The sequence below is a fragment of the Schistocerca serialis genome, chromosome 4, assembly GCF_023864345.2.
Source record: "Schistocerca serialis cubense isolate TAMUIC-IGC-003099 chromosome 4, iqSchSeri2.2, whole genome shotgun sequence".
Lineage (NCBI taxonomy): Eukaryota > Metazoa > Arthropoda > Insecta > Orthoptera > Acrididae > Schistocerca > Schistocerca serialis.
The window spans coordinates 884,683,092-884,755,180 of record NC_064641.1 but is presented as its reverse complement, the minus strand read 5'-3'; the positions used below and the strand labels follow the sequence as shown (position 1 = coordinate 884,755,180).

The 72,089-nt window shown below is 39.8% G+C and overlaps 1 protein-coding gene across 2 annotated transcripts; it reads right to left on the bottom strand.

The window, feature by feature from the left end:
• Positions 1-12,852: 12,852 nt before the first annotated feature.
• LOC126473546 (splicing factor 3B subunit 3) lies at positions 12,853-70,447 on the bottom strand. 2 transcript variants are annotated; one of them, XM_050100673.1, is made up of 20 exons: positions 70,311-70,447; positions 63,126-63,383; positions 62,868-63,038; positions 56,600-56,772; positions 49,472-49,726; positions 45,722-45,963; positions 32,694-32,872; positions 32,301-32,456; positions 24,632-24,783; positions 23,210-23,365; positions 20,992-21,147; positions 20,507-20,773; positions 20,119-20,313; positions 19,676-20,016; positions 19,282-19,401; positions 15,635-15,800; positions 15,263-15,475; positions 13,495-13,644; positions 13,184-13,381; positions 12,853-13,096 (listed from the first exon to the last, which is right to left on the bottom strand). In XM_050100673.1, the coding sequence occupies exons 2-20, from the start codon at positions 63,349-63,351 to the stop codon at positions 12,956-12,958; spliced, it is 3,657 nt and encodes a 1,218-aa protein (XP_049956630.1). In that variant the 5' UTR covers positions 63,352-63,383; positions 70,311-70,447; the 3' UTR covers positions 12,853-12,955. The 2 variants fall into 2 exon arrangements, with proteins under 2 accessions (XP_049956630.1, XP_049956629.1); XM_050100672.1 differs by having other exon boundaries at positions 63,126-63,377; positions 70,311-70,420.
• Between the last annotated feature and the right edge of the window lie 1,642 nt (positions 70,448-72,089).

Below are 72,089 nucleotides of genomic sequence, written 5' to 3'. Positions count from 1 at the left end.
ATAAAAGCTCTCTTTCTGCCTCCTAATGTGACCTCACTCATCCAGCCAATGGATCAGGGCGTTATCGAATGGTTAAAAAGGCGTTATCGCAGAAAGTATATCAGCTCAATCCTGGAAAAATCTGAGGGAGGTCATAACTTATTTGAGGCAATGAGATCCCTGAACATCAAGGATGCTATTTACACAGTCGCTGCAGCATGGGATGAACTGAAACCTGACACACTGCGGAAATCGTGGCGTAAGCTTTGGCCACAAGTTATGACTGAAAATGAGCATACCGAAGATGAGCAAAACAACGACGCACTGGAAATCGTTAAAGATCTACAAACTCTGGAGCCGAACGCCCCTGCCAATGAAGTTGAAAGAGTGGATCAAAGAATGTGACAAAGACTGTGACACTTTTGAAGGGCTCAGTGACGACCAGATTGTTGCCGCTGTTAGCCAGGAAACTGTGAATGGGGACTCTGAGGGCGAAGACGAACCCCCCTATCCGGATTTCACACAACGACGCAAAAAAAAACGCTTTTGACATCGCCCTTCAATACATCGAGCAAAATCCAATGGACGTTTTGTGGATAAAAAATGGAGGGACACTGCAGCTAAATCTAGAGTAACATCTGCTAAACAAAAATTTATCACTGACTTTTTTCCAAGTAATTTGTTTTCGTTTATACTGTAAAAACAATGCATACAGTATAATCATTTCTTAGTTTATTTCTTTATAAAAAATTTCTTTTTTATATACAGTGCTATACACATTTTTAGTTTACGGTATATATATGGTTTATACGTTATTAAGTACAGCACAGTACTGTAATTTGTTTGTCGTTTTTCCTGTTAAAACCAATACATATTATAGTGTGTGTAGATTTTTTTAGTTAATATATTGTTTAACACTGTGTGAAAAACATCTTTTTATATTACTGTAGATGTCTTTTGGTTATTAAATCGTTTAATTTTTTGTACTAAATGTATTTTTATATTTTTTGCAATAAATATTAGATTTTTCGGATAATCTGACCTTTTTTTCGTCTCTCTTCTCAGTGTTGTCAGTATGTGGCAGCAGGTTAGAGGCCTCCTGCAGCCTCTGATGGCGTGGAGGGTAAAAATCGTAGAGGGAGACCAAGAGATGAATACACTAAAGAGATTCAGAAGGATGTAGGTTGCAGTATGTACTGGGAGATGAAGAAGCTTGCACAGGATAGAGTAGCATGGAGAGCTGCATCAAACCAGTCTCAGGACTGAAAACAACAATAATTTTTTGGTGGTACCTGGAAATGAATCCTTAAGCTTCGAAACTCGTCATGGAATAAATTTAAAAAAATACTGGCCACTGAAACAATTTTTATTCTATAAATGTGTTCTTTGGCTGTAGATGTTCACTTGAACAAATATTTTGTAACAGAGGTCAGCATATGCACTACAGCTCTGTTACCTGCATAGTTATCCGACATTGGTTTCATGATTCTTCCAGCTAGGCAGATACTGTACTGTTCGAAATGGTTGTTCATTTCAAATCTGGAGACTACATTCCACTCTAGATATACAGGGCTATTACAAATGATTGAAGCGATTTCATAAATTCACTGTAGCTCCATTCATTGACATATGGTCACGACACACTACAGATACATAGAAAAACTCATAAAGTTTTGTTCGGCTGAAGCCGCACTTCAGGTTTCTGCCGCCAGAGCGCTTGAGTGCGCAGTGAGACAAAATGGCGACAGGAGCCGAGAAAGCGTATGTCGTGCTTGAAATGCACTCACATCAGTCAGTCATAACAGTGCAACGACACTTCAGGACGAAGTTCAACAAAGATCCACCAACTGCTGACTCCATTCGGCGATGGTGTGCGCAGTTTAAAGCTTCTGGATGCCCCTGTAAGGGGAAATCAACGGGTCGGCCTGCAGTGAGCGAAGAAACAGTTGAACGCGTGCGGGCAAGTTTCACGCATAGCCCGCGGAAGTCGACGAATAAAGCAAGCAGGGAGCTAAACGTACCACAGCCGACGGTTTGGAAAATCATGCAGAAAAGGCTAAAGCAGAAGCCTTACCGTTTACAATTGCTACAAGCCCTGACACCCGATGACAAAGTCAAACGCTTTGAATTTTCAGTGCGGTTGCAACAGCTCATGGAAGAGGATGCGTTCAGTGCGAAACTTGTTTTCAGTGATGAAGCAACATTTTTTCTTAATGGTGAAGCGAACAGACACAATGTGCGAATCTGGGCGGTAGAGAATCCTCACGCATTCGTGCAGCAAATTCGCAATTCACCAAAAGTTAACGTCTTTTGTGCAATCTCACGGTTTAAAGTTTGCGGCCCCTTTTTCTTCTGTGAAAAAAACGTTACAGGACACGTGTATCAGGACATGCTGGAAAATTGGCTCATGCCACAACTGGAGACCGACAGCGCCGACTTCATCTTTCAACAGGATGGTGGTCCACCGCACTTCCATCATGATGTTCGGCATTTCTTAAACAGGAGATTGGAAAACCGATGGATCGGTCGTGGTGGAGATCGTGATCAGCAATTCATGTCATGGCCTCCACGCTCTCCCGACTTAACCCCATGCGATTTCTTTCTGTGGGGTTATGTGAAAGATTCAGTGTTTAAACCTCCTCTACCAAGAAACGTGCCAGAACTGCGAGCTCGCATCAACGATGCTTTCGAACTCATTGATGGGGACATGCTGCGCCGAGTGTGGGAGGAACTTGATTATCGGCTTGATGTCTGCCGAATCACTAAAGGGGCACATATCGAACATTTGTGAATGCCTAAAAAAACTTTTTGAGTTTTTGTATGTGTGTGCAAAGCATTGTGAAAATATCTCAAATAACAAAGTTATTGTAGAGCTGTGAAATCGCTTCAATCATTTGTAATAACCCTGTATTTAATGGGACACAAGCCCTAGGTGGGCGAAGATGGTAATCAGCTGTGTGTTTCATAATAACCGTACCAGCATTCTCCCTAACCTTTTCAGTCAGGCTATAATAAACTAGGAAGGCTGGAAGGCAATTCGAACTCCATTCCTTCCAAGTGGAAATCCACTGCCTTAAATCACTCTTGCACAGTTCTGTAAAAAAGCAAGATCAATCTACCGTATTTGTTCTTATATCAACCAAGACTTTTCCTTATCTGACAATAATGACAACAATAACAACATACAGAGGCGACAAGTCTGGGATAACTTCCATCATCATGTTGGACCTCCTTTTGCCTGGCGTAGAGCATCAACTCAACAAGTTGTTGAAATACTAAACCATGGTTCCTCTATAGCCATCCATAATTGCGGAAAGCGTTGCCACTCTGATTTTTTTGCATGAACTGACCTTTCCATTACACCCCATGAATGTATAAAAGGATTTATATTGTGTGATCTGGGTGGCCACATCATTCAGTCTTATCCAGAATGTTTTTCAAACCAATCAAGAACAATTGTTGCACAGTGACATGGCACATCATTGGGACCACGAATGGCTACAAATGGCCTCCAAGTAGCAGAACATAACCAATCTCCAGTCAATGATCTGCTCAGTTGGAGCAGAGGTTTCAGTGCATTCCATGTTAACAGCCCACACCACTAGCTTGCTCAGTGCTTCGTTGAGAACTTGCATCCACAGCTTCATGAGGGTCTGCACCACACTCACATCACCTCTTACCAACTAAAATCAGGATACATATTACCAAGCACCAGTTTTCCAGCTAACAGTCCAACCGACAGGGTCAATAGCTCATAAGACTCACTACAGGTGATGTCCTGCTGTCAGCAAAGGTGTTTGATTTGGTCATCTGCTGCCATAGCCTTTTAACACATTTGGCAGCATTGTCCTAACCAATATGTTTGTCTTACAACTCTCATTGATTTCTGTGGTTAATTCACACAGTGCTGCTATTGTTAGCATTGACAATTCTACACAAGCACTGCTGCTCTCGGTCATTAAGTGGAGACTGTTAGCCACTGCATTCTCCATGGTGAGATGCTGCCTGAAATTTGGTATACTCAGCACACTGTTGATCTCTCAATATTGCAAAATGTAGTGTTCCATGTGTGTAGTTCCAGCTACCATTCTGCATTCAAAGTCTTAATTCGCATTGCACGGCCAGCCATATTTGACACCTTTTCACATCAAATCACCTGAGTACAAATGACAGCTCTTCTAATGCACTATCATTTTATACCTTGTGTACTTGATACTATCACCATCTGTATAAGTGCATTTCACTACACCATGACTTGGCATCTCAATTTATGTGGAGCCTGTAGCTTATACTGGTCCCCTACTTTCATACCAAAATAATGTCAATAGGCAGTCTTCACAACAGTTGTAAGATTCAGTTTCTGTTATGAACATGTTACTTCAACACAAATATAACTAGAGTTATACACTGAATTTACATATTTTCGTGGCATTTTAATAAAGTCCACACCTAAAAAAAATAGGCTGCAGATCCCATGTGTGGACACACAAAAATATTTGAGAGAGCATTATGGAAATGACAACTGGTGGGAAAGCCTCTGATGCTTTCATGAGAGACTCCACTGCTAGGAACAATAAGGCATTTCTACTACTGATTGTTTGCTTAGCATCTAAGCAGAATAGCAGTCAGTGGGATTGACTGCCACTGACATCTGAAATCCATCACAACCTAGGTCACCCACACATAATTGCAGCATCCACCTACTCATGCCCATTACATGGAATTATTGTCCCATGCATACTGCACTACAAGCCTGTGGTATAATTCTGTTTAATTCTCTGCACTTTTTGTCAATCTGTGATCAACTGCCAGCACTCAGTTTAACAGGTGACACAGGAGACTGGAAGTTTCCAATGAAGAATACTCTGTTCGTTTTAAAATTAACATATGTTTATGATGAGCCAAGGACCTTGCCACTGGTGGGTAGGCTTGCGTGCCTCAGCAATACAAATAGCCGCACTGTAGGTTCAACCACAATGGAGGGCTATCTGTTGAGAGGCCAGAACGTGGTGTTCCTGAAGAGGGGCAGCCGGCTTTTCTGTAGTTGCAGGGGCAACAGTTTGGATAATTGATTGAACTGGTCTTGTAACATCAACCACCATTGCTGTGCTGATACTGCAAATGGCTGAAAGCAGGGGGACACTACATCTGTAATTGTTCCCAAGGGCATGCGGATTTACTGTATGGTTAAATGAAGGCATCCTCTTCGGTAAAATAGTCCCCCATTTGGATCTCCGGGCGGGGACTACTGGGGAAGACTACGTTTCAGGAGAAACAAAACCAACATTCTATGGATTAGAGTGTGGTATATCAGAGCCCTTAATCAGACAGATATGTTGAAAAATTTTAAAAGGGGAGTGGATAGTTTAAAGTTAGATATAGTGAGAATTAGTGAAGTTTGCTGGCAGGAGGAAAAGGACTTCTGGTCAGTTGAATACAGGGTTATAAATACGAAATCAAATAGGGTTACGCAGGTGCAGGTTTAATAACGAATCAAAAAACAGGAACACAGAGCCCATGCCTACCACAGAAGTACAAGTTTTTATGCCAATTAGTTCTGAGAGAAAAATTGTATGATGAGATAAAATAAATTATTCAGATAGTTGAGGCAGACAATTTAATTGTCAAGGGGGGCCAGAATTCGATAGTAACAAAAGAGAAGGAAAAGTAGTAGGTGAATATGGACTGGGAGGGGGGTAAGGAATCAAAGAGGAAGCCGCCTGGTAGAATTTTGCACAGAGCATAACTTGATCATCACTAACACTTGGGTTAAGAATCATGAGAAAGGCAGTATATGCAAAACAGTTCTGGAGACAGGTTTTAAATTGTAAGACTTTTCTGGGACAGATATGAACTCTGACCACAATTTGTAATGAACTGTAGATAAAAACTTAAGAAACTGCAAAAAGGTAGGAATTTTACGATGGGATCTGGATAAACCAACAGAACCAGAGGTTAGAGTGTTTCAGAGGGAGCATTAGGGAATGGTTGACAAGAACAGGGGAAAGGAGTACAATAGAAGAACGGGTAGTTCTGAGAGACTAAATACTGAAGACAGCAGAGGATTGAGTATGTAATAAGACTGGTAGATCCTTGGGTAACACAAGATATATTGAATTTAACTGATGAAAGGAGAACATATTAAAATGCAGTAAATGAGGCTGACAGGAAGTGCAAAATGCCGAAGCGGGAATGGCTAGAGGACAAATGTAGAGCTGTAGAATCGTGTATCACTAGGGGGTAAGATAGATGTCACCTACCGGAAAATTAGAGAGACCTTTGGAGGAACAAGAACCACCTGTGTGAATATCAAGAGCTCAGATGGAAAACCAGTCCTAAACAAAGAAGGGAAATCAGAAAGGTGGAATGAGTATTATAGGGTCTATACAAGGGTGATGTACTTGAGGGCAATATAGTAGGAATGGAAGGGGGGGTGTAGATGAAGATGAGATGGGAGATATGATACTGCATGAAGAGTTTGACAGAGCACTTAAGAACTGAGTTGAAACAATGACCCAGGATCAGACATTCTGTTAGAATTGAGAGCAGCTACAAAGGCAGGTGTCTTGCACTTTCTGTGCAGAGAGAGGGAAGATACATTGCAATGCTGTCAATTTCCTTCCATCAAGTCAAGCACTGAGACGGCTGACTGTGCGCTAGCATAAACATCGTTCCACAGTGAACTTTAAGAACTGCATTCTTAGTAACGAGAGGCCTTTTGCGTGTACTCGCACAACCTTCCACAAAGAATTAATTAATGTTGAACTCAATCAACATTCCCAATCGTATAAAATATAGAAATAAATAATTTCTCTACATTAAGTTCTATAAGGTTTAAGACAACAGACAAAGTAAAAGAGCTGTAACGAAAATCATAAAAAAAACAGGAAAACCACTATGTGTAACAAGGTATATATGCAAAACTTTATGCTGTTTTCAGATTTGTAAAAGCTTTCTTGAAAACTAATTTATATATAAGTAACAAATATTTTTCCTATTGTATAACAAAGCAAATGAAAGCCCAGCGATGATGCTGAAACCTCAATGGGACGTCTCCGGGTGATAGCACAAAAAGAAACAATTTGTTTTGCTTAAGGCCGATCCCTTCCAAAAGACTAATTTATTTGTATAGCAGACAGGAAAGCTTCAACCTCAAGATGATACACAAGACTATTTTGTCAGTAATGTTCAATGTTCCATCTTTTGAACGACGATTTGTTTCGATGAAAACACGAATTTTTGCATTGCTTACATTAGGCACCCCACAGTGATCAAATACATTTAAAGCATTTTCAAGTTTTAATAATTTATGACCATAACGATCATTTAATGTGTTACTAAAAGCTAATTTCTTTCATTGTGCAACCTGCTATAGTGTTATAGTATGTGTACTTAATTGAACTAAATATGCTTTATGAAGAAAATGTCATTATTACGAGGTCAAAGATGAAACTTGAGCTACTAACAATTTGTTATACTGCTGCAGTCAGTCAGTCACAGTCACACAAAGTCATTAGTAGCAGTAACTGGTACTACTCAACAGCAAGAAATGCATGCCATCGTCTTCACTGTCCGATGTAGAGGGATCAGACTCGGCAAGATTTAGATGAATGGTTCCATTACCATGTCTCTGCCAATTTCCTTGTTGTAATCTTCACCTTTTAGTTTTTCAGTGTGTCTTATGCAAGCTGCCCATGCAGATGTTGAGATGCTGTCTATTGCCTCGTGTGAAAGTCTCTCAATGTCTACAATTTTGAATGTATTGTTCTTTTCCGCAATATATGCCTTCACCCGAGCCCACACCAGCTCGACTGGATTGTAAAGGCAATGGTATAGGGGTAATATAACAATATGGTGTCCATACTGCTTTGCAATTTCATCTATCTCAAACTCTGTATGTAGGCTTGTGTTGACAAGAACCAGTAATTCTGCTCTGGTATGCAACGAGTTATGAAGTATTCTGCCAGATGATAGCTATGCAAAAATGTCTGCCTTTTTGGAGTTCGTTCACTTGCATTGCGTGGATGCTTGCACTGTCCAGGACTATGACGCCTAAGGAATATGTGGCAATAACTGTTCAGTAAACCACCTTTTGAAGACACTGTACATCATTCCAGAGTGGTAATCTTCAAGATACTTAGCCTTTGATGCCTTAAAAATCTGCTTACCCTGGGGAATAAAGCCAGTATCTGCTGATCTGCACTATAATTCTGCTGCCTTTATGATCAGCAACTTTTGAACATCCATACCCATCGCTCATTTTCCAGCACAGAGCCCTTGCGTGGTTCTGATTAACAAAAGTTTCATCTAAGTAATAAATTCAAGATGTGCCAGCTTATCTGATCTCTTGCATTATTCTCAAAAACACTATTCTTGCAGCTACAGTATCGCTTCGTTCCATTAATAATTTTCTACTATCATTCATTTTCCGATAACTGAACCCTACGTCTTTCAGTATCCTCAACATGGTCCATTTGCTTCTGTTAAAATTTTCAGCTTCTTTGATATGTGAAACTAGTTTTGCTGTTGGATACTCTTATTCAGCATACATGCACTGACGTCTTAGCTTCACTGGATATTCTCTGAATGGTCCTCAAACCAATACCACAGACTTCTCTGTTGTCTGCTGCTCCTGGCATTTGACAACAGTGCGACGCACTCCTTGTGCTAGCATGGATTCAGCGGAAGATTGCCTCAAAGTATTGGTACATACGGAACACTATTCCTCTTGCCTATTTGTATAGCACTTGGCATGATTGCTTACTATAATGGCATGATTGCTTACTATCACTCATGACCACTATTGAGGCCGTCAGCACTCAGCACGGAACACTGAATGAAATAAACAGTTAGCATTTCTGTACACAGTGCAACCCACAAAGAACAAAGACAATGTCACTGGTGTGCGATTGGCTGAGAGTCACATGGTACACATCCACATGCTTCTGTGCATCCGACCCTGACCCACCTTCATTGCTACTCTCCAATCCAGAACTACTGATAGCCTTGGGAGGGCCAGCCAGGCCAACACTTTCTTTACAGGCAAATGAAACATCTGGTAGAAGCTGACTTCAGGGAAGATCAGTTTGAATTCTGGACAAATATAGGAACGTGCTAGGCAGTACTGACTCTGCAACTTATCTTAGAAGATAGGTTAAGAAAAGGCAAACCTACATTTATAGCATTTGCGGACTTAAGAGAAAGCTTTTGATGATGTTGATTGGAATGCTGTCTTTCAAATTCTTAAGGCAGCAGGGATAAAATACAGGGAGCAAAATGCTATTTACAATTTGTACGGAAAGGGCACAAAAAGGAAGCAGTCGTTGAGAAGGAAGTGAGGCAGGGCCGTAGCCTATCCCCAGTGTTATTCAATCTGTACACTAAGCAAGCAGTAAAGGAAACAAACGAAAAATTTGGAGGAGGAATTAAAATCCAGGGAGGAGAAATACAAACATTAAAAAAGTTTTACATCACCCCAGTTCCCAGAACTCCTGAAGATAGATGTTGACTGTGCATATTTTATCAGAGACAGTCCCTTTGTTCAGAGATGTTATAAACCCACCCAAAGAAGTAAACAACTGTGCACATGAGCAGCACCTATTAGATGGAGGGGTCCAACAGCCAATCAGTTCCAGTCATACCACCAGGAAGGAGGTACATGGCTCGTGTTGTCTGTAGTTCAACCATGCCTAGACGGTCAATACCACGGTTCGATTGCATCCACATTGTTACTTTGTGCCGGGAAGGACTCAACAAGTGTCCCGGGATGTAGGAGTGAATCAAAGCGATGTTCGGACATGGAGGACACAGATAGGAACTGTCAATGACATGCCATGCTCAGGCCACCCCAGGGCTACTACTGCAGTGGATGACTACTGCTCACAGATTATGGCTTGGAGGAACCCTGACAGCAATACTACCATGTTAAATAATGCTTTTTGTACAGCCACAGGACGTCCTGTTACGACAAACTGTGCGCAATAGGCTGCATGATGAGCAATTTCACTCACGACGTCCATGGCGAGGTCCTTTGCAACCAAGGCACCATGCAGTCCGGCACAGATGGGCCTAACAACATGCCGAATGGACCGCTCAGCATTGGCATCACATTCTCTTCACCAATGAGTGTCTCATATGCCTTCAACCAGATAATCGTCAGAGACATGTTTGGAGGCAACTCAGACTGAATACCTTAGACACTGTCCAGTGACTGCAGCAATGTGGAGGTCACCTGTTTTGGTACAGCGTTGTGTGGGGCCAACATACGATGCTGGTGTTCATGGAAGGCACAGTTAACTGCTGTACAATACATGAATGCCATCCTCTGATAGCGGAACCATATTGACAGCATATTGGCAAGGCATTTGTCTTCATGGACAATTCACACCCCCATTGTGCACATGCTGTGAATGACTTCCTTCAGGATGACATTGCTCGACTAGAGTGGCCAGCATGTTCTCCAGACATGAACCCTATCGCACATGCGTGGGATAGACTGAAAAGGGCTGTTTATGGACGACATGACCCTCCAACCACTGAGGAATTAACGCCGAATCACCGTTGAGGAGTGAGAGAATGTGGACCAACAGTGCCATGACGAACTTGTGGATAGTACACTACAACGAATACAGGCATGCATCATGCAAGAGGATGCGCTACTGGGTATTAGAGGTACCCAGTGTGTACAGCAATCTGGACCACCACCTCAAGGTCTTGCTGTATGACGGTACAACATGCAATGTGTGGTTTTCATGAGCAATACAAAGAGCAGAAATGATTTTTATATTGATCTCTATTTTAATTTTCTGTACAGATTGCAGAACTCTCAGAACCGAGGTGATGCAAAAGAGCCAATGGCACATCAGAGTGACTTACAGTGTGTAAAGGATGCTGGTGAATCAGGTGTGGATCCTAAGGAGCCCAGTAACACAGATTTTGTTTATTGATGGTCCCACTTAAAGGAAAATGAGCTGCATCGCTCATCAATAAAATCACATCATCATCCAAAATCACTTGGGGTCTGTGTACAACTAAATCAATTTATTCGGATGGAATTTAATGTGCGTACCAAAATTCGTCAAACCGATTCACAAGACTGCTACCTCACTAGTGTGACATCTCGCCGGCCATCCTGGGCTTCTGATTATTGCTTCCCCTGTCCTTTCACCATTTTTGGTGTTACACTGCATCTGAAGTCTGTACACTTCTGTTCCAAACTGATCTGAAGTGTTCAGCCCATCATCAGAACTGACATGACTCTGAACAACTCTGTGTCTACAGAGATTGAATCTTACACATAGCATTCACTATGTAACTAACACTCACTACCACTAACAAAACCGCCAGACCAACAAACAAGGTTGCAAGTCCAACCATTCAAGTGTAACTGGAAAGGCAGCTGGTGAGGAGAAGTACTACCTACCCCTATTACAATATCTCTTAGCACAGCACTTTCACTCTCAGTACTAGGCAATTCAAAACTATCCATCTGCCGTGTGTCACCCAGAAAGCTTTATTTTCACCAAAATTTAAATTTTCACACAATACAAGTTGGTTCTGATGCAACATTGCACTTCTGGCTATGAAACTGCTTGAATTTCTCCATCTCTTTCATATCTGACTACTGATACATACGTTATCAGTTGAGAAAGCATTTGAGATGTGGCGCTACAGAGAAGGCTAAAAATCAGGTGGACTGTTAACGAATGAGGTATGAGGTTCTCTGCAAAATTGGCAAAGAAAGGAGTACGGAAAAAAAAGAAAAAACATTGATAAGAATGGACAGGATGAGAGGAGGTGTTAAGGCATCAGGGAATATCCTCCATGGTACTTTGTAACTGAAGAGGAAAAAATGTAAAACAAGCAAGAGACTGTTACACATAAAGCAAATAATTGAGGGCGAAGGGCACAAGTTTTGCTCTGAAATAAAGAGGTTGGCACAGGAAAAGAATTTGTGGCAGGTCATATCAAACCAGTCAGAAGATCGAGGACAAAAAACAAACCTACTGTTATCATGTGAATCCAATTTACACGTCTGGTTTTCTGTTTAGAAATTGTGATCAACATTATTAACATTTACTGAAATGTAAAACCGCTTCTTATTTGCAGTGACAACATGCGGAACAGCTTCCATGAACTAATCCTACCAAGGCTGGTAAGCGGAGCACTGCCCAAATCATTCCACACTTTCCTTAAAAAGCATTTTAACGCACTTGCAAGTACTTCAAAGTATAAGATCAATATTTCAATTAACATCAACTAAAAACTCATTAAAATTCACTTATAAGTTTCAAAGCTGCTTCGCTAGATGAAATCCAATTCTACTAATAAAATGCAAATCATTTGATGAGCAACTACCACATTCTGTCCACATTTTGTTTGGTTTTACTATGCTGAGTGTCTTGTTACTATACCCGTAGCACTGTTAAGTATAGCACATCTATGAATGGCCACGAAAGATCACACTTTATATTCTGCAGATATCTAATAATCGAGTTTGTCAGGTAGAGAAAAATAATGTCGAGGAACACCTTGAGTCAGAGGGGCCCTAAGCTCACTGGCAGAAAAATGCTGCTGATTCTTAATAGACACCACGATTAACTGACCGTGTAATTACTGCCACAAAGGAGGAGGCCATTTTAGAAAAAGAAGTTTCTAAGCACTGACACTTTTTGTTCCGGCACAGTGTGACGACCTTTTAAATTTGCATTTACTTACAAACAAAACAAAATGTTGATGTAAATTCTGCCAAATATAGGTATTAAATTTTCAGGTCCCTAGTCATGAGGCATGCCTCTACAAGCAACACAGGGAAGCCTGTGTGCCACTGAACAACATTAGGCATATATTAAAACACGAAAAATTGATTAGCAATCACATTTACTAAACTTTATTTACAAAATATAGCATTATAAAGAAATAAAAGTCATAAATAAAATAATTTGTACTCAATGGTAGTAATATAATGGAAATGTGCTTAAAACGCATAACGTGTGCGAATATCCTCAAGTTTCTTTGAAACTTCACTCGGTGTCCGGTCGAGATCTTCTGCAATACTTTTCTGTTTTGCTATGTCTATGGAATTGAACTGCTCACACAGGTCCCCATCCAACACATTCTGGAAAAAAAATTGCAGAAGGTTAGATGAATGTTAAGCTTACTTCTTTTTGACAAACATGATATGTAGCATTTGAAGTTGTCATACCTTTACTGGGTAATAGTATGATCTGAAGGACAAATGATCCCTTCCACACAGAGGTGGGTTTTCTGACCTCATATGCATTTCAAGATGCTGAAAGAAGTCTTGGTCTTCATGGGAAGTGAATGGTACAAGAACACCTACTGTTCCTGATAGTGTAGTATACACCAAGGATTCACTTCCACCTGGGATCAATGTTGCTTTCTAAAGAAAGAAATCAAGAACAAAGAATGATTAAGATCACCAGCTGAAAATATTTATATTTTAATTTCCCAAAGAAAGCATATATCCTAGCAAATAACCAATTTACTCCTCACCTGAAGGGACATGCAGATCTCTCCCACATGAAAGTTAGCAACCACTCCAGCCTTTTGAGAAGCCCCATTTAGCAAGCCCCTGTCCCAAAGTGCTTTGTTTCCTGTTGGATCTTCGTCTACATCATCCGAGATATTACCAGATAGTCTTATCTAAAAAAGAATATGTATACAATAATGAAGAAACAACACGAACTTTTCACACAAAAGACTAAGTACTACAACCACATACATCAAACAGAATACTACACTCCTAAGGATTAACTAGCCATGCTATACTGGCGTAAGACTTTTGTGAACTTTCAAGTGTATTCTGGTGGTGCAACAAGTTAACTGCAAGAGTGCTAGTGTTCTGCTGGAAAATATGTGAAGGTTTAATGAAAAATAATCTAGCATCCTAAGCCTTCCTACAGCAGGCCCATTAAAAGAGATGACTGAAGCTATATCTTAGGTACTATAGTAGTAAACAGTTTCTTAGCAATGTGAGTACACTTTTCTTTCTTTTGTATCAAAATAATACACCATGTATATTAAATGCACTTTTAATACAGATGAACTAAATTTTCTATAAAGACAGAACTACAGGAATGGAAAGTAACTGGAAACTGACCTCAGCTACTTTATGAAAAATTTACAACACTGAAATAGAATATTTATTAAGTTCTATATAGATTTAAAGCATAGGTTCCCTACCCCAAAATAAGACAAAATATCCAACAAACATGGGCTCTAAAATGCCTAATTTTATTAAGAGCTACAAGCACTTTTTCAATGGAAGCCACACATTTCATAATAGCTAAGATTAGCAAGTGTCCATAGCTTCAAGTGCACATTCTAGAGCACATGTTCACTAGAGATTTTTCTTGTTTTGATGTAAAGAGCATGTCCTCAAAGTCTTTAAAGGGAATTCTGTCACAACCTGTATATCGTTCAAGTCACTCAGTGTCTGGTAACAGCGTATAAAATTTAATAATTTACTGTACCATGTCAAAACTGTGGCAAGTCACAGCCATGATTAAAGCATTACTCCCAAAGAAATGAAGAAAACTACTTCCATTTTACACTTCAGTAACATCACAAAGCTTAGCTTAACAACTAGAATTTACAATAATATTCACAAGAGGAATCTTAAGGGTGCTTAATCATCTGACAGATTAATACTTTTTTATCCAGTCTCTTGTAATTTTGTCTAAAGCACCACCAGTGTCCACACTATGAACTAATCTGCTGACAGATCATCTTTAAACACATGCAATTTTAAGTCCCCACCACATTTTTTGTCTGTCTGTAAGGGCTTATCTCAATATGGCAGGGATTTCAATACAGTCACCACTAACAGACTAACACACAAGGAAGATTTGTGTCTATAATTTATTATCACTATGTCAGGCAAGTCGCCTGACTAGATATTTATTGCTACCCATGCGAACTCAATTCCTTATTACTTTGAAGAGTTACTGCATTAGTCACCCGAGCCTGAAAAAGCTGAAGGTTCAGTAAGGCTTTTGCACCATTGTATCAGGTTTAATTTATGGCATCATGTCACCGTTAGTGGAGCGACTGCCCTTTCCGACGATCCGTTTCCATAAAATGATTTTACTGTGACAAACTGAATTTTCTGAAGTAACACACACACACACACACACACACACACACACACACACACACACACACACCACACACACAAATCACTGCAGCATGCTGAAATCATTTGTATAATATAAAACACAAGACTGGTATGTTAAAAGTAGGTTGAATGTACTGATCTTACCACAGCAATATTGCCAAATTTGTCCGCAGTGGCTACAGTATCATAGTCCAAAATAGTTGCTGTAGTTATCCACCGTGGGTGGGTGTCATCAGCAAAAATTATTAACTGGTTTTCACGTCTTTTGTAACGCACCATGAATACGCTCTCTTGGACATCAGATACAAATATCCTCTGACCCATGGCCTGAATGTTAACTATTAAGTTAGGTATATGCTGTGGAAGAAGAATGAATTAGATATGTAATGTTAACGAGGAAAAATCAATCTGATAACGACAGATCAGAAAGTTGAATATATCACAGTGTATCAAAAGTCTAACATGTGCGAAGCATCATTTCATTAAAAGGGATTATAGTTAATCAAATGTTCAAACCTTGTTCTCACACTTCCGAAGTAGTTTTTTTTTGCCCATGTCATACAGACGCAGCATGCGCCCAACCCCAACAAGTACACGTCCTTGGAATGGAGTGATAGCTGTAGGTACTTCATCAACAGGGGTCTTGTGTACCAACTCCATGTTTGTACAGTCCGCATTTAATCTAAAAAGGGCATAATTGCAAAAGAGCAAATATAATCCATCTTACATAAATATTCAAGTGCATTCACATCTAACAGGAAAAACAATAAAGACAATGACCATCTGTACATATTTAACTCTAGGGAGTGTGCATTATCATTATATGAACCTCTGAATGTCCACTTTGATCAGCAAAGGTAAATCAGTCAAGTATTAGTTTTTAGCTATATAAGTATCTGACAGCACTAATACTCCAACTTTACAGTGTGATAGCTGTCAATTGGCAGGTACTGCAGTGCACAGCTCCCACCACCAATAAACCAATGGGAGCTCGGCAATGTTGGCACACAGTATGTTGCCACTTGTGCTACACTGTCCTGTCTAAAGCATTGTGCCAGTCCACCCTCAGCGACCCATTGCGTGAGATTTTGGTAACTTAGCTTCACTTGCCTATCGATATGGATGAAAGCAGTTGAAAGAGGGGCAGACAGTCTGCACACTCCGAGGAAACTTTCGAAAGTGTCAGACAGGGTGTGATCATATGCAGTCAGTTGCATGGGCCCCTACTTCCTTTGGATAGAGTGGTGGTGTTCACTGTAGCTGCTCTACAATTCAACAAACAATCAGGGATAAGAAACTGCAAGGAGAAATTCACAAAAGAAGAATCAGGACTGTCATAAATTGGAGTAAAAGAAGCGCCTTGAGTAGAGGCTCCCAAAACACCTCTTCAGGAAGATGCAATTTGTCATCATCTACACACATTATTGAAGGAAGGAGTGCAAGTCCTGTTTCAGGGTACTAAAGCATCCTTGTTATGAGTCATGAGAAAGTCAGGATTCTCCTGTTAATTCATTTCTGTCTGCTAGTTATTAATGGAATACAAGATACTGACGCCTGGTGCTGCCACTTTCTTAGGGAGTTAGGAGGAACAAATTTTGACAATATCATTTGGCTTGATGAAACATGGGTGAATGCAGCTCACAGGCTGGAGGGTATTGGGTGAATGCAGCTCACAGGCTGGAGAGATGATACCATCAGCAGTATGGTAGCTTTGACTGGAAAAGGAAAAGAATAATTGTAGCACATGCCGGAAGTTCAATGCTTTTATTCCTAATTGTCTGCTGTTATTCAGTTCAAACAAGTCCTTTGTCTACCATGAAGAAATGAACCACAATAACTGCTTCAAAAATTAACAAAACACACTATAATTTTTATGGATAATGTGCCACATCACTCTGTTAGACAAGATAGGCACCTATGAAGGCCATGATAAAAAGGACATTATTTACTGTCCAGGGAAGTGTAAAATACAGAACCCGACAGTGGCAGAGTTATTAGAACTTTTGTCACAACACAAGCAAAAGTATCTAGTTTACATTGTGGACAAAATAGTGAAAAAATGCCAGCTCACAAAATGCTCAAATTACGTCCCTATTATTGCCACTTCAATGCAATAGAACTGTTTAAGGCTCAAGTTAAACATAATTCTGCTACAGAAAATGTTAAGCTGACCAAAATGGAACACCTTTGGAAAGAACAGTTGAAAAAGAGCCCCAGATGACCGGCAAAAGATAGTGGATCACATCAAAGGAGTGATACAGGAAATGAGGAATAATTAAGGTGTGTCACAACAGTGCACCGAAGATTTGATATGTGTCACTACAAACAGCGACACTGGTACTTCCACTGACTCTGAATTAAGCAATTTTTGCTGTTGTCTGATCTGCGAGCTATGTGTAGTACACTTTAAAGAACATCTTACTCCCATTAAATCTTGGGTTTGTGAATTTATTTCGTTTCATTTCTCTTTCCCAATGTACAACTAAGGAATACTGTTCATCCATATCATTATCATCATATGGTAAGTTAGACTGAATTTTAAATATACTTCATTTCATGTAGGCACGAAGATGTGAGTAATAGTTTTCAAGATGTGACAATAATATGAAGATGGATTGCTACTCACTGTGTAGTGGAAGTAATGAATTGCAGACAAGTACAACAAAAAGGCTTCTGAAGTAAGTTTCTGGCCATAAAGCCTTCTGAATTACAACACACACACACACACACACACACACACACACACACACACACACACACACACACCCTTACACCTACCTTTAGAGAGTGGTCATCTGGGCGAGAGTTTCATTTACATGTGTGTGTTTTTATCTAATTCAGTAGATTTTTGGATAAAAACATACTTATTTAGTGATATTTTTGATGTGCCTGTCTGCAACTTCATTTCCACTATACAGTGAGTAGTGATCTATCCATTTAATAATATCATCCCATCCTGGATACTTCACTGTTTAGTTTTACATTTCTGTCAAAGATTATTGCTGGGGATCAATGTTAGTGCTACCAGCATGACCCTCACACAGTCAAAGTGCTGAACAGCAGAGTCCTGGATCACCAGCCTCGAAAAAGTACAACAACAGCCCTTGAGAACAAAGAATGTTTATCGCATTCTGTGACAGTAAAGAATTAGTTCACCAAGACTATGTTCCTCCAGATCAAACAGTGAACATCTGAGAGAAGCAAATCAATGTTGCCACCCTGATTTGTAGCACTCTCAGGGCTGGTTCTTGCTTAAAGACTCCATAACACTGCTTTATCGGGGTTACTGAGTACTTGGCCAGACAAGCTGTTATTGTCTCCCACGTGTGCTGTACCTGCCAAACCTCTCACCTAGTGATTTTTTCTTGTTTCCACGAATGAAAAGGTGACAAAGGAAAGCTTCAAGGCATTGCACATATCCCAATGGGCTGTGATAAAAGAGCTTACAAGCACTGCAGTTTAAAATTTCCCTATTCACTTATGTCAGAAACCTTAGCAACTGTGTATAGACAGCCAAGGGGATTACTACAATAGGAGATAGGATCATTACTTGGAAAGTTCAATTTTATATTTTTTCTAAAAGACCTGCATTGGAACATTTCTGACAAAGGTAGTGATACTACACAGACATTCTGTGGTACTATTATTATAAACATAATTGTAGCTGAAAAATTAAATATGGAAGTTACAACACAATCTAATCATAAGCACTATGAAAGTTTCAGAAACACAAGTTATCAAGCATGAAGAAATAAAATGACCTCCTCACAACTATCTTGAAAAGCTGAGCAACAAGTGCCATCACATGCAAGCTCCCATCTGCCACCCACTGATTAACACTGCAGTATCTTTTTCACATTTACTATATAGCACGACATGATATAATGTGTCTAGTCCTATATTCTTAATTCTGATAGAAACTGTAGGAATATTTTATTTAGGATGTAATTTTGTGCATTTTTACTGCATCTTTAGAACAGGCCCCTACAGCCATGGTCACTTGAGTGCACATAGATATTACAAATCTGGATCTTATGGAAAAATAAATAGAATGACTTCAGTGCTGTAATTATAATCAATGGCTTCAGAGTCCCGGACACAGCTTAATCATCATAGTCACTCATCTTAAAAAATTCTATATATGTATTTCCAATTTTACTTACTTGTAAGTATACAGAAAACCTCCAGCAACTTGTCTTGGATTCAGCTGGTAATCTTTGGCAACACCAACAACTACAAACTGCTGGTTATCTGGTTGATTAGCAAACTTCACCAGGGTTATGCTAGTAAAAACACACACAGCTTGTGTTAATATTTAACAAAATCAAAATTTTTAAATATTTGCATCAAAACATGTCAGTACTGCAGGACTATCATCAACAATAACAGACTGTTGTATTTTATCATCATAAATTATCCTAAAAGATGGACTCCTTCATATCTGAGCTCAAGCCCCCCCCCCACCCCACCCCCAACACACACACGGTATCCACAACTAAATTCAAACACACCAAACTATAAACAAAACATACAAATGTTTCTGAACTTCTGACATACCACATGGCAGCTTCATTTTGATCAAGCTTTATGAGCTGTTCTGTTTTTCCCTCCACTGGATCAAGAAGCCTTATAACAGATGCCCACATTCCAGGGCCTGCCTTAGGTGCACTGAATATATTTTCAGGTAAATCTTCATTCAAGAACGCTTCTGCCATTTCGCGAGCAAGTTCTTGCTCTTCTTCTCCAGCTGCTTCCTTCATCTCTTCTGCCATCTGAATACGTCGCTGTTTTTTAGTTTCCTCAGTATAAGCATTATGCTCCGTTTCCGTAATAATCAGATGAGCTGACTCTTGATGAATTACAAATTTACGAGGTGTGTAGTCTACTGGAAACGAAACCTGCAAGGGAAGTAAATTTTTAACTGTTGTGAACCAATACTGTAGTTTAACATTTGAACTGAGCTTAAAGTTTTGGCATCCAAATGCAGATTAGGGTGTTACCTGGTTAAACACAGCTCCCAGTTTTTCAAGGGCCAGAATTCTCAGTGTATTGGTTGAAATTGCAACAATACCCTCTGGGCATTGCTCAGAAGAAAAACCAGATGCATATTCAAGAGACTCATATGAAAGTGGTGTCAAGTGGAACCTGTTCTGGTAATAGTAACTAAGCCAAGACCTACTGGACATAGCTAACACCTGAAACGAAGAAAAATCACCAATTATACAATTATACATTCGAACACACATTTAAAAAATCACTTTATGCAAAGAGTTTTTGTAAGGATATTTCACAAAGTGTGTAACAGCACAGTTCAATAACTTGAGGAGGATAAGGCATGATTCATTCTAATGACACATACTTGACAACCATTCACTGAAAACCACTTACAGCTTCACTATCCTGCATTCTGATGCGAAATAATTTCACTGGCCTCGATCCAAGGTATCGAGTACGTGTGTCCGAGAGATCACCAGTCACTGGGTCCAAAACTGTTCTTAATAACACCCCATTCTGCAAGCCTATGTTGAGATACAAGTGGCTTGCAGCACCTGGACCAGATTCTCCTTCCTGACCCTCTCCAGCTCCCATTTCAACAATACACAAGGATTCTGCTGCTGCAGGTAGTGCTTGCATGCTCAAAGGTGACAGGCAGTCCTGAAAATATATACATTCTTATGACAGAAAAATTTCTGCGGAGAATAAAGGTCAATCTTAAACAGTTACAATCAGTATAACTTTTTGCAGCAGCAGCAGTCAGATGAAACACGGACAAAATCATCACAATAACAACAACTATCCACAATAACTCCTAAATGTGCATTAGAAGCTATCTTAGACTAGTCTAAGTGCTTAAAATTCAAATTATAACTTACTGATGGGTCCAGAGAAATTATCCTGACAGTGTTATCAGCAAGACCAACAGCTAAAAATCGTGATCTTTGTTCACCTGGGGGAACATTTGCAAGTGCCATACAAACTGCTTCAGATGGCATTTCTTTCCTTTCAGTGAATTCGTTCAACTGTCCCGTCTAGAACAGCAGATAAAACCACAACATAAACAATGTTAAATGCAAAAAGAACACACTTCAAGTAAAAAAGTAGCTGAACTACTTTTTTTATTTTGGTTATCATACACTTATAGACAAACTTAACCCTTCTACAGTCATTTGCGAAAGTTCATTTTTTATAAAGAAACCTTCACATGATGTTTGCCTTATTACTTCACTGCAATCACTAGTCATGACATGCTTTAAAAAGCTTTCTTGGCAGCTTTCTAACAGTTACAAAACATTTCTCCCAGGAGCCATTTTTCTACTGCACAATTTTTCAGCAAGTTGATGGTAGTTGTCGACAGCAGATAAGAGCACAACACTGAATATGGAAATACTGTACACATGCTGTCCCCCTCCCCCTTCTTTGGACTGCATCATTACAATAGCTCTCAGCTTAAGAAATAAATAAGCTACTGGAGCACACTCCAGTAGCCTTACATTAATAGTAAAATTTACACTGCCATCATGTTTGTGCAAAACTACAGCAAACAAATTAGTGAACTGAACCTGTACACACTTGAGTTCACTCCAACTGAAACTGATTTCATATGGAGGCGACAAGTGGGTATTTATTTCTGCACAATCTTGTGACCATCAACAACCATGATGCTGATGGTGTTGCTGTGTGCAATAGACTGCCTACAATCAAGTCTCTTTACACTTTCTCATACACTTGCAATGATTACCTAGTCAATTACAGGGAGAACTGAAGGTGTAAACTGGTGAAATTTCGTAAGTGGAATGCTGATAGCAATATACTTAATCACTACACATCACATCATTACAAAAGCATAAGCAAGTATTGTAGAGTGCTGAACTACATTTTTCTGACATCCACCTTTACTCTGCAAGACTCTCTCACTCTTTAAATACTGTTACTTTTTTCTGCAACTAACAGGGCTGCAGTTAATATTTGCTGAAATGCAATTTAAATGCAGGGTGCACATAAAGTCTGGGAACACTTGATTGTACAAGAACTTAACATTGTACAGATGTCAAACATATTGCATTTCAAAGAGAAACTCAAAGTTTTTTTGTACAAGCATTCGATATGCGAACCATGAGTGACAACAGACATCAATACGGTAATCAAATTCCTGCCATACCTGTCCCAGCATGGCATCATCGATTGTGGCAGTCACTTCCCGTATTCTTTCCTGGAGCTCTGCTACATCACGTGGTCGAGGTGGTACATACATCAGATCTTTAATATGTCCCCACAGAAAACAGTCACACTGAGTGAGATATGGTGACCGGGGAGGCCATTTCATGAAACAGCTGTCCCCTTCCATAGCACGGCCAATCCATCAAAGCATCAGCTCTGTGTTCAGGTACCCACAAACTTCACGATGAAAATGGGCTGAAGTCCCATCCTGCTGAAAGATGGACAGTTTGATTGCATTTGAGGCCACCAGTTATTGCTGCAACATGTCCAAGTCTTTGGACTCCTTATGAATGTCCCTCATACGCACTCCACGTTCACTTCACTAACATCGGGACATTGCTTCTCTTTGCCGGGCACAAGCAACCCGTCCCTAACGGATTTGTTGTGCCAGTGGTAAATGGACTTCCTTGTTGGTGGCTTCTTACCGTACTTTGTTCTAAACATCCGTTGAACAGCTGCAGCACACTATTTGTTGAACTCCAACACACAAAGCTTGCGCCGCACCTGAACTCACCATGTTTGCAACTAGCACTATCGGCAACTTGCTAAACTATGCTGTGGCTGTATACATGGAAAAAAACTTGCAGGGTTTCTCTTGAAAATGACATATGTATGATATCTGTACAATGTTTGGTTCTTGTGCAATAAATAATTGGAAGCGTTCCCGGACTTCATGTAAACCCAGTATCTGTAAGCCCTAAAGGCACTATTCACTATTCCCGGGCAAGCAATGTAATTTTTCACAAAATCTATCATTTTCTCTAGTAGCTATAGGTGAGCTTCCTCTTCCCAAACTCTGCAGCACAAGAAACACATCAATACAATCTAAAATAAAATTACTCTAACAAAATTAGTTATTATGAAAGTACTCACGGGATCCATCTCGAAATATATAAGTTCACCTCCTGTCAGTGCAATTACAACCTGCCGCTGATTGACAGCACATTTTACAATTGTCTTCTTTCCTGGAGCTGACCATTCATTGACACGTTTATCTGCTCTGATATGTCTGATTCCATTTGGGTAAACCTGGAACATATACAACCTCTATTGGATTCATCTAGATAACATCAAACAACAAATACTGTAGCACCAAAAAGAAGAAAGCATTAATTGGAACACAAATGCCTTTAAGTTCTGATAGAGCAAGAAGGCTATTTTCATTTATGCATCTTCCTATTGTGCTTAATCCCAAAATTTAGGGAAGAGTTACTACTGCAATGTCTTTGCACCAACATTGTATGAATCAGCACAAAACAGTACGTTCTGGGAAAACGTTAAAAGATCACAATAACTTGGTCTCTGAAGACACCCAAGATATACAATTACCTTTTTTGTTAATTGAACACAGTGACTGGCTACAACTTCAAGTAGCATATTCAGTTTGATATTTCCACATTTTACAGTGTATTGGCACCACTGATTGATGGATAAAAAGGTCAACTGTGAAGTACCAATAACGGAAAGCAGACAAATCAAAGGTATACAAATTTTTGTCAATGTAAGGATAAGGTGGATTTCCACTTTATACGAAGATGACAAGTTGCAGAAATGCACAATTAGGACACTTACACATCAGCCATCAGCCAAAGCCTTTGTCAGAAAAAGAAAGAAAAACACCATTCACTCTCACCTCATGCACAGAAGACTGCCAACTCCGGCATCTCTGACTAGAATTGTTCAGAGCTGCAGGAGGTTGCCTATCATGTGTGTAAGGTGTGCTTGCTTCTATGAGTGGATTGTGTGTGTGTGTGTGTGTGTGTGTGTGTGTGTGTGTGTTTTTTTTTTTTTTTTTTGTTTTTCTGTACCTTTTGCTGACGAAGGCTGTGGCTGAAAGCTTTGAGTAAGTGTCTAAACTGTGCCTGTCTGAAACTTAATGTGTCATCTCTATGGTAAATAGCAATCTATATTTCCCTTATATTAATAACTTTTACGAGATATTGTCATGTTCTAGAACACAGTGTTAAGCAGCATTTTATTCACAGAACTACTGTCTCACTTAACTCTAAAGTATTCTTTCAGTAAGGATGTAGAAAAAGTGACTATTCCTGCCATGAAAGTGCTATTTCAACACATTCCAAATCTGTTGCTTCATACATTTTGCATAGATGTAGTCTGGGCACACACATTTTCCTGCTCATCACAACTCCACAGTTGGTAAGCACTGCCAGCTTCAGTCCGGTTACAGTATGATACAAGTGAAGATAAATTAAGAGGAAGAAAAAGAAGTGGAATGAATAACATGGCCATAAATATTAAGTGAACAGATAAAAGGATAAACCACTGATTGCACACCTGCACTAGAGCATCCTCACCCAATGCTGAGCAGGAAAGTGTTGGCGTAGTGCCCAGGAATCCAGAATCTGTCACTTCTTCTACAGTTTCTCCAATGGAAAGAACCAAAGTTGCATTTACGAATGCCACAATGATATATGCATCATATTCCTCTGAAAAACACGTTAAAAGTTCATCATCAGGCAATTTCAGAAGACAGCATACAGAAAGATTCCAACTGCACAAATAAACCACTGTGTTATACACATATTACTGAACTGTTGGACCACTTTTTCTAAAGCATTAGCACCCTTTATAAACTTACTTCTGATATTTGATTCATCCAGGCCCGCAGAAACTACCCCAACTTATTGTGTGTTTAAAATTAGTTGCGACTTTTGACATCTGGCTAACCGGAGGGGATGTGCCGCCACTCCCAGGTAACATCAATGGCAAGGCGACTTTCCCTACAGTGCCAAAAGTTCAATCGGTAAAGTATCACTGTTACCATGCCATGAATAAATAGTAAAACGCCGTGTTGCACGTTAAGATTCACCAACGTTCATTAGCTCTAGTAAAGTGATATTTTCTGGCATATAAGTGCTGTACAGTCGCCAAATATTGTGAACAGGCGGTTTGTGTTAGCATTACATTAATAAAATCAGTGCAGCATGCCTGAAGATGAGATTAAGAATAAAACTGTTCATCCAAGAACACTTTCGCAGTTAAGACCTGCTGCAAAATACTACTCCAAATTTGAAAACAGTAATGGACAATGCACCATACCTCTGTTGTGATGGCTAAAGCTCCAACAATGTAGTGGAGGAAAGCGGATATTTTGCTCTGGGTACAAATAAATATTTCAGTGGATGAAGTTCAATCTAGCACGTATAAGGTGTGAGTTAATGAAACTTTTAGTGCTGTGCAAGCCAAAAACTCCATTGTACAAGGTCAATAAACTGGCTAATGTTATAGGACATAGTTTTATCTGGCCTTTTCTGTATCACATTTAAATCAAACGGAGAATGTATGGGCCTAGGTGAAAAGTAAGCAAGATTATGCTCAGTGAGGTTGAAATGTTGACAAAAATAGCCATTGCAAATGTCACACCACAGGATTGGTCTCGAGCTGTCATCCATACCAAAATGGTAGTTGATGAGATATGGATTCCTGAAGTACTATTACGAGTTTTGAGTAATACGTAACTACTCCTATTGCCATGTTAAAATTGCTTCATTTGCCAAAACACAGCAGAGTTTACAAATATGAATCCCACTAACATCTAGTGCAGCTGGAACTGCGACAGAATCCTGAAACAGGGTTAAACTAGCAAGTCAGGCCAATAGTTTATGAAAAAGCCCACCCTCAGAATAAAAACAGACTTCTGTACTTACATTGTTTCTCAAGATTACTGTCTGGTTCAAATATCCTTCCAGGCTTATAGAATAATTCGAAGCAATCCCTATTTTCACTGCAAACTTCAGGAATTTCTTGCAGTAGTGTACCCAATATCAAAATATTGGAATAACTATGGCCATTTACAAAAGATAGGCAGTTCATCATGAAGCTGAAGAATTAAGCTATAAGATGTACAAGAATCAAGACTTCTGGCCCATTGTTCGTGCAGCCAAGTGAGCCGTATAGATTCCGTGCAGAGCATTACTTGTTTTGTCATCACCTCAGCACATGTTGGCAACTATGCTTCCCTCTATTCACCCCACACTGAACTGTCAAAAGTCAAAACTAATTTTAAACACACTGTCAGTTTTTTGTTTGAGGAGAATATCCATCAGAGAAAAATCTGCAGCTTTTGATAAGACTCCAGTCTGATGGAACCTAATCCGGCAAATAAGGCACATATGGCAACAAGATATATCTTAGTTTAAGTATTTTTGCCACATGAAGACACTTGTGTGGACATGCATTGTCTTGAGATTACTTTCTTCCTCGCCAAAACTGGCATTTTCCGATGTATCTTTTTTGTAGTTGGTCCAGAGGGTTAGCGTAGTATTGTCTTAATTCTTTGACCAGTAGAAAAGACTGACACAATGATCTTGCCATCCCACTACATTGCCTTTGCTTTGTTTGGTGGTGATGAAACAATATTCAACACGTTTCCACTGTTGTGACTTCTCTTTCTCAGAGGTACAGTAATGCAAACAAATTTCACCTGAAAACATGCCAGATTGTTTGGACATTTCCATTTTCATGCATTTCTGATCCTGCATTAAAGAGTCATGAAACCCACCTAGAATTTTTTCATAACCAATACCACTGTTAAAAAGTGATACGTCCATTTAGATGACATCCCTAAAACTTCAGCAATTTCTCACCCCTTTAGTAGGTGATCCCCATGACCATCTTATGCACTTCTGCAATAATTTTTGGGGTATGGGGCACATCTTGACCAACCACTAATGCAAATCATCTAACCTGTTGCAACCAAAATTAAACCTGTCTGTACATTTGGTGACAGTTTAACATGGAAAAGCAGAGTCAAACAGCGCATTCTAAAAATCTGCATGACTCACTTGGCTTCATATCTCTAAGTAGTACTTAACTGCTGCTCGAATCTCAATTTTTTTACATTCTAGCAAATCACTATATGTGAACAACAGATATCATCACAGATCTCTACACAGAACACTGGCAGACCACTTATATACTCTATTACACTATTATGTGTGAGGATCTCATTGCACTATTGCCAACATCTGGTGGTGAATATTAATTAGGAAATTAATGTTTGGTACAGAGAACAGTACAGTAGAGCGTTAATGCAACTGGCAGAAATATTCTTGAACTTTCATCTGCTTGTGTGATGGAGTGAATAATAGATGGTCATGTAAAAAATTTCATAACTGCAATGTAGGGCTATCCTATGATCAAACTAAATTAGGCTATACTGTGATCAATCTGAATTCAATGACCGGGAAAAGGCTTTATGGTGTGTGGCGAGCTATCTTCCTCACAACAAGGTTTTTCTTTGTATAATTTTAAGTCTTGTACAGTGCTGTAAGTAGTTAAAATACCCTGAAATTATGCTCATTACATTGGAAGTAAGCGGAGTTCAAGTATCCCACTAAAAGGAACACCTCAGAGTGCCCTTACCTAAATAGTGCTTTAGTGTTTCTGTATAATGCAGTTATTCATTGAACAACACTGACTTAACAACTTTTAATGATCACTAATTTATATGAAAGACTGTAGTGTAGGCACTAACATTTCAACATGGCAGTCAGAAGTGCGAACAAATGTATTTGTATCACCATGGGGAGAGGAGTATTGTGCCTGGGAACAGGCTCTGCCTCCCTCTCACAGGGCTGGCTGTAGGACAGCAGATCTGCCTTTATGTCCTGGAAGTCTTACTTTAACTGCAAGCTGTATCAGGATTAGTACCTTCACTCATTTCAAAGGACAAAAACAATGAGTAACACAAAACTAAGCAGAGTACACACAGCATTTTTTTTTTTAATGGCTCAACTTTTATTTTAAAGAACAGTTCAGGACATATGTACCTGAAACTGCCACATTAAAATGTCCACACAATAATTAAGTCTCAGTTTCTACTAAGAAAGCCATCTTTAACATATCAGAATACTGAAAATGAATGCCCTTAGAAAACTGTACCTGCTCAAAAGCAAGTGCTGTCCTAGATTCTTTGCCTACTGCAGCAAATTCGTTCTCCTCTTAATCCAAATCTTCACAGAATTATGGAACAAATACATGCCAGGCAGAAACTATTTTTAACAATATTTATGACAGTTTCATTTAACTCCTGAATGCTATTTGTCTTTCAGATTTGTTCTCCAGCGTACTTTTAAATTATTGGAATCCAAAAGTTCCACAAAATCCCAAACTTTAATCTCAAACTACAGGCACAGTAAATCAGTATCAACCATGTTGTACAGGATCACATGCTGAATATGCACAATTCTCAAAAACACATTGCTTACATCAAGAAAAAATGGGGACACAAAATACTACTTACAAGAATTAATACAATGCATATCTTGCCCTGCATAAGCAAACACTACAAAATTTGTTGTTCTGCTTCAGTACAAGAGTGATTTGTGTAGTTACCACGGCATGTTTTAGAAAATCAGACAGCTAACTTTTTCAATATTATGTACATTCTTCACCTGGCTACCTTTACTAATCTTTTATTGGGATTTCTTCTCATTCCGGTATATATGGAACACAGGAAAAATGATCCTTCAAATGCCTCTGTGTGAGGAGTAACTATTCTAATAGTACCTTTAGGATCCCTTGGTGAGCAACACTTAGGGGGTTTTAGTATATTCCTAGAGTAGTTATCTAAAGCCAGTTCTTGAAACTTTTAACAGACTTCCTTGGGATAGTTTAGGGCATCTTCAGGAGTCTTCCAGTTCAGTATCTTGTCACACCCATGGATAAAACAAACCTGGGACCATTCATGCTGCCCTTCCCTGTATACATTCAACATCCCCTGTTAATCCTACCTGGCACAGGCCCCACACACTTGAGCAATATCCTAGAATCAGTCACATGAGTGATTTGTAAGCAATCTCCTTTGTAGACTGATTGCACTTCCCCAGTATTCTACCAATAAACTGCCAAAGTCTACCAATTGCTTTAACCACTACTGAACCTATGTGATCATTCCATTTCATATCCCTACAAAATGTTACACCATGGCATTTGTAGGAGTTAGCCGATTCCAACAGTGACAGTCATAGTATATTACATTTTTCGTTTTGTGCAGTGCAAAATTTTAAATTTCTGAACATTTAGAGCAGGTTGCTATGTCTGCACCATGTTGAAATCTTATCAAGATCTTACTGAATATTTACACAGTTTCTTCCCGATAGTTCATTGCAGATAACTCATCTGCAAAAAGCCTGATATTACGATTAATGCTGTCTGCAAGGTCATCAATATAAAATATGAACAGCAGGGGTCCCAACGCACTTCCCCGGGCACACCCAAAGTTAATTCTACATCTGACGACTCTCCATTCAAGATAACATGCTGCATCCTCCCTACCAAAACATCCTCGATCCAGTGAAAAACTGGACTTGATACCCCATATGGCAGTGCTTTTAACAATATGCATAGGTGTAGTTCTGAGTCAAATGATTTTGGGAATCAAGAAATAATACAGCAGTACCTGGTTGTCTTGATCCAAAGTTTTCAGCACATCATGTGAGAAAAGTGACAGCTGGGTTTCATATGACTGATGTTTTCAAAACCTATGCCAGTTTGCAATAAGGTCATTCTGTTCAAGATACCTCATTATGTTTGAGCTCAGCATATGTGGTCACATATTACTTGCAATAATTAACATAATGCATAGAATAGATCAATTCAATGTCACAGTCTTTTGCTCTAACCTGTTGCAGGAACAGCCAATGTACAGAGTAACTATTCAGTACCCTACCACACACACCTGAATTTTACCCACTGCCTTTACACAAATGGGAAGTTGGATTAAGTACGTTCTATTTAATTTTGGCATGAAGACTCACCACAATGCATTATACTCTTCTGCACATGTCTCCCCATTGGGACTGAATTTGTAACAACATCCAGCATGAATGATGCAGTGACAGGACCGAAGTCTTAATTACACAAATGATGAAAAATTCTGCTAGAATTAGCAGCAAAATATTCCTATGGAATTAACCTGCAGGACAAGGCAAAACTAAAGGTCCAGAACTAGTCCCATCCAGTCCAGCAAATTTTACTTCCGAAGAAGGCTATTTCATAACACACTGCACTGCAGAAGTTTCATTCTGGAACCATGAGCACTCCTAAAAGCAACTTTTCAAGTTTTACACGTTTTTCAGGTGGTGGTGTACAGCCTGTTAAAACAGTTAAAAATCATGGCTGCACACATGTATTTAATTATTACACAACCAGTTTAGGTCATAAAAAGACTATTTTCTGGTGTATTATGCCATAGTAATCTAGCGTCAACAACCCACAATACTCCGTATTGTCATGTGCTTCCCCAAAGATTTATTATGTGCTGTAAGTGCTTCTGATTTATGGTTGTTGAGATTTTGGTTTGCAGCATGCTTGATAGTGGTTGTGGGTTGCTGTGCATATGGTTACGACGTCACAATATTCATGAAGATGGTCCATTTAGGGCAAACTAGTTATGTCAAATATGGCTTTGTCCAACAATGACTTTAATAATTTAAAGTTTTGACTGGCACAAGCAAATCAATGTCCAAGCTAAAATGGGTGTAAAAGAATAAACGTTTAGCAGCCACAAGCATAAATCAGTGCCTTGTTTTATTATCAGTGCTTGTCAGCAACACGGACCAAAGCATTATCATCACAATGCTTGTGAATGCCAATTCTCACTCGAAAAAACTTTTGAAAACTGTTCTATTTAGACTGGTTAATATTATTCAAAATATTTATCTGGATATGAATGTTTGTTACAGAATGAAACTTTTGCCTTAATGGGTATATGCTCATTGTCTAGATTGCCCACTCTCGTGGACCCAGTTTAAGAATTGAATAATACAATTATTTTACCCTATTAGTTCTCACCTTATTCAGAAGCTTGCCATATTCTTCAGTTCTACCCAGTGAGGCCGCCTGAAAGAAAAATCAACTGGTGTTTGATAGATTTTATCAATTTCACCAGTCTGTCTATTATTAAGCTCAGAATTCCAAAATACATAATTTAACATATTCATTAACTTAATATATATTTTTGAAATAATAATGGTGAGAACCAATACGTAAGTAAAGCAACATACATTGGCCAATTATGTGGTAAAGAATCTGAACTACTAACTAAAAATTAATCACCAACTTCTTTTCATTGTCAAAATAGATACCTCAGAAACTAATGTGCGTGCCTGCTACTACCAAAAACCGAAGTACAAGCAGAACTCACATTTTCTCTTCTCACTCCTGAATAAAACTGAGGACTTTGATGAAATAGAGAAAAAAATGACCTTTTGTCTTAGACCGAACTAAAATTGGCTCGAAAAATTGCTGTCAGACCAAATTACACCTCTTATTAATTACTGATCTTTATTTCCCAATACTTCACTGCTTGTTGCTTAAACAATTTTATTCACTTCTTATCTTTCAATAACTTTTGAGCTGAAGTATCAATACTCTGGGCAATATTTATCCCTCTTCATTAATTTAAATAACAGGTTTCAACATTCCTCCGATGTCGTATTCCTCTCTAATTCTGCCTCTACGTATAATCAGGAATAGTTGGGTGATTATTCAGCTTAACCAGTCTTTATTTTAAAAAATTAGGAGATAATCTCTTTAGCAAAACACAGATACAGAAGCATGACAGTGGGAAAAAGTTTGAGGCAATTTCCTTAAAATGAAGGGTACAGTGAAGAACCATAGGTACAAGCCTGACCAGAATGGCGAAGAGCTGCGTATCATTAACAGAATGGCAGGAAGTGGAGAAAGATGGATTTGTAAACATTCTCTGGTTGAAAAGGCTGAAAATTTTCAAACTTATGAAGGTCTTAAAAAACAGGGCATGAGTGAGACTTGGTTTAAGTAGTAACCATCTTAGCATTAACTTGCACATTTCATGTCCAAACTGACAGACTAGAATATGAGGTTTAAATACTATTTCCAACAACCAACACATTCTAATGATGGGATTACAAAGCCTTACAACCTTGTGATATTAATGCTTTACAAGATAAATGCTCACCATCAACTCTTCGCTTCACTGTCCAAACAGCATTGGGGTTGCCTGGAAGTTCTGAAACTGCCATCTCTGACACTTCCAGTCCATGTCTAAGGACCCTAACAGTAGAGCGAGGTCCTCTGCCACAAAGCATGTACAACTGTGGTGTATCTTCATTTGCTGTTGAGACAAAAATAGCACTGAAACTACAAACATTCACATTAACGTTACTTATAAATGAAATTACTTTCCCTCAGCTCTCATAATCTCTGCACACAGGGCAACCCTGCATTCCTACGCAACCCTTACAGGTTTCACAGAATCGCAGTCCCCCTTGCAACGGTTGGTTTCATCATAAGGAACTATAAACTTATGTAAAGCAAATACTTATTACAGTGTAAAACAAAAGAAACTCACCCAAATCTGCTACCTGACAAGCCATTATAGGGGACAAAGAATCAAGTTCATCAACCAGCACCAAGTTCCTCAAATGTCTTGGTGCAAAGAAAAATGTGTCTCCTTCTTCCAATGGCATTGCAGAGCTAAATTCTGGCTCATCATCGTCATCACCTAAGTGTGCAATCTGGTACAAATAACTGTAAGAAAATTTAAACAATTTTCAGACCAAAAAAATAAGACTGTACATATTTTGAATAGTTTAGTCACAAATTGCAAAAAGTTAAAATTCCATCCCTTCAAAATATCACGTGATGGTGAAATATAATGTACTTTTAAAAATGAATGTTGACTTCCTAATTTGTGTGTGCATAGGTCTCAATTAAAAATATGGAAACATCAGAAGTGCAACACATTACCACACTTAATATGCGGCTGGAATGCTGCGGGCAATCAAAAACAGCTTTTAGTCATCCAAGTTTTCAACGTAATCTTTTACCATTCTTCCTGCAAAATGGTGCCAATTTCATGTAGTGATCACAATACTCTCTTCAAAGTGGACCATAAAGCTACAATACTGAGATCTGGTGACCTGTGGCCATGGAAGATGCCACAACTCATCCTTGTGCTAACAAACTCATCATGGATGATGTGAGCTTTGCGAACAGGGGCCCTGTTATCTTTGAACACATCACCATTGGGGAACAAACACTGTAGCATGGGATAGACCTGACCAGCCAAAATTATTACACAATCATAGGCAGTAATGCAACCTTGAAGAGTACTGATGGAATGCCACAATATGGCTGCCCAAACCACCACCAACCCCATCCACATTTCACTCTTTGGATGAAACCAGAAGTTCTGAACAGTGTGCAAGAATACTCATTCAACCAAACAATTTTCTTCCACTTCACCATAGACCAGGTTTTATTGCCTCACCACTACATTTTTCTGTTACAGGGATTTGCATCAGTGATGAGTGGTTTTGGAATTCCAACTCATCCTGAGATTCCCTGCTTATAGAGCTCAGTGTTGTTTGGCGTTGACAGGGTTAGAGAGTGCAACATTCAGTTCTGCAGTGAGTCAAGTAGTAGTTTTCATTTTGTCACTATTGGTCTGCATTGTGGCTAGGTGGATGAGGATTTTCCACTTTCCCTGTATTCAGTATAAATCTTCTGATCCAGTGCCTCTTGAAACCACATTGGTGTATGCATGTCTAGAGTTTTCCAATTTTTGTCCAATCTCTGTACATTTGTACTATTTTTGACCATCACCTCTAATGCCTACACTTCATATCTCACCATATCTATCAACTGGTGGGTCCCACAAATCAGAGTAGCCTCCTCCTTTCTAACTCTCCTCAAATCTCATTTCCAAAGAAGGAACTAACAGTTCCCAAAGTTCATTCTACTTTTATGTATAGACAGTAATCAGAATTACAACCCACCTCCCCCCAAAGCCAAGTTCTGGCCAACAATTTCATCATCTTGTAACTTAAAGACATTTCGAGTAAGCATGAAAACTTTCTGGAGTGGATGGAACCTGTGGAGTTCCATGGAGCAGATCTTAATGGAGAGCAAATAACAAGCTTTCAGATAAATTTTAAAGTTAGATTTCACTTAAAAATAAACCATGTTTAAAGACACAAAACTATCAGAGATAAATCAATGAGCTAGTATCAGTCCTAATTATAAAGGGACAGCAAAAATGAACAAAGTACAAAAATTTAATATACAAATGTGGGACGCAACTGCGCAGTAAGGAACAAATGGAGAAGCTATTAAGTGAAGAACATATTAAGGGTGCATCCCCACTTCCAGTTAAGGGAAAACACACTATAGGAGCAAGTCCAAGTATACAGTGTGATATGGTATACAGATAGTATACGTGGACGAGGAGAAAAAACCCTGGATTTTGCCCAGATTTCCTGGTTAGAAATACACTTTCTCCCAGATGAAAATACACTTTCTGTGTTAAGTAATAGTATACTTTATCCTGGAACTGTAAAACTTCCTTTCAGTGGTTATGGTTTTATACACCGGCATAGAATTTCCCAGCACTTTAAAAAACGAAACTCTAGGGGGCAGGGGGGGGGGGGGGGGGACATGTTTTGGAAAGATAGTCTGATGTGCAGCAACATGTACACTGCATATTTTCGTATTATAAAAGTATAAATTAGAATTCCACTGAAGACCACATGTTACTTTCCGAAGGATTGACATCAAGATTGCGATGCACTTTTGTAAGCCAGTCTTAACTCTCACACAGTTCATCTTGCATAAAAAGAAATTTATTTTGAAAGTAAGGCATTACAAACAACCATTTGGAATACTTTCCCACAACCTGTTAGGTAACAGGCGTCGCCATGCTTGCGCAGCTACGATGACACAGGAAGCCCGTACGTTTGTACGTGTAAAACATAAAAGATCTTACATTATGTTGTAAAAGAAAGAAGACATTGGATGATACTCCCAAGAGCATGGGAATTTTGAACCATACTGAAATGCATTATTCGGCCTGAAGTGCACATTCGTATGACCAGATGCAGATGGAATTTTTCTAGGATTACCAGTACTGCGTTATCTCATATTTGGTTCTTTGTTATGGCATAATGCCATACGTGCTATAAGATTTTTTTTTTTTTTGGTGGATTTAGGGGGCACAACTACAATGGTCATTAGCGCCCAGACTAAGTTAGGAATGCACCGCGAGGCACAAGGATAAAACAGCAACTAAAAGGGACAATACTATAAAAGACAGACAGGCATAGGATTAAAAAAACCAGCATAGTCAAATGTCCTTGGACGGGTTTGTCAAGTTGATAAAACGAAGAACGCGAGCAGCTGCTCCTGGGTCATCCGCTAAAATGGCATCCAGAGTACATGGCAGGCCAAGATCAAGATGCAGTGCATTAAAATCCGGACAGGACATTAAAATGTGGCGGACCATCAGCAATTGCCCACATGGGCAGAAAGGCGCCGGCGCAGCCGTCAGCAGATGGCGATGGCTGAACCGGCAGTGTCCAATTAGTAACCAGGCCAAAACGACCTCCTCCCACCAAGAACGGCGTGAGGAGGATGTCCAAGCCGCGGGAAGAGGTTTCAAGCCCGAAGCTTGTTGGCCATAAGTGCAGCCCAATCGGCATGCCACAGCGATAAAATGCGCCGACAAATGACCCTGCTACAATCTGATGAAGGGACACAACAAGAAGCTGCCCGAGGCTGCAGGACCGCAGCCTTGGCCGCGGCATCTGCAGCTTCGTTCCCAGGTATACAGACATGGCCAGGAACCCACATAAAGCTAACCGGAGAGCCGCCATCCACCAGCTGCTGAAGAGAGCGTTGGATCCGGTGCACGAAAGGGTGAACCGAATATGGATCACAGACTCGGAGCAGATGACATAAGCAGAAAGTCGGTGGCGGCAGATGTAAAGAACAGCTTGGTAGAGGGCAAAGAGCTCAGCTGTGAAGACCGAACAATGGATATGGAGCCGGTATTTGAAACTTTGTGCCCCGACAATAAAAGAACACCCGACCGCGTCATTGGTTTTAGAGCCATCTGTATAAATGTAGGTCATATTAATGAACTTCGAACGAAGCTCGACAAAACGAGAGTGGAATACTGAAGCGGGGCTAACCTCCTTTGGGAGTGAGCTGAGGTCAAGGTGTACACGAACCTGAGCCTGGAGCCAAGGTGGCGTGTGGCTCTCGCCCACTCGAAAGGTTGCAGGGAGTGAAAAATTAAGGTGTTGAAGGAGGCGACGAAAGCGAACTCCAGGGGGGTAGCAGGGCAGAGACATACAACCCGTACTGACGGTCGAGAGAGTCGTCAAAAAAGGAACGATAAGACGGGTGGTCGGGCATTGCCAGTAGCCGACAGGCATACCGACAAAGCAGTATATCGCGCCGGTAGTGAGTGGTAATTCACCAGCGTCAGGATGAAGACTCTCGACAGGACTAGTATAAAACGCTCCGATCGCAAGTCGTAAACACCGATGTTGTATGGAGTTGAGGCGGCGTAAGATGGATGGCCGTGCAGAGGAGTATACGAAGCTCCCACAATCCAGCTTGGAGCGGATGATCGACCGATATAGGCGAAGTAGGACGGTTCGATCCACTCCCCACTGAGAACACGGAGGACATTTAGAGAACGGGTACAACGGGCAGCCAAATATGACATGTGGAGACCGGCCAAGTTTCCTGTCAAATGTAAGACCTAAAAATTTTGTTGTCTCCACGAATGGCGACACTCCAGGAGTAAAGACAGTCAAGAGAACGCTGAAGACAGCGCTCCAGGAAACACGTACGCTGCGCACTGGAATAGATGGTAAAATCGTCCACGAAAAGGGAGCCTGATACATCACCTGGGAGGCAATCCATTATTGGATTGATCGCTATGGCGAAGAGAGCGACGCTCAAAACTGAGCCCTGTGGCACCCCATTCTCCTGGCGAAAGGTGTCTGGCAGGACAGAACCCACACATACCCTGAACTGTCGATCCATTAAAAAGGAACGAATAAAAAGAGGGAGGCGACCGCGAAGGCCCCATGTATGCATGGTGCGGAGAATGCCCGCCCTCCAACAGGTGTCGTAAGCCTTCTCCAAATCAAAGAACACAGCCGCGGTCGGGTGCTTCCACAAGAAGTTATTGATGAAGAAGGTCGACAAAGTAACCAGATGGTCAACAGCAGAGCGGCGCCTACGAAATCCACATTGTACATTGGTAAGTAGGCGCCGAGACTCGAGCAGCCAAACCAAACGGGAGTTAACCATTCACTCCATCACTTTACAGACACAGCTGGTAAGCGAGATGGGTCGATAACTGGAAGGCAAGTGCTTGTCCTTCCCCGGCTTAGGGATCGGGACAACAATAGACTCGCGCCAGCATGCGGGAAGATGTCCCTCAATCCAGATGCGATTGTAAGTACGAAGAAGGAAACCTTTACCCGCAGGAGAAAGGTTCTTCAGCATCTGAATATGAATAGAATCAGGCCCTGGAGCGGAGGACTGATCGGCCAAGTGCGTTTTCGAGCTACCTCATGGTGAATGGGGCATTATAACTTTCACGATTCGAGGAGCGGAAGTTAGGTGGCCTAGCCTCCTCTGCCTGTTTGCGGGGGAGGAAGGCAGGGTGGTAATGAGCGGAGCTCGAAACCTCTGCGAAAAAGCGGCCGAAGGCATTGGAGACAGCCTCAGGGGCCACAAGGACGTCATTCGCGACCGTCAAGCCAGAAACTGGTGAGTGGACCTTAGTGCCAGATAGCTGGCGCAGGCTACCCCAGACAACAGAAGAAGGAGTAAAACTGTTGAAGGTGCTTGTGAAAGCAGCCCAGCTGGCTTTCTTGCTTTCTTTAATAATACGACGACACTGTGCACGTAATCGTTTATAATTGATACAATTCGCCACTGTAGGGTGGCGTTTAAAGGTGCGTAAAGCACGTCGACGAGCACGTAAAGCGTCTCTACATGCTGCGGTCCACCAGGGGACCGGTACGCGACGTGGAGAATAAGTAGGGCGAGGGATGGAATATTCAGCAGCAGTGAGAATGACTTCCGTGAGGTGTGTGACCTGACTATCGCAGCTTGTGAAAGTTTGATCCTGAAAGGTCGCCCTGGAAGAAAAGAGCCCCCAGTCTGCTTTGGAGATGGTCCAACTAGATGAGCACGGAGAGGGGGTATGCTGCAGGAGATGGATAACACACGGGAAGTGGTCACTCGAATATGTATCAGAAAGTGCATACCACTCAAACCGGCGTGCAAGTTGGGGAGTACATATAGAGAGGTCTAAATAGGAATAGGTGTGAGATGTGTCCAAAAGAAAAGTAGGGTCGCCAGTATTGAGGCAGACAAGATTGAGCTGGTTGAAAAGGTCTGCTAACAGGGAGCCCCTCGGGCAGGATGCTGGAGAGCCCCAAAGGGGATGGTGTGCATTGAAGTCTCCAGTTGACAAAAATGGCGCAGGTAGCTGAGCAATAAGTTGCATCATGTCTGCCCTGGTAACGGCAGACGACAATGGAGTGTAAACGGTACAAATGGAAAATGTAAAAGTGCGGAGAGTAATTCGGATGGCAACTGCCTGCAGGCCGGTGTGCAACGTGATGGGATCGTAGTAAATATCATCCCGGACCAGCAATATAACCCCTCCATGAGCCGGGATACCTACCACAGGGGGTAGGTCAAAACGCACAGAGGTGTAGTGTGCCAAGGCAATTTGATCGCATGGGCATAGCTTCGTTTCCTGGAGGGCTACGACGAGCGGACGGTGCAAGCGGAGCAGCAACTTCAAGTCCTCTCGGTTGGAGCGAATGCTGCGAATATTCCAGTGAGTAAGTGCCATCGTAAGAAGAAAAGGAAGATGAAAGAAAGGGTCACCTCGAAGGCCGCTGAGGGCCTTGCTTCGAGCGAGCACTGCCGCCCCTATCAGTAGGCGGACAGTCATCGTTCATTGGTTCTATAGGTTCATCGGCCATCTTGGTAAGATGGCCGGGAGGGGGAGCTTCCTCCGCCGGTGAACGGCCAGATGTTCGGCTACCAGCGGTGCGGCCAGGCGAAACGGATGACAGCCTGGGGCGGCAACTGCTGGGTGGTGCAGGAGGAGAAATGCGCCGTGGCGGAGAAGGAGAACTGTGCTTCCTATGAGCCTTCTTGGCAGGTCGTTTGGTGGAAGTACTGGTCGATGGCTGGGAAGTCGAGGTACGTAGGAAGTCTGCACGGGACGGTTCCTTCTTGAAGGCCCGTGCATCTGACTTCTGGGTCAGCGTGGGCTTCCACCTAGCCAATAGCTTGCGAGCAGCCGAGGTGGACGCATTCACTTTGACCCAAATTTCCTGTATACAGCGTTCTTCCTTGTAGATGGGACAGTCGCAGGAGGATACTGCATGGTCACCCTGACAGTTCACACAACGAGGAGACGAAGGGGGACAGTCACCCTCATGGGCATCCCTGCCACAAGTGATACATTTAGCCGCATTGGAACAAGACTGGCGAGTGTGATTAAAACGCTGACACTGGTAGCAGCGCGTAGGTGTCCGGACATAGGGGCGAACAGAAATAATCTCGTAGCCTGCTTTGATGCGCGACGGCAGCTGAACACTATCAAAGGTCAATAAAAGTGTCCGGGTCGGCACAAGGTCATTGCTGACCTTTTTCATGACCCTATGGACAGCCGTCACGCCCTGCTCAGCGAGGAAAGACTGAATCTCTTCGTCAGTCAATCCGTCGAGTGATCTAGTATATACCACACCACGAGACGAATTCAAAGTGCGGTGAGCCTCCACCCGCACAGGGAACATGTGCAGGAGTGTGGCCCGAAGCAGTTTTTGTGCTTGAAAGGCGCTCTCAGTTTCTAGTAACAAGGTACCGTTACGCAACCTGGTACAAGACTTGACAGATCCGGCTATGGGATCTACGCCCTTCTGGATAACGAAAGGGTTGACTGAGGAAAAATCCTTCCCATCTTCAGATCGAGAAACTACGAGGAACTGTGGGGCAGGCAGTAGTACTTTTGTCATTGGTGGCTGGTCAAGTTTCCGTTTTTGGGCGGAAGTAGAGAGAGAAGAAACAGAAATCCATTGCGGAGGAATCCCCAATGATTGCCAGCGTCTCCGATGGCGCCCTCCTTCCTTGTGGGGACCCTCTCAGAGGGCACTCCCTCCTTAGGTGAATGTTTACACCTCAGGTCACACCTCCCGAGAAACGGACGGAGGGACCAATCAGCATGGTCGGAAGGTGTCAGCTCAGGCAATCACCCCACCCTGGGCCTGGCCTTTACCAGGGGGTACGTGCGTGCCTTACTTGCATACCCAGGGCGGGGAATTACGCGTTACCCCGTCACCGGCTACGCGTGCGAACACGTGGGTCGCCTTCAGGCATGCACAGGGAGGAAGGAAGAAGAGGAAAAAGAAGGGAGAGAGGGAGAGAAAGGACAGACTGTCTCAAACGCCGAGGCGGAGACCAGAGAAGGCAAGGGGAAGAAGGCAAGGGGAAGAAGAGTAAGTAAGACAGTGAGATGGAGAAGAACAAAGAAAGGAAAAAACCAAAGGGAGGAAGAAACCAGAAGAAGTGAAAAACCAAAATGACCGCAAATATAGGTCGTGGAACCGTCCGTCTCCGGACGCAGGCGCTAACTACCCCCTTGAGAGGGAGGGACTCCTTTTAGTCGCCTCTTACGACAGGCAGGAATACCTCGGGCCTATTCTAACCCCCGGACCTGCAGGGGGGACGTGATAGAAGATGAAAACGTGAACTTGAAATGCAGCGAACAGTTGAAACTAGCCAATAGTGTGGAATTAAACACTTCGTTTCAAATAAATTGACTGCCTCAGTAGAAAAGATTAATAAAAGACATTTTTTAACAAACCGGCAAAAAACTTCATTGTTCTGCAAGGCTTTAATACTTGATTGTCGGAAAAGCGGAAACAAAATAAAACAACATATTTTAGCCTTCTGTAATTACGTGAATGTATTTTAATTCACTTCACAGCTCCCGGTCACAGAAATCAGTTTTGTTTTCATTTGACGTGGGAGCAATGAACAAAGAGGAAGCAGCAAAATCACTTGACGTAAACAGGGGTCACGCGGAGACTACCACATCCCCACTACAACAAGACATCGACTTTTCAAAAGTATCTTCAACATTTTGTAGCGCACGTCTTTCTCAAGAGTCTGATACATAAAACATATATGTTTGAGGGAACATAAGACATGTTATTTGGTCTTAAGTGTGCCAAAGTGCAGTGCCACACCTCTTCATACAGCATTATTCTATCGCACGTCTGTATTTTGCTCTGTGGAATTCAAACGTGTAATATTTTGTAATGGGTGCCATCACAAAGCACTATCTGTCGGCGAATTAAGGGAGCTATAAAGTTTCATTTAGTTGTACATTTGTTCGCCATTTCAGACAATAAAGTTTTTGGTCCCTTTTTCTTCGAAGGTGCTACTGTAACTGGACTACAGTATCTGGAGATGTTAGAGAATTGGCTGTTCGCTCAGCTTGAACAAGAAGCACAACAATTCATATTTCAGCAGGATGGAGCGCCACCACATTGGCACTTATCTGTCCGTAACTACCTGAACGTCAACTACCCGAGGCGATGTATCGGCCGCCAGGCAGCCCGTGACAGAGCACTTCATCACTGGCCTCCAAGAAGCCCTGATCTTACCCCCTGCGATTTTTTCTTATGGGGGTATGTTAAGGATATGGTGTTTTGGCCACCTCTCCCAGCCACCATTGATGATTTGAAACGAGAAATAACAGCAGCTATCCAAACTGTTACGCCTGATATGCTACAGAGAGTGTGGAACGAGTTGGAGTATCGGGTTGATATTGCCTGTGTGTCTGCAGGGGGCCATATTGAACATCTCTGAACTTGTTTTTGAGTGAAAAAAAAAAAAAAACCTTTTTAAATACTCTTTGTAATGATGTGTAACAGAAGGTTATATTATGTTTCTTTCATTAAATACACATTTTTAAAGTTGTGGTATTCTTTTTGAATCACCCTGTATAACTGGCCCTTAGTCATGCAGCGGCCCAGCCAAACTTTTTCTATCAAAATTTCATTTTTCTTGGATACACAGAAAAGACAATACGTAAACTTTTTTGCCTGTTATTCCTGTTAGTCATTTATTTCCACTCCGGTAGTCTGAATCTATGGATTTCGCTAGTAATTATAACCATGCTGATCATTTGCAAACCCAGTCATCCACATGAACGGCGATTGGCATTCTCCAGTTTTGGATTTATTCTGCTCAGTTCATAAAGACCGGTTCCCTTTTGTCTGCAGGGAAGTTTATTTTTAGATGCGACAGGGATTCCCCTGGGTGCCTATTCCGTATCTTTCCACCACTGTGCCAATCATTTCGGTACTCAAGAGTACCGAATGGTCTAGTACTCTAATTAGAGTCTCTGCATTGTTCAGCATGCATTCCCATAGCGATACTGTTCGTGTCTAGAGAACTGAAGCTCTGTTGTCGGTTCGTGTCACGCAAGCCAATCAAAAACAAGTGATTGCAGATCCACACATGCGCACCGCAGCGCGCACGAACACAAAGCAGCTATCGGACGACACAGGTGCGCTATTTTTCCTAGTACCGAAAATTGTGTTTACGTTGCCATAACACATGACGCCGCTTTCCATCGAGCTGACGTGCCCACCTTCTTCGCCCTTGCCTCCTCCTTAACAGGATCATGCGCAGTATATCCTTTTCCATGATACTCAGCTGAAATGCATAAATTTTTTTCAGTTTCTCTGACCGCATGTTTCCATGCATGCATAATAACGATAGCGTATTTTACTGTATTCTGCAGATTGTCATAAATGCCGCATTATGTCATCTTATTTTCATTCACACTGACATTGTGTTTTGGATTTTGCATTTCAGAAAATGAGTCAGGAATAGTGTGTAGTACCACACTGTACTAATACATCTATAAAAATACCCGAAAATTGATTCTGAGAGTTTCAAAGAATAAGAAATAGAATGTGGTTATAACTTGCTCCTAGAGATCCAAATGATTAAGTAGCCCACTTCCCTATACGATATGCATCTCATGAACGAAACAGTTTCGTATATGGTGCGACAGTCTAAAAATATTACGGCAGAGATCTTTCATCTCTGTGTACTGTGGTTGAGGATTCGATCGCAGATAAATACTTGTGACAAGCAAGATTATGAAGATGATTGCTGCTAGCTACATTCCCAGTAATTTAAGTTGTGCTCTTAGATTCTTGTCTAACCACATACTTTGAAATCGTTACATATCCGGAAAAAATGGTGAATTATTTCTGACAAGAAAAAATATAAAGGTCACTGTCGGTTGTTTCACTCACAGCAATTTCATATTTTGTATTTTAAACACACAGAAATCATGGAATCACTACTGAGGAAGTGTGCTCATACATTGTAAGTAATAACGAAAACTGGCGCGCAAAAAAAAAAAAAAAAAAAAAAACTTACACGAATAACAATGTCTCAGAACATGTTGAATATGTTAAGAGGGAGGGGGAAGAAGAAGAAGAAGAAGAAGAAGAAGAAGAAGAAAGAAAACAATTTTTTTTTTTTTTTTTTTTTTTTTTTTTTTTTTTTTTTTTTTTTTTTTTTTTGCATCCACCCATGTGCGAACCTGAGTCCGTTTCGCATTCCCATGCGCTAACCACTTGGCCATGCCAAACAACAGACAAACAGAGCTCAATTCTTTTAGTACTGTGTAAAGGAACCTAAGTTGACCGTTGACAAACGGTGCTGCGTAACTCACAAATGCGTGATAGTTTGGAAGGTTCCCAATATCAGGCTTCACATAATTGCTTTCCGTTGTTACTTGAAAGTTGTAAACACGTTTCAATAATTACTAACTAACCCATTTGTGGGAGAAGTACACAAAGCCACTAGTAACATGAGTTCACACTCGTGTAATATATGTAAGCAGAGCTGATGTCTTGACATTTAATGCTCTTTTAACTCTTATTTGCATAAAAATAACACGTATTTTGAGAGAATATTGACGGAAAACGTTTCTTTTGGATGTAATCACTCACAGTAGCGACCTAGCCTAACCATATTTCTGAGAAAGGAATATAGTCTATTATGAACTCACTTTCCAGCCGGATGCATCCTCTGGTGATTCTTTAGTAACACAATCACTAAATCCAAAGCTAAAACTGCTAAATATATTAAAAATAACAAATTAAAGTTGTATGTAAACAACAGCTCACTGACCGACAGGGCCAGACCAAAATCCAAAACCCCTCAGTACAATTGTCGTAAGATTAGTGGGAAGACCGTTCGGTACAAAGTCTCAATAGCTTACTGAATAGGATATTTCGATAAAGAACCAAAAATGACACCAATACTGAGGCTAGCCTGCGACACCAATCGGTATGAATGATACGGAAAAGGGCCCCTGGCAGAGACATCACATATACTATGCACTCGTTCAAAAGTCAACTTAGAATTTGTTAAAACACCACAGGGATGCGATCAAATTCATAGGAGTAATCAATATACCAACTAACGCTGGATGCTGGGCGATTTGTGAAACGGGGTCTTTTTCCTCAATAATATGAGTTGCCCCCACCACCCCTGAAACTGTCGCCTGGGGCAGATACCTCTGTTTGCCCCTACCCCCTAGTTCCTGGCCTGATGGGCGTACGTGAATATGGCAGCTTCGGCGCACCAGTAAAATTTTTTTCAGATAGCATTTGGCTGCTTGCTCCTATTGTTTATACAGCTAACTGCCACACTTCTGTAGCCAGAAATGGGAGAAGGTACTACTCATACGCGACTCAACTGAACATGCACATAAGCTGGCTTGCAACCGCTCGAACCAATCTAATGTAAACAGCAGTGACGACATGCTCATCGGAGGAAATTTGTTGTTATGAAACATTGCATAGTCTTCCAAAAGCATTTGACATATTTTGCTGTTGGCAGACATTAATATGAGCACTCTGTTGTTGTTTATGGTTTTTTCCGGATGAAAAAATTCCCAGGTTTTTCCCGGATGAAAAAATTCCAAGGTTTTTCCCAGATCTCCCGGATCATATGCACCCTGAGGATACTAACAGGACATTCATCCTGTATGGTCTACAGCAGTCACATGCTAGACTGTCTCCTTAAGTTGTTTTTATTTTCATCTACAAGTCTGATGGAGATAACCCTATGTAGAATATTCTAGAAGCAGCTCTCTCTCATAACTTGGATGCAGTAGGCCTTTTCCCGGTTGGTAACAGGTAATCATATCAAAACTGTGCTGCCTTTTGAATAATATTCTAACTTATTATTCGCGTAAGTTGCCTGCATTGCAGAACAAGTAACCTTATGTTGTTACTTCAGTATCTACCTCTAGTATTGTAACTTAATACATTTGTGGCTTGAAAAATCCTCAGCTCTCATAATCTTTGCACACAGGGCAACCCTGACATTTCTTCCATAGAACCTTACGGCTCCATTTCAGACAGTCAGTCCCCCTTGCAAGAGTACTTGTCATCCTTGGAAATACATAGAGACTACAACCAAACATACTAATACTAAAAGCTCTTTACTTACTGATTGCCAAATTCTGAAGCAACAAAGAGAAATCCAGTTTTCATAACACACATGGCAGTAGCCACAGGTACAGTATCAAAGTATTTCAGTTTTATTTCTGTAACCATATCTTCATCAGTTTCTAAAGTTATTTTGAATATGTCTCCTTGTTCTGTCTGAGCCAAGAAAAAGAACATTGATTTTGTCTTGTGCGTTGCAGAACACACAAAAATCATTCCTCGTTCGGGATCATCTAAATCATTCTGTAAAAAGAAAGCAGAAAACTAAGTCATTTTGTTAAGGAAATGACAGAAATTCAGTTCTTAACATTAACTTTATTACATTTTTCCTTTGCACACACCAATTAATGACCTATTTCCCACATGAGCCACAATTATTAATGATCAACACGTCAATTTACATAAATCAAAAAAAGCAGCAAATCTGACTGTACATTCAATTAATATTTTAAAGGTCTTCTAACTAAAAGCATTTCACATCATATAAATCTTACAAAAGTTAACTAACTACAAAGGTTTTTGGATATGACTAACACTTAAGCATGGTAAATTAGCACAGTTTTCCTGAGATACAAAGTAGTGCAGAATTGAACACCCTGGTTTGACATGTGAATTACAAAAAACCAATAAAGATAATTTTTTATTTCTGAAAACTACATTCAATGCCATTTTATTTTCATTAGGTTCTGAAAATTATATCATACAGGTGACTACCTTGACTAGCGATGCACATAATGAGCTGTTCAGAAAAGTTTTCTAAAAGTCTTCTCAGCATATCGTGCATTATCCCAGCGATGACATCTGTTAATTGCCCTCTTAAGAGCTTCCTTCCTAGGTCCATGGTTGAACTCTGTCAACCCCTGCTCTGAGGTGCCCCCAAAGAACAAAAATCACAGGGGCTCAAATTTGTGGAGCAAGGGGACGATGGGATATCCCCTGTTCAGATCAGGCGGCCAGGAAACTGTTCTTGCATAATTTGGCGTGAATTACAAGGCAGTGCGACCCATGTTACCATCCTGTTGAAACCAAATGGCCCCATGTCATTCCTCACCATACTCTATTTCAGGGTGTAAATATTTCTCCAGCATCTCGCAATAGCACATAGAGTTCAAAGTAAGAGCTGCAAGTCGACAGTCAAAAAAGTATGGCTCATTAACACCTATGGAGGACACAGTACACCGAACTGTCACTATGGGGCTGTGCAGTGGTCTTTGGTGAAGTTAACAAGGGTTTTTAGTCACCCAGTAACAAAAATTTTGCTGATGTTTTTGATCCAATTAGTGTAAGATTGTTTTGCAAGCATCTGTACATGTCACCCAGTCTTTTGGACTAAATTCTAAAACAACCAACTTATAGGGGTGTAAGTGAAGGTCAGAGTGTAAAAGTCTTCTTACTGTCCTGGACAATATTCCAAGAGCAGCTGCATGTTTCCACATAGGGCGCGATGGGAGACTGTTCAATGGATGCTCTCACTGCCACGATGTTTTCACATGTCCTCACAGTTTTAGTCTGGCCAGCTTGTCTTCTAGGAACTGTACATCCTGTTGCCCTAACACTAGTAATCCAGTTCCTAATGGTTTTAGCATCAAGAACACTGTCATGACAATTCAAACCAAACCACCCACAAAAAGCACTCTGTTGTCACCACACTATCACTGTTTTTAAAGAACATTTCTACGACTAGCCTCTATCTTCACCAGCCCACAGCATGGTGACTACTGTAACTGTCATCGTTTGCACCACCTAACGCCACTACTCCCACTCCACTACTGCACCTGCATGCTCTTCATTGACAAACTATGGAGTCCATTGTGTCCCACCTTGTATTAATAGCACACAACACCATTTATGACGCCCAAACTATTGTTTTCCTGCCAATTCTTATGGATTTGTAGTCACCTAACATTTTTAAAAGGGCTTTGAAAGACTTAAGAACACACAAAGCAGTGTTTCACCTTGGTGCATAGAATAAAGGAGTCTGCTGAAGTACCATCTTTCAGAAAAATATCATCCACACAATTTCAACTACTGCAAGAACTGACAAGTGGGAAAATTAACACTTAATCAGCATAATAGGTCATGCACCCACGATGCTGACAAGAATAATGTACATAAGAATGGGAAAAAATGAGAATTTGCAAATGACGAATCAGTTTGACTTTAGGAAAGGTAAAGGCATCAGGGGCAGTTCTGATAATGCACTTGATAATGGCAGCAAGACTAAAGAAAAATCAAGACACATTGATAGGATTTGTCTACCTGAAAAAAAAAATCATTCGACAATGTAAAATTCTGCGAAGTCGTTCAAAATTCTGAGGAAAGTAGGGGTAAGCTTGAGGGAGAGACGGGTAATTAACAACACGTACAAGACCCAACAGGGAATAAGACTGAAGACCAAGAATGAAATGCTCTAACGAGCATGTAATCTTCCACCCCTACTGTTCTCTCTCTATATTAAAGAAGCAATGACAGAAGTAAAAGGAAGGTTCAAGACTAGAATTAAAATTCAAGGTGAAAAGATATCAATGATAAAGGATTCACTAATAAAATTTACTATCCTCAGTGAAAGGAAGAATTACGAAGTAGAGAAATGTAAACAATGAGAAACTATCAGGATCAATGGTCATGAAGTAGCAGAAGTTGAGGAATTTGTTACTTAGGCAGAAAAATAACCCATGACAGACTAGGCATGGAGGACATCTAAAACAAACTAGCACTAGCAAAAAGGGCACTCCTCGACATAAGAAATCTAATATCAAACATTGGCCTTAATTTGTGGAATAAATTGCTGAGAATGTACGTTTGGAGCACAGCATTATATGATAGTGAAACATGGACTATGGGGAAACTGGAACTGAAAAGAAACAAAGCATTTGAGATGTGGTGGTATAGACTAATGTTTAAAGTTTGGTGGGCTGGTAAGGTAAATGAGGAGGTTCTGCACAGAACCTGAGGAAGGGAATAAATGGAAAACACGTAGCAGAGGGGGCTGTAGTTTTCACAAATTCTATAAAAAAAAGTCGCGTGACTAGGGCCTCCTGCCAGGTAGACTGTTTGCTGGGTGCAAGCGACTTGTGCGTCGAAGGGGATGAAAAAATAATGACGACAATTAGGACAACACATCACTCAGTTCCTGAACAGAGAAAATCTCTGACCCAGCCAGGTACCGAACCTGGGCCCTTAGGATTAACATTCTGTCACGCTGACCACTCGGCTACCATGGGCAGACACAAATTCAATATTATTGGTAACGACAACTTCATAGGTATTTAACAATTTCCAGAGATGTTAGATCAAACTTGAAATACAGTGACTTCAAAAAATCTTGTGTAGGAAGCCTAAACCAACACATGAGATACAAATCTCACATGAACGATGCAATAACCTCCATGTAATATTGCACTGCTTACGACCAACACTCAATAATTTAAGTGTTGGAGATACCCAGTGCAAAAATTTAAGCACAGCAAAATTTTTTATATTAATCACGCTTATCAATACTAATCCTCAACAGGCACATAAATAAGAAATCTTTGGTACTTTTAGACAAACTTTTTCAAGCTAAAATAAACCATGCAAGGTTTTCCAGCTTATGTTACTGTTGACTCAATCCATCTATTGTGCAACAAACTGTAACCTTGATTCCTAGGTAATACACATTCTACCAGAACTTTCACTTACCAAGAGCATTCAATGACATTAACTTAAAAAAAACAATACCCTAACAATCACTCAAATACTGTCAACTTACCCTGCGGCGTGGAATAGGACATCTTATGTCATGCTGATCTCCCAAATTCTTGTAAGTAAGATAGTTCTCCGAGCATATAAGAACTCCACTTGGACCATCATTGCCACCAGGAACAGAAACTAAAAAATTGGCATGTTCTTCTAAGGGTTCACTGTACTTTCTAACCACATGATTAAGACCTAAATCCAGTTCATAAAAGGTCAGCGTCTGTTGTGTCTTATGGGCTGCTTCCCCTGTTGGGTCCGTATCTGCTTCCTGTAAAACAAATGCATTTATCAAAGCTGGATGTAAGTTGCAGTATTAAGAAATAAAATATTGCAGAAATTACACAACGAAGGTAAGTCAGATTCACACATAACCAACAGTGAGGTACAAAACGATGACAGGTATATCGGAGCGTATACTTTGACACGGAAGAATTCCTGAATTTCCCAGTTTAAAATACACTTTTTCCCAGGTGAAAAAGTGAAGTGACAATATACTTCACCCTTTGAATAGTTAAAGTTTTATACACCAGCACAGAACTTCCTAACACTTTATGAAAAACACGATTTGTGAATATCTTTGATGTGCAGCAGCATTTGTACTGCAAATTTTTGTAATATGAAAGCACAAACAAAAATTCCACCAAACACAGCACGACAGCTTCTGCAGCACCGAAATCAGGATATGTTATGTGACCTCACCAGCCAATGACTGCAGATATTAGCACAGAAATAGAAAAAGCTAATGGTTTAAATTAATATGCGTACCATATGGCTACAAGAAAAGCTAAACTTTCACATATAACAGTAGTTGTCAGAAAGTTCTTGCTGTGGTTTCCCTGATGTGTGGTTAGGCAGGATCAAAAGAGCAAAGCTTAAATTGCAGCAGCTGAATATTTGTGACTAGCACAATTATAAATTTCACTGCTGTGCATCTGACATTTCTTGATTTACCTGGCTGAATTCATGTTCCATCAAGCACATACTTTTCCATAGAAAAGACAATTACCTGTGAAACTGATCAAGAACTCTTGACACTTTTTTCTAAGGATAATTACAAATTATGCCATAACAATGGCAAAATGTGTAATCTATGAAAGAACTAACAAATATGAAAAATCAGCCTTTGAACTTGGCCTTTTTGAAGTGTTGGCAGAAGAGCCAACACTATGTTGCTAGAGGAGGTTGAAATGCACGTGTTTAATTACACGCTGACTGGCGTGAGGTCTGGAACAGTTAACGGAATTAATAGTAGCAAATAAAGTACGTAGTTGATATAATACTTAACTTTAATCCACAATTGGTGTACATCGCTCTTGACGGTACATGTTATAATCTCAATATCAAATGCTATGGCGCCTTGCTAGGTCGTAGCAAATGACGTAGCTGAAGGCTATGCTAACTATCGTCTCGGCAAATGAGAGCGTATTTGTCAGTGAACCATTGCTAGTAACGTCGGCTGTACAACTGGGACGAGTGCTAGTAAGTCTCTAGACCTGCCGTGTGGTGGCGCTCGGTCTGCAATCACTGACAGTGGCAACACGCGGGTCCGACGTATACTAATGGACCGCGGCCGATTTAAAGGCTACCACCTAGCAAGTGTGGTGTCTGGCGGTGACACCACACTTTTTATTAGCATGTGTTACACTTTTAAGATATACCCAACACAAATGTGCCAGTAAAATTTTAAATAATGGCATAAATGGCGGCTCTTTTTTAGCACGACATTTTTCTAGTGGCTGGTCTTCAGTATTAAGTTTTCAATAAGAGTCTAACACACTATAATTTACGAAATTTATCACACATTCTCACACTTAACGTAATTCATTTTGGATAGAAAGAAATTTCCATTGAAATTAACACTTCTCAAACCACCATTTGCAGTATTTTTCCATGACCTGTAAGAAATTAAACAGATGTGACATCGCACTCATCGAAACTATGCCAACACAACACATCAAAAGCAGTTTGTCGTTACAAGGTATTGCATGGTCTTTGGAACATTTCGCTGTCATCAGACAAACTGTATTTTGTTACTGTAAATGTCATTTCCTCTGCAACTGAAGTTTTATTGCAGCAGTATTATTCAGCAGTAGCAAGCTAAAGCAAAATTCTTTGTGCATCAGTTCCTATCAGCCAAAAATCACAACTGAAAACTAAAACAATTTAAAATTCTTGACTTTTCCACAGCGTATATGCAGTGTATGGGGAAGAAAAAAATCAAACCTGGCATAGCCTAGTCTTGCATGACCTGTCACAGGCATCAAGAAAACCACTATTGCTATTACAACCCAACCCAACTATTGCAGCGGCTTGTTCCTTTGGCTCTTGCCTTGGCACATTTTCCCCTCTGCCCTTCAAACTGCTACCCTTTGTTCAACCCAATCAATTTCCAGATGAGCGTGTATTGATGGTTAACCTTAACCAGATGTACGTAAACATCACAGTATCCATATCCTGTGAGACCTCAATTTAGTGAAAACTAACCCTCATGCAGAGATGGCAGTAGACCTTTTGTGTTGGACATCATACTGGTGTGGGTGTGGAGGAGCTCCACCTCAAAAGGTTCGTTTGAGCAGTTACCAGACAGCATGCTGTACTGCGCATTCGCAGCTACGATGACAGACAGCTTGTCCTTGGTGCTTGCTCTGCTCATACACTTCTGGTGGAATTTCGTGCGTGGTGGGGCGTCACGTGACCATGGGCAGCCCTGCGGCATGTTGTTGAGAGGACATACAGAGTTGTACTTAGAGCAATTGTTTTATCATATCCCACCCCGATAAAGGATGCAAATAAGGAAGCACTTCTTGGCAAATTTTCATTTCAAAATTAGACTCCACAACTCTAAGTACAATAACTTTTTTTTACACCGGAATAAAGAACAAATTTCGTGACTATTTCAAAATGTGTAAATAATTAACAAGGTTGTCTGTGAGGCAAAGAAACTGTACAACTGACAGTTTATATTCTACTCTAGGAATAAATATGAAGCCATGTGGGGAGTCAAAATGATAAAACACGGTATGCTGCCAGTCTAAAATTTAGCATAGATTGGCATTCTATAAATGTAAGACGTAAACACAAATTAAGAAATAATTTCAGGCCTAGAGGAAGTACTAGACATGTGCCTTGTGATCGAAAAACACTTTCACAGAAGGCAGATCTACAAAAATTCTGCTACAGCTGTCATTACATTTGAAACAAAATATTTAGTTCAAAACTACTGACAAAATTTGCCTACTTAGTCAGCTTCAAGTCAATGTGGGCGTATGTTCGTACGTATATAGCATTAAGAGATCTTTCAGTGTCATAAAAGGAAAAGGACATCAGAGACTACTCCAGCAGCATCGGAATTTCATAAACCATACTAAAATGCTTCATTCCGATCTAATTGAACATTTTGATGTCCAAATGCACTGTGAAGTACCTGATATTCAGCTTTTCATGTGGTTTTCGTGATACCAATTTTCTTGGAGGGACAGTACTGTGTTTGGTTATTTATTATGGTATAACAGTTCTACGGATCGGAGCGTGGAATGTCAGATCCCTTAATCGGGCAGGTAGGTTAGAAAATTTAAAAAGGGAAATGAATAGGTTAAAGTCAGATATTGTGGGAATTAGTGAAGTTCGGTGGCAGGAGGAACAAGACTTCTGGTCAGGTGACTACAGGATTATAAACACAAAATCAAATAGGGGTAATGCAGGAGTAGGTTTAATAATGAATAGGAAAATAGGAATTCGGGTAAGCTACTACAAACAGCATAGTGAACGCATTATTGTGGCCAAGATAGATACGAAGCCCACACCTACTACAGTAGTACAAGTTTATATGCCAACTAGCTCTGCAGATGACGAAGAAATTGAAGAAATGTATGATGAAATAAAAGAAATTATTCAGATTGTGAAGGGAGACGAAAATTTAATAGTCATGGGTGACTGGAATTCGTCAGTAGGAAAAGGGAGAGAAGGAAACGTAGTAGGTGAATATGGATTGGGGCTAAGAAATGAAAGAGGAAGCCGCCTGGTAGAATTTTGCACAGAGCACAACTTAATCATAGCTAACACTTGGTTTAAGAATCATGAAAGAAGGTTGTATACATGGAAGAACCCTGGAGATACTAGAAGGTTTCAGATAGATTATATAATGGTAAGACAGAGATTTAGGAACCAGGTTTTAAATTGTAAGACATTTCCAGGGGCAGATGTGGACTCTGACCACAATCTATTGGTTATGACCTGTAGATTAAAACTGAAGAAACTGCAAAAAGGTGGGAATTTAAGGAGATGGGACCTGGATAAACTGAAAGAACCAGAGGTTGTACAGAGTTTCAGGGAGAGCATAAGGGAACAATTGAAAGGAATGGGGGAAAGAAATACAGTAGAAGATGAATGGGTAGCTCTGAGGGATGAAGTAGTGAAGGCAGCAGACGATCAAGTAGGTAAAAAGAAGAGGGTTAGTAGAAATCCTTGGGTAACAGAAGAAATATTGAATTTAACTGATGAAAGGAGAAAATACAAAAATGCAGCAAATGAAGCAGGCAAAAAGGAATACAAACGTCTCAAAAATGATATCGACAGGAAGTGCAAAATGGCTAAGCAGGGATGGCTAGAGGACAAATGCAAGGATGTAGAGGCTTATCTCACTAGGGGTAAGATAGATACTGCCTACAGGAAAATTAAAGAGACCTTTGGAGATAAGAGAACCACATGTATGAACATCAAGAGCTCAGATGGAAACCCAGTTCTAAGCAAAGAAGGGAAAGCAGAAAGGTGGAAGGAGTATATAGAGGCTCTATACAAGGGCGATGAACTTGAGGACAATATTATGGAAATGGAAGAGGATGTAGATGAAGATGAAATGGGAGATACGATACTGCGTGAAGAGTTTGACAGAGCACTGAAGGACCTGAGTCGAAACAAGGCCCCCGGAGTAGACAACATTCCATTGGAACTACTGACGGCCTTGGGAGAGCCAGTCCTGACAAAACTCTACCATCTGGTGAGCAAGATGTATGAAACAGGCAAAATACCCTCAGATTTCAAAAAGAATATAATAATTCCAATCCCAAAGAAAGCAGGTGTTGACAGATGTGAAAATTACCGAACAATCAGTTTAATAAGTCACAGCTGCAAAATACTAACACGAATTCTTTACAAACGAATGGAAAAACTAGTAGAAGCTGACCTCGGGGAAGATCAGTTTGGATTCCGTAGAAATACTGGAACACGTGAGGCAATACTGACCTTACGACTTATCTTAGAAGAAAGATTAAGGAAAGGCAAACCTACGTTTCTAGCATTTGTAGACTTAGAGAAAGCTTTTGACAATGTTGACTGGAATACTCTCTTTCAAATTCTAAAGGTGGCAGGGGTAAAATACAGGGAGCGAAAGACTATTTACAACTTGTACAGAAACCAGATGGCAGTTATAAGAGTTGAGGGACATGAAAGGGAAGCAGTGGTTGGGAAGGGAGTAAGACAGGGTTGTAGCCTCTCCCCGATGTTATTCAATCTCTATATTGAGCAAGCAGTAAAGGAAACAAAAGAAAAATTTGGAGTAGGTATTAAAATCCATGGAGAAGAAATAAAAACTTTGAGGTTCGCCGATAACATTGTAATTCTGTCAGAGACAGCAAAGGACTTGGAAGAGCAGTTGAACGGAATGGACAGTGTCTTGAAAGGAGGATATAAGATGAACATCAACAAAAGCAAAACGAGGATAATGGAATGTAGTCGAGTTAAGTCAGGTGATGCTGAGGGTATTAGATTAGGAAATGAGACACTTAAAGTAGTAAAGGAGTTTTGCTATTTGGGGAGCAAAATAACTGATGATGATCAAAGTAGAGAGGATATAAAATGTAGACTGGCAATGGCAAGGAAAGCGTTTCTGAAGAAGAGAAATTTGTTAACATCGAGTATAGATTTAAGTGTCAGGAAGTTATTTCTGAAAGTATTTGTATGGAGTGTAGCCATGTATGGAAGTGAAACATGGACGGTAAATAGTTTGGACAAGAAGAGAATAGAAGCTTTTGAAATGTGGTGCTACAGAAGAATGCTGAAGATTAGATGGGTAGATCACATAACTAATGAGGAAGTATTGAACAGGATTGGGGAGAAGAGAAGTTTGTGGCACAACTTGACCAGAAGAAGGGATCAGTTGGTAGGACATGTTCTGAGGCATCAAGGGATTACCAATTTAGTATTGGAGGGCAGCATGGAGGGTAAAAATCATAGGGGGAGACCAAGAGATGAATACACTAAGCAGATTCAGAAGGATGTAGGTTGCAGTAGGTACTGGGAGATGAAGAAGCTTGCACAGGATAGAGTAGCATGGAGAGCTGCATCAAACCAGTCTCAGGACTGAAGACCACAACAACAACAACAACAACAACAACAACAACATCATTCATCCCAGAAAATGAAAATTTGCACTTGAAATTGAACGAGGTTGAAAGTATCCAATAGTGCGGAATGAAACACTTTGTTTCAAATCAACTAACTGCCTCAGCGGAAAAAAAAAAAAAAAAAAATATAATAGAAGCTATTTTCTCTATAAAACAGACAGAAATAGCTTCATTAAGACATTAATGGTTGATTGCTAATAACATGGAAATAATATAAAATCAGAAAATTGGAACTACCAATTTATTTTGGTCTTTCATGATTATGAGAATGTGTATTAATTCACTTGATGGCTCCCGACCACAGGAATCTGATTTGATTTCATTTGACGTGGGAGCTGTAACCGAAGAGACCAGCAATATTACGAAGACACGAAACATACGTGGGTCACGTGGGGAAGGACCCCCACCCTCCCCCACTATAACTCAGCTTGCTCTGCGCATGCGTGAATCTGGCAGCTTGGCTGCGCCAGAAAAATTTCTCTTGGTAGCTTCTGGCTACTTGCTGCTACTGATCATACAGCGAACAGCCACGGTTCAAGTAGCCAGAAGCTGGAGGAAGGCACTGCTCATACACGAATTCAGCTCTGCGCATGTGCACGAGCCCACTGGCAACTGCTCATACGAACCTTTATTAAGAAAAAAATTAATCCAACAGTGCATATCACAAAACCAATTAGGGGCAGATAGTTACATGTAACTAGCTTTAACTTTATAGGCTGGTTAGAATTTACAGTACATACCTCATAATCAATTTCCAAACAAGCAAACATTGGATTTTCAAAACCAACATCCACTCCAACCATGTGGTAAACTAAAGTGTTACTTTTGTGGGCTTCCAATGGTGAAGAAATGGTAAGCCTTGCCTCAGCATCTCTGTTCAGGATATATACTAACTTCTGCTTCTCTATTGCTCCTGCAATAGATAATTTACATCACAATTACACAAATCATATCCAATTTAACTTCAGACTAAAAGCTATAACAAATGGCTGTACAACTGAAGGAAATAATAGTAAAAAAAATGGAAAATCCAGTATGGAATGTAGCATTATGAAAAGGATAGTGTGTGTGTGTGTGTGTGTGTGTGTGTGTGTGTGTGTGTGTGTGTGTGTGGGTGGGGGGGGGGGGGGGGGAGGGGGGGATGATGATTTGTGACTTACACGTGTGTTTAGATGTCCTGAACGCTTCCATGCTCTACTAGACATTGTAATACTAAAAGCGGTATGCCCTTGCTTTTTCCTGTCTTCAAAGCCGCTCATAAGAAACCAGTTTACCATCAACTCTGAGGCAAAGTGTAACTTTTCGTTCTTCACATTAATAAAATAATCATTATAGGTGAAAAAAGTGATATCTGAGAAAGCCTGATACTTTTAGGTTTTCAATCTAGCACTCCTTCAAACTAAATTTCTCTGCATGATTATGTTGATAAAATTATTGCAACAGACTGGGAAAAAATGCAACCAACAGAAAAGTCAAGGCCCTAGTCCATCCCAGCTATATCTGCTATGTTAGTGGCATGGTCAATTAGAATCAAACTCGAACTCAGAAATCAAAGACAGGACCAAGAAAGGCTTAAAACTGCTCAAACAAATTGTTTTACACTGATCATTAATGGGAAGTATATACACAAAAGTACTGTTGCAATAGTTATATTTTTCCAGGGCATTTCAATGAACTGAACTCTTTCTGCAGGACAAGTCATTCTTCATTAAGAAGAAAATCGTTTGAAAGAAAATATATCTTAGGGTAAACAGGAATTTTATGAATGTCTCCTGTTAATTTGTTTACTTTTGGACAACTACATACATACATCAGTGCCTTGTTGTTCTTATCAGTGTATATCAGCAACACGGACCAAAGCAGTATCATCACAATGCATGCAGTTACCCAATATTACAGGAATTACACTGAATATATATTAATGTCATAATTACTTTTGTTACAAACAAATTTATTAACTAATAAAATAAACGTTAACAAATGAATGCACACTGCAATAAATTTGAGCCCAATTTATCAGTGTACTGAACAATAAATTTTACTATTGTTAAGGAATAATATTAGCTATAGGATACACACTTTCTTTTTTGCCATAAAATACTTCAAATATTCCCTTACATCCACTGCTTCAAAATAATGCAAGCAATGAACAGTATAAATCCTGACATCTATTATTCACACATTCCTTGCCATGATTCACACTTTCCCTTGCTGTCAAATTAGACTAAACTCTCTAGCATACAGTACTGAAATTATCATGTCTTTCTGCTTTCATATACGAAGCACAGATGACACACAGAGTGAACAACAAACTAAAAATGCAACACAGTTAGGACACCACAGAATGACAAAGCCAAGGAGCATGGTACTTTATGCAGAGAAGGCTGGTGGTGACCCAAAACAAGCGAACAGTTGTCTGAAGTCTTTTAGTCTCGCAACTTGTCGATTTTGCTATCCCTCACACCTAATGTGCCAGTGTCTACACCTCTTTCAATATCCATCTGTTTCTAATCTTGGCAGTATTTACGTACAGGGAATGTTCTACTGCACATAGTACAGTAAAAAACTGCATGACAATTTAAAAGACAAAAATCAATATCAGTTTTCAAACAACAAAGTTGCTCTCTTCACATCATAAATTCAAATGTACAATCTGCTGACAAATAGAATGCCATCATCTGGTTAACAGAGAATCTAGAAGCATTAGGTTCGTATGAGCAGTTGCTAGCGGGCTCGTGCGCATGCGCAGAGCTGAATTCGTGTATGAGCAGTGCCTTCCTCCTGCTTCTGGCTACTTTGAGTGTGGTTGTTTGGTGTACGAGCAGTAGCAGAAGTAGCCAGAAGCTACCCGGAAAAATTTTCCTGGCACGCCCAAGCTGCCAGATTCGCGCATGAGCAGAGCAAGCTGAGTTATAGTGGGGTGGGGGGGGGGGGGGCCTTCCCCACGTGACCTGTGGCCGTGTACATGTTTCGTGTCTTCGTTTACAGCTCCCACGTCAAATGAAAACAAAACAGATTTCTGTGGCCGGGAGCCATCAAGTGAATTAATATACATTCTCATAACCATGAAAGACCAAAATAAGTTAGTAGTTTCAATTTTCTGATTTTATATTATTTACACATTATTAGCAATCAACCACTGATGTGTTAATGAAGCTATTTCTGTCTGTTTTATACAGAAATTTGCTTCAGTTAATTTTTTTTCTGCTGAGGCAGAAGAGGTGTTGAATAGGATTGGGGAGAAGAGAAGTTTGTGGCACAACTTGACTAGAAGAAGGGATCGGTTGGTAGGACATGTTCTGAGGCATCAAGGCATCACCAATTTAGTACTGGAGGGCAGCGTGGGGGGTAAAAATCTTAGAGGGAGACCAAGAGATGAATACACCAAGCAGATTCAGAAGGATGTAGGTTGCAGTAGGTACTGGGAGATGAAGCTTGCACAGGATAGAGTAGCATGGAGAGCTGCATCAAACCAGTCTCAGGACAAGACAACAACAACAACGAGGCAGTAAGTGTATTTGGAACGAAGTGTTTCATTCCGCGCTATTGGCTACTTTCAACCTCGTTCAGTTTAAAGTGCAAATTTTCAATTTTCTGGGACGAATGACGTTATACAATAATAAAGAACCAAACATAATACAGTACTGGACCTCCAAGAAAATTGGTATCACAAGAACCACATGAAAAGCTGAATTTCAGGTACTTCAGACTCCATCTGGACATAGAAATGTGCAATTAGAGCGGAATGGAGCATTTTAGTATGATTTATGAAATTCCGATGCTGTTGGAGTAGTCTCTGATGTCCTGTTCCTTTTATGACATTGTAAGATCTATTAATGCTATATATGTACGAACATACGTAAACATTGACTTGAAGCTAAGTAGGCAAATATGGTCAGTAGTTATGAACTAAATATTATGTTTCAAATATAATGACAGCTGTAGCAGAATTTTATAGATCTGCCTTCTGTGAAAGTGTTTTTCGATCACAAGGCGCTTGTCTAGTACTTCCTCTGGGCCTGAAGTTATTTCTTAATTTGGGATTACGTCTTCAATTTACAGAATGCCATTCTATGCTAAATTTTAGACTGGCAGCATACCATGTTTTATCGTTTTAACTCCCCACATGGCTTCAAATTTATTCCTAGAATAGAATATAAACTGTCAGTTGTACAGTTTCTTTGCCTCACAGACAACCATGTTAATTTTTTCACATTTTGAAATAATCATGAAATTTATTGCCCTTTATTCCGGTGTAAGCTACATAACAAACTGTCTCTTTTTTGTTGCAAGTAATTTGGATTCCATCCTAGTAGCTTTTTGCAGTGCTGTGTAGATGTAAACCTGTTGGAAATGCTACATAACAATATTGCAGAGTACGAACTTTTTTTAAAAAAAACTGTCAGTCACCCCTTAGCAAAATTTTATGGTACTTCGAGCTGTGGAGTCTAATCTTGAAATAATATTTTGCAAGAACTGCTTCCTTATTTGCATCCTTTATCTGTGTGGGATATGATAAAACAATTGCTCTAAGTACAATTCAGTATGTCCTCTCAACAACATGCCGCATGGGCGGCACGGCTACACATGGTCATGTGATGCCCCACCAGAAATACGATAAAAAGCGTATGAGCAGAGCAAGCACCAAGCACGGGCTGCCTACATCATCATAGCTGCACACGCGCAGTTCAGCCTGTTGTCTGGCGCTTTCTGGTAACTGCTCAAACGAACCTATTATTTGTTAAATGTTTTTACATTTTACATGACTCACCATAAATGGCAGTAAGTCAAGTAAAAGAAAAATAATGCAAAATCTGTGAGGTGGTATTACCTACATCATCTGCAACTGTGCTAATGCTGTTTATTAACTAGTTCTTCCTTTCACATAATAGTTTGTACACCCCAATGTGCATGTCTTAGGACATGCTCTGACAAAATACAAGAGCAGAGCTGGACAGGAAAGCACTCACTGGAGGGGAAGGCTTGCCGGCCTCCTGTCTTAGGAAAGCGTACTGGCAACCCACGAGAGAAATGACAAACTATCTAATGCTTCTGAATACTATTCCATTGCTAAGACTTCAAGAGCTCTAGTGTCGCGAGCCAATTGGGTGGTAGTATGCAGCATCCAATCAGAATCAATGAATGAATTATTTCTTTCGGCATAAGATACGAACTGATTATACATATTGAACACCTATTAAAAAGTATTAAAAAAATAAGAGTTTCCCATTCATAAAAAGAAGAAGAAGAAAGTCAATGTGGCATGTGTTGTGTTGACGTTTACATGTGAAACCATGTAAAATTCAGCTGCTGCAAGCTCTTCGTGAAGGTGACAAGCAACAAGTGGAGTTCTGCAACATTTAACATGTTTTGTGCAGTTTCACGTGAAAAGGTGTATGGTCCATTTTTCTTTGCCAAAAACACTGTTACAAGAAACATGCACTTCGATATGCTTGAAACTTTATTTTCCCACAGTTGGAGACCAATTCGAATGACTTCATTTACCAACATGATGAGGCACCGCTACACTGGTATCTGGAATTGTGGGAATTTTTAAATCAAAGGATTACTGAATGATGGCTCAATTGCACTGGACCAAATGATTCAGCCTTACATTACTCGCCTCCATAGTCACTATGTGATTATTTCTTGTGGGTATTTATAGAAGACTGTTAATGCACCTCCTGTTACCAACAACAATGAAGGGACAGACACTGCGTAACAGCAGCTGTGGAAGCTGTAAATCAAGACGTGTTTGCTGCATTGTGGGAACAATCTGAATACAGCACTGGCATATGCCATGCATCTCAAGGGGGGCATATTGACCACCTATGAAAAAAAAGTTTCCCATTCGTCAAAAAACATAATTCATTTTATATATTTATTAGTTTCAGAAATACAGACATGCCAAATCTGATGATGCTTTTTGGTACACCCTGTGTTTACAATATGGAGAGTCAAAAAATAGTATTAACTGATCTGCTTTTCAAGTTGCTTATCGATTTACCTATTACTGGCACACAGATACGTCTGGGACCTCTGTTACATTAGAATACGGCAGTCTGGTTGTTAAGTTGTCAAAGTCAACAAATGTGAATAGAAGGAAACTAGATGTGCTGACACTGTAGGTCAGGTTGGAATATGATTAGCGATTTGATGAAGCAAACAAATCTCAACACAAAAATACAACTGTCATAATAGATTGGACACACAGCCTACACCGAGATCTACATGGTCATTTTGATGACCTACTCTTACGTCTCAGTTTGCGGTTTTGACAAAAACTGATGTTGAATTCTAAACCTACAGATCCTTAGAAATTATGAATGATTAATGATAACCGACTCTATAGGTTCATCCTATTTCACTGCCAACACTCAATACACAATTTGTCACCAAAACCAGATTGTAACACAACTGGCATACACCAGAAGTGCAGTTTTACCCTACCGCAGCCCATCAAGACTGTATTCTTGTACTGTCTGCTTTCTGTGCATACTTTACATATGTGCACACACTTGGTTTTGAATTGCACAATGTACAAACAGCATATTTGGAACAGAGATTTGAGAAGACATTCTTATACACAATGTAACAATTACAAACTTAGATTATATCAACAAAAAAACAGATTTGATACACTTTTAATGAGCCAGTGCATCTAACATTTTTCCCAATGTGTAAATTATAATATGAAAGCTGGAGATATAAGTTTAGGAATGATGGAACTGAATGTGACAAAGATATTTTCCATGGTGGTAACTAACATTACAAGTGTCCCCAATGTGCATGACAAGACAGACAACCTGCATTTTAACAGAAACAAAAATCCAAAACTATTCAAAGTTACATGCCCAAGTTAGTTTGCACATTTGAAATTCTTTCACCACTTTGCTGAACAATAGACTGGTTCTATAAAACATCACAATCACTTTGTCTTATGCTAACATGAACACTAACCTAACTTTAACAGTGGCAATACAAGCTAAATGCAACACACCAACTTACCAATCATCACAGCTCTTCCCTTGGGATCAATAGCAAGGTACTGTCCTGGCACTATCCTCCTACATCCACTCTTCCCAAAAGTTTCCTGATGAACTTTCTCAAAAATATTTTTTGATGGTGAATACTCTAGAATCACTATTCTTCCTGAATCTGAACCAACTACTATATAATCTGAAATGAACAAGAATTTAAACTGTTACAAAACTTCCAGTGAAACATGAAGAATATAGCATTCAAATTGTTAGTGCACTGACAAACCTTTTGTCCCACCAGTAAGGCGGAAAGCCATCAGAGACCGAATAATTCCAAACACTTCCACAGTCAGCAACGTATGAACTTTTCCTGTGTTTGGATCTGGTCTCATAAGCTCCAAAGATTTCCCACGGGAAACTAAAATCTCTTGAGTCTTACTGCCACTGAAGTTTCCATGGACAGCATGAGTAATGCCAGTGGCACGCTGTAGTGTTAAATTGTATAGATGCATCTTCTGTTTTTCTTATTCTTGGAAACCTGAAACTATTAACTTCTGTATGAAATATAAAATCTCTTCACAATATATATCCAACTACTTTTGACAATATCTGCAGAAATCTTCAATCTGCCAACACAAATACTTTACATTAACTGCTGTAGCCAGTTAACTGTTTTCTGTTGGATAAATGTAATACAAGTCCTAAGCCTGATACATCCCACAAAAAACAGCATCATCTGAATTAAACGGAATGAAACACCATAATTATTTTATGGTGAGTATAGGACAATATAATGTGGTTGCTTGAAACAAATCCCAATAATCATTAAATTCAATGTCAACATTTTAAATTTTGGACATCATATATTCCAACACAGGGAATTTCTTGCAAGCATTCCATTTCCAGAGATCAAACTAATTATGTAATACAATTATAGCAAAAAATATGTCCACAACTGAGCCCAAGGCTCTACCACAACTTGAAAGACTGAGAATCTATAAAATCTGAGTAGTGTATCAATGTTTTTCAATGATTACATTAACCTTCCTAACACCAAGCAGTATTGGATCTGACATTTATTTTCATTTGCACAGGGAACTGTGCTAGTGTATGTCATACATATTTTTTTTATTATTTTTTTACACACATCTGGTTCCATAGGACCAAACTGACTAGCAAGTCTCTGGTCATGGAATGTGTCAGTGCATGAAATTACAACAGAAAAGTAATAACAGATAAAATGTTTATGAATTCTAAAAAGACATCGAACTATAAGTTTATGTAAATGCAGGTTGGCTGGCAGCTTTTCGAGGAGCTCTTTCCGGTGTGGGGGAGTAGCCATGTATGTGAAAAACGGCATCCCACTTGAGTCAATTGATGTTTCAAAGTACTGCACTGAAAAGGTGTTTGAATGTTGTGCAGGTGTGGTTAAATTTAACAGAGCTAAACTTCTAACTGTTGTTATTTATAGGTCCCCAGACTCAGATTTCGCAACATTTTTGCTAAAGCTAGAGGAGGTTCTTGGTTCACTTTATAGGAAATATAAAAAGTTAGTTACACGTGGTGACTTCAATATTAATTGTATAAGTGATTGTGCAAGGAAGAGGATGCTGGTAGACCTCTAATTCATATTATCTTATGCAAACCGTATTCTTTCCAATGAGAGTGCAAGGGAACAGTAGAACAACCATAGACAACATTTTTGTTCATTCATCATTACTAGAAGGGCATTCTGTTAGCAAAAAGGTGAATGGCCTTTCAGATCATGATGCACAAATTTTAACTTTAAAAGATTTTTGTGCTGCAACACGTGTTAAATACAGTCATCAGCTGTTCAAGTTGCTGTAGAGACCTTTGTAAACCTTATAAAGGAACAAGAGTGGCAAGATGTTTATAGTGCTGATACAGTAGATGATAAATATAATGCTTTTCTCAAGACTTTTCTCATGCTCTTTGAAAGTTGCTTTCCATTAGTGTGTTCAAAACAGGGTACTATCACAAACAGGCAGCCTGGGTGGCTGACTAAGAGAGATAAGAATATCTTTTAGAACAAAGTGACAATTATATCAAAACGTTAGAAACAGTCAAAGTCTAAATGCAGCAGCCGATTACAAACAGTATTGTGAGGTGCTTAAAAATGTTATTAGGAAGGCAAAAAGTATGTGGTATGCAGATAGAATAGCTAAGTCTCAGGATAAAATTAAAACCATATGGTCAGTCGTAAAGGAAGTTGCTGGTCTGCAGAGACCGGTCGAGGATATAGAATCAGTGCGTAGTGGGAATGTCCGTGTTACTGATAAGTCGCATATATGTACAGTATTTAATAATCACTTTCTGAATATAGCAGGTGAACTAAATAGAAACCTAGTCCCAACAGGGAATCATATAGCGCTCTTAGAAAACAAGTGTTCCGAGACTGTTACCTGAAATGCTCCTCCATGATACTGACAAGAGGGAGATTGAGTTAATAATTAAATCACTAAAGACCAAGAACTCTCATGAATATGACGGGATATCTAGCAGAATACTGAAGTATTGTTCTATGTATGTTAGGCCAGTTCTCAGCCATATCTGTAACTTATCCTTTAGGAGCCATCGGTGTTTGCTTAAGTTATCGAGAAGGTTGTATATACAATGTTATTGGAGCATTTAAATTCACATAATTTGTTGTCAAATGTTCAGTTTGGTTTTAGAAATGGTTTAACAACTGAAAATGCTATATTCTCTTTTCTCTGTGAGGTTTTGGACGGATTAAATAAAAGGTTGCGAACGCTAGGTGCTTTCTTTGATTTAACGAAGGCTTTTGACTGTGTTGACCACAAAATATTACTGCAGAAGTTGGACCATTATGGAGTAAGGGGAGTAGCTTACAATTGGTTCACCTCTTACTTTAAGAACAGAAAGCAGAGGGTAATTCTCCGCAATATTGAGAGTGGTAGTGATGTTCAGTCCCAATGGGGCACTGTTAAGTGGGGCATTCCCCAAGGGTCGGTGCTGGGGCCACTGCTGTTTCTTATTTATATAAATGATATGCCTTCTAGTATTACAGGCGATTCAAAAATATTTCTGTTTGCTGATGACACCAGCTTGATAGTGAAGGATCTTATGTGTAATACTGAAACAGTAACAAATAATGTAGTTCATGAAATAAGTTCGTGGCTTGTGGAAAATAATTTGATGCTAAATCACAGTAAGACTCAGTTTTTACAGTTTCTAACTCACAATTCAACAAGAACAGATATTTTGATCAGACAGAATAGGCATATTATAAGCGAGACGGAACAGATCAAGTTCCTAGGCATTCGGATAGATGGTAAGCTGTTGTGGAAAGCCCATGTCCAGGATCTTGTTCAGAAGCTAAATGCTGCTTTATTTACCATTAGAACAGTATCTGAAATAAGTGACACTTCAACACGAAAAGTAGTCTACTTCGCATATTTTCATACGCTTATGTCGTATGGTATTATTTTTTGAGGTAATTCTTCTGATTCAAAAAGGTTATTTTTGGCTCAAAAACGGGCTGTTCGAGCTATATGTGGTTAAGTTCGAGAACCTCTCGTCGACCCCCATTCAAAAATCTGGGAATTCTGACATTGCCCTCACAGTATATATTTTCTTTAATGTTGTTTGTTGTTAGCAACATTAGCCTATTCCCAAGAGTTAGCAGCTTTCACTCAGTTAATACTAGGCAGAAATCAAATCTGCATGTAGAATGCACTTCCTTGACTCTTGTGCAGAAAGGAGTGCAGTATTCTGCTGCATCCATTTTCAATAAGCTACCATAAGAACTCAAAAAAATCTTAGCAGCAGCCCAAACTCTTTTTAAGTCTAAACTGAAGAGTTTCCTCATGGCTCACTCCTATTCTGTCGAGGAGCTCCTGGAAGAGCTAAAAAATTAAGCAAACTCCAGTGTTACATTGTTGATTTTCTTCATTTAAACTTACGACTTGTCACCTGAATATGTTTTTTTATATTTCATTTTATCTGTTTCTAATATCGTGTTATAATTTCATGTATTGACTCGTTCCATGACCATGGAGACTTCTTAATTTGGTCCCACGGAACAATAAATAAATAAGTGCAATCAATATAACACAGAAATCAGTTTTCATAGAACTCTTTGACAATAGAAGTGATGCAGGAGGAAATTTTTCAGTTTAGATTTGAAAGAGTGGATTATTGGTAAGATTTTTGAATCCTTAAGGAAACTTAATGAAAATGTATGCAGCAGACTACTGCACACCTTTTTACACAAGAGTCAATGAAGTGTGATACAAGTGCAGGTTAAATTTCTGCCTAGTATTAACTGAGTGAAAGCTGCTAATTCGTGGGAATAAACTGATATTGTTAACCAGAAATTATGGTAAAGAATATACATGTAGGTGGGCCAATGTCAGAATACCCAAACATGGGCCAACATGAGTTTCGCAGTTACATCACTCTTAGCCTAGATCACCCATTTCTGAGCCAAAATTACCCTTTGAGAATGGAAAGAAATACCCAAAATATAATACCGTATTTCAAAAGGTAATGAAAATAAGCAAAGTAGACTACTTTTCGTGCATCACTTCACTTCAGATACTTCTAATCACACCAATAAGTCTCTTAACAAGATCCTGGACATTGACTTTTCACGAGAGTTTACTATCTGAACACCTACAAATTTGAACTGTCCAGTCTCACTAATCATATGCTCATTCTGTGTAATTAAAAAATCAGGTTCTGTTGAACCTTGTGTTAAAAACTGTCTTACTGTGGTTTGGCATTAGTTTATTTCCTATAAGCCATGAATTTATGTCTAACTGCACTATTTGAAACAACGCCAACATTGCATACAGCAATCTTTACTACCAAGACAGTGTCATCAACAAACAAATATTATCCTCTGGCACTCCCATTGAACTGTGCCCCCTTGGACCCCACATTATATCCATTCTCAATACTGTGGAGAAAGACCTTTTGCTGTCAAAGTATGAGGTGAACCAATTGTGAGCTACTCCCCATTTCCATAATGGTCTGACTTCTGGAGCAATATTTTGTGAACACAAACACCTTAGTTAAAAAACCCGTAGCATTCAAAATCATTGGTTAATCCATCCAGTACCTCGTAGAGAAAAGAGAATACAGCATTTTCAGTTGTTAATCCACTTCTAAAACCAAACTGTACTTTTGACAGCAAATTATGTGAAATGAAATGATCAATTATTCTTATATACACAGCCTTTTCAATAACACCAGCAAACACTAATGGCACAGATATAGGTCTACAATTGTCTACATTAATCCCTTTCCTCCTGTTATAAATCAGTGTTACTACTGAGTAATTTAACCGTTCAGGAAACTGACCATTCCTAAAATGTGCAGCATATGTATCTGCTAGATACTATCATACTCAGAGTCCTTGTCTTAGTGATTTAATTACTGACTCAATCTCCCTCTGGTCAGTATGACAGGAGTATTTCCAATATGTCTCAGGAGGGCATTATCCAAGAGTTACAAGACTCCCTGGAGAAACTAAGTTTTTATTTAATTCACTAGCTATGTTCAGAATATTGTACATACATATGGCATCAGCACCAGAAACATTTTTACCACATACCATCTTTACATCATCAACATTGTGCTGCTGACCAGATACTTCCTTCACGACTGACCACATGGTTTTCATTTTATCCTGTGAATTACCTATTCTATTCATGTACTGCAAACTCTCTTCTTTCCTATAACACTTAGGCACCTTACAGTACTGTTTGTAATGGGCTACTGTAGTTCAACTGTGACTACATGTAACATTTCGATATAATTCCCACTTCCTTCTGCAGTATCCCATTTAGAATATTCTAATAAAAAGCAATTTTCAAAGAGCATGAGAAATATGCTACGGAAAGCATTATCTTTGTCATCTATGTTATCAGCACAACAAGCACCATACCTACTCTCGTACCTTAAGAGCTATAAAAAACCTCCATAGCCCCTGGATTAGCTCTTCTACATAGTTTGTAATTATATATGTTTGTTTAAAAACCTTTCAGTGTTAAAATTTGTGTATCATGGTTGGATTGGCAGTTCACCCCTTTACCAACAGAATGCCTACCTAGTAACAATCAAAAATATTGTCTATTCTTACTACTGCTCTCCTGCACCCTGGTTGAAAAAAATATATATATATATTCTTCTTCAGATCGTATGAATTTAGATCTTCCAATGTCCTTTTTCTTGCACAATCACCTACAAAATTAACGTGCCACCAGTTTGAGTAGGTATCTTTTCCAGATCACCATCTACATCACACTCCCCAACACTATCAAGAATATTCCTAGCTCCACCCACATCACTACCTGATCCTCTTTCATAAAACTCCTACATAACTTCCCTATGTTAACAGTCAGCTAACCCACAATACTTCACAATGCTGGTGAGTTGGTACTCACTCCCAACACTTCTTCCAAATGCTGGCCTACACTCTGTCATGTGATCTATCTAACAGCACAGCCTCCTTTATATTTGAAATTGCAGCTGTCTTAAGGTCCGTAACTGCTGTGGTCGGCTGCATGTTTCCCACACCTACAAGAGGCTCCTCTCCACTAAACCAACAGTTGTAAGATTTATTGGTGATACAAAAAGTACAACTATTTGAATATCTCCTCCTCCTCCTAAATAAAAAGTACCTAATTTATAAAAGGCAAAATAGTTTAACTGTCATATACAACACGGCCTGATATTCCACCTTGTGGCAGGAAGGTTAACCTTGTAAAATTATATTCAATAAGATTTGTTACGTGCAGAGACATCAGATTTCAAAAAAACACCCATCCTAGATAATTTGCCACTATGAACACGATGCTCCATCGGGCAATTCCGAGCAAAAGCTTACATAAACACCAAAATTTCCTTACATCTCTAACTTCCACATACGTTAATATAACCAGGAACACTAAAATGCTGGCTTCCAAATTCAACTGTGTGGCCTCTAAACACCATCCCCTAACCCCTAAGCAAAACACACGATTAATTACTGACGATGTGTTACTTTATAAATACGCATTAAAGGAAAGCGCTATTCACGATACCGGTTGTTCTCCACATTACACAAAATGAATAAAATTCTGGCGGCTGCACATCGCTACTCTGGGGCTGCAAAAAATATCTAGCACGTATAACCCCACCTCACCCCCTGCCGCAATGACAAAAAAATTACAGTAAAAGTAATTAAACACTGCATTACAATCCGGTGCCCATAAATGGAGAAAAATGCTTGGGAGCCGATTGGAAAACAATTCCAAATCAGAATGATAGACATACAGAATAGCAATAACTGTTACTTAACTTCATCAAAGTTAAACAGCGAAACTCAACGAAGCAAATCAGCACGTAACGAACTCTATACGAAAAGAACGAATATTAATATACATTAATTCAGAAATACTACGTCATGTATCAACACAGTAAGCACAAAAAACTTATTAATTACCTCTAAGTTTAAAAACGGCCGTTATGTGCAAAACAATTACCCATTTCTGAGTAAACTTCTACCACCGCCACGACACACTTTCTAATATGGCTACCAGCAAAATGAGAAAGAGGCAGCCAACTGCGAACTGATGTAGCAGATCTCTGAACGGCAACCGGAAGTACAAAATGGCTTCCATAGGCAATGCCCCCACCCTCAACAACAGAATCAGAAGTGGGGGAACAACGACCCCTGAGTTCGCTCGTATTTTATGCCAATTTAAATTGGCCGTAAATCGCCACGTCGCATCAGCTACCCACACATTAGCGGATTTTAGTAACGGGTCGCAGATACTTCCGACGGATTCTGCGAAACCTGCAGGCCTTGCCTGTTGGTAGAACGGGTGGAAACAAGAGACTTCTCCGACACATTATTTATGCTCAGAAATTAAAAGCAGTTCTAAACTTCGGTTAATTCGCATATGCTCACTACAGGGTGATATCTCTCGCAGGTGCTGAATAGTCAAAAGGAAGGTTGATACGCGTTGAATCTATCGCTGATAATGAAGAAGTCTCCCATCGTAGAGATCGTTGTATAGCAAGCTGTCTGCTGTGACTTCCGCTTCCAGAACATTGAGAGGCATCTCTGTGTTAGCTGCTGAAATCGTCCGAATGTTAGCTGGAAGTCGTTTGAACCACAACATGTGGCTGGAATTTCCTAGTAACAAATCTGTCCCCATCAAGTACTTAAGTTCCTTCAGTAGCTATTTGGGAGACTTGTCTCCTAATTGTTTGCCTCTAAGTAATCTTTGGAACTGTATCTTTTTTATCAAAAGTAACACTGATATTGCAACACAGTTCTGCTTGAACTTTGTGCATTTCATTTAAGTGGGTCTCAACACAATGAAATAGATCCACATTATCCCTAACACAACGTTACTTGAAGATTCTCTCTGTTTGCGCGAACCATAATTTCGGTCGTGTCATTCAGACTGGCGAAATTTTAAAGTGTCTGAGAATCCTCCCTTGGGTAAATGTTGGATGTAACCCAAAGTGCTCACTGGATGATGGGACTTGCCCTGGACTCTTGAACGGTTGGCGTGCTCTGCTGCGTTTGCTCTTGCTTGTTGCTCCCAGTGTTCATGTTAGCCATTGATGTAGCAATTCCGAAGACTTTAGCATACGCTATATAGGGTCACTGCTGTAAAAGTTTTAGCTTCTAAGGTAAGCAGACACCTACTCTAACTGAATCAAACCATGTTTTGAAAAACCCAAGATTATTTCACCACAAATTAACACCTTCGCAAGAATGTCACAGTAGGAGAAGTGTCCATCAAACACCTACAGCAAAGTAAAGTGATCTAAAATATACCACACACTAATTATATTCCATTGTCCATGACCAATAGGTAGATCGCTGAGGTCGCTATATCCATGTTAACTTGGCTCACTTTAAAGGGAAGGCAGTGTGAATAGAAATATGCATGATATACTATTACACTTAAATTGTTGAAATTAAGCTGCATACAAGATTCATAATCTCTGGACACATTGTAGCCACTCCATGCCAATTTCACAAGTGATAATTTTTTGTTGAAACTAAATAATTTCAAACATTTGTAATGTTTGGGCATTAACTAAAATATAGTTTACTAACATTGACAATACATAGCAGATAATTAGTACCAATGAGCAAAAATATTCATATCATTATATGCATACAATGAAAATACGTAAAAAAATGTTAATGAAGACAGTATTAAGTGGCAGGAATGATTCAAATCTTGTTCAGTTGATATTT

Excerpts from the sequence above, each read along its gene's own strand:
- LOC126473546 (XM_050100673.1), bottom strand. The coding sequence starts at position 63,351 with ATGCATCTATACAATTTAACACTACAGCGTGCCACTGGCATTACTCAT. Across the intron at positions 32,457-32,693 it reads TTGTCAGGTAGCAGATTTGG|CAAATGAAGATACACCACAG; the intron begins GTGAGTTTCTTT and ends TTGTCTCAACAG. Across the intron at positions 15,476-15,634 it reads TTCGGAAGTGTGAGAACAAG|CATATACCTAACTTAATAGT; the intron begins GTTTGAACATTT and ends CTTCTTCCACAG.